This window comes from Cnephaeus nilssonii (genome assembly GCF_951640355.1).
Source record: "Cnephaeus nilssonii genome assembly, chromosome: 4".
NCBI lineage: Eukaryota > Metazoa > Chordata > Mammalia > Chiroptera > Vespertilionidae > Cnephaeus > Cnephaeus nilssonii.
In genome coordinates, this window is record NC_137075.1 from 32,540,825 (window position 1) to 32,612,913 (window position 72,089).

The 72,089-nt window shown below is 45.9% G+C and overlaps 1 pseudogene across 1 annotated transcript; it reads right to left on the reverse strand.

The window, feature by feature from the left end:
* Window positions 1–29,849: 29,849 nt before the first annotated feature.
* LOC307097646 (dehydrogenase/reductase SDR family member 2, mitochondrial-like) lies at window positions 29,850–46,784 on the reverse strand (annotated as a pseudogene). Its single transcript has 6 exons — window positions 46,779–46,784; window positions 46,582–46,735; window positions 33,304–33,416; window positions 31,265–31,325; window positions 30,650–30,775; window positions 29,850–29,960 (listed from the first exon to the last, which is right to left on the reverse strand). The product of its transcript is annotated as a dehydrogenase/reductase SDR family member 2, mitochondrial-like (transcript).
* Between the last annotated feature and the right edge of the window lie 25,305 nt (window positions 46,785–72,089).

Consider the following 72,089-nt stretch of genomic DNA (forward strand, 5'->3'; position numbering starts at 1 on the left):
ATTTATTAATATTATTATGGACTTATGGACATTTATTTTATTCTATGGGTTATATTTCAATACTGATTATATTTCAATATATGATTATGTAACTGGACAACCAAATGGTCCAGGCTGCTTGTCACTACTTGAGCCAAATAATCAGGGACAGGGTTGAATCATATATGAGCATTTATACCAATAATGCCAGCAATATGGGAGAGCAGTTGGTCACCCACAAAGATCTGCTCTCACCCCCCTTGCCAGTTGGCTGGTTATATACACATGAGGGGAAAGATAGCTACGTGCAGCTGCGAGCCAAAAATCTAACATGGACAGGGGAGGGTAGAGTCTGCAATCCAGCCTTCGGGAGCTTAAAGTCTGATAACAAGGTGGTTAATCTTCTATGATGTTACAAACAGCTCAGCCCATTGCTGGGACAGGAGAGTGGTCAGCGTTCCCGAGGAAAACTCCTGGAAGGGGTCAGGGTCAGGGTTCAGGTGCAGCAACCAAATCAAAAAGTGTCATGGGTCTGTTCTCAAAATGTTTTCCTTTTCTTTGAGTAATGGGACCTTCTGGGCTCCGAGGTGTCTCATCTTTTACCGGCCTGTTTCATCCTCCCGTGTCCGGGGTCTGTAAGAAAACTTGTCACCTCTCATTAGGAAGGTGAATGATCATCAGACAACTGTGGCTCTATTCTTATTACATGCCCTTCCCCCCTAACAGTTTTGCTCAAATTATTCCACCTATTACCCCTGGAGCTCCTTCTGGGAGCTTCTGTGTCCTTTCAACATACTAACATACTCCTCAACTCCTTTTTTTAAAGTTTTTTTGTTTTTGTTTTTACCACTTTCTTATTTATTGTCCTCACAAAACATTCAAAGTTCATTTTATATCTTCCCCGTCCCAGTCCTGAAATCAACCATTTCTCCTAGGAGCCCTGGCTTGTTTTATTGCTTTCTTTTACTACCTCTGGATTTTGAATCTTAGTTAGAAAGCTGGCTCTAGGGCCTAACTCATTTTCTCCCCATATCAGTGAGATACAGTAATAACCCCACAGCCCACTTTCCAAAGTCTGTGCTCTTCCGTCTAAATAATCACAGACTTCAGCAGGAAGGCTAGTAGAACTGCTGGGGTGAGCATTCACCTCCAAGTCCTGTCCTCCGGAAGGCTCCTGTCTTCTTATTAATCCCAATCATCTGGTGGGTAATTTTTGACCACACACTCATAAACACACATACCTCCCTAAGACAGGCATTGATGCTCAGAGACGTTAGAGCCTAAGTTAGTATTCATAAGCAGAAACATTTTCCTGATCGTAACATCAGCTTCTCAACCCCGTCCTAGGGCAGACCTGGCCCTTTGCTATGCAGAGCCCTGGACAGACTTCTTCGTTCCCGCTCCTTTCAGAACATGCCTCAGAGCTTGGCAAAGGATGGGTCTCAGGGCCATCTACTCCTTCAAATTAAAGCTTTTATTTAATTTATTTTTAATTACTGTTGACAGAAAATTACATTAGTTTTAGGTGCATAACATAGCAAGTAGACATTTATATAACTTTCAAAGTGATCACCTTGAGAAGTCTAGTGCCTTGTTTGAGGAGCAGGGTCAGGTTCTTTTGCAGTCTCTATTCTCTGGTAAGCTCTGTAAATGGAATGGGGTTATTCCTATAAGTTACATTATTTTCCTGTCAAAAAAAAATACTATGAATGATATTGTTTTTCCAGTTTCCTCAATACTAATCTATATTAGAAAATTAGCACCTAATGAGGATGCATAAGAAAGATCTATTTCCAGCCTTATTATTCACATTCACCATTACACCAAAGTAAACTAGAATTAATGGAAATACTTATCAAGTTCATCAATGAAGTTTTAATAGTTTATATCAAGATTAATCATCTCTGGTCACTGTTATCCAATTGTAGGCTTTATATATACCTACCTCCCGACCCTCACAATAGTATTAAGTTAGCATAGAAGTTTGCAGAAATATTAATAGCCAAATTGTGTTAGATAATCAGTTTCCATCGACAGAATCACAAAATGGTCTATGATAGATCCATGAGTAAAAAATAATCTTTTGTTGTGCTAGATAGACTCAATTTTCTGTAAGATGAAAGAGAATATAGCAATGGAAATTGTTTTTATATTTCTAATATCTATTCCTTTACAGCTTCATTTAAACAGGTATTAGTAGTTTTGTTACTGAAACTTTATATGCTTAATCAATTTTGTTTCCAACTCTGTTATCCGATATTAAATTTTATAAACTTTAGTTTTTCTGCTTTATTTTTCTTACCATTTTTAAATGACCTATCTTAGACCAACTTTTATAGCATCAACCTTTTGGAATATTAATTTTGCTTAATTTATATAACTTTCTAAGTGACTTATTGATTTAGGCAGAAAAAGACATTTAATAGTGGGTTTAGGTTATTTATATTAAATCTGGTGTATGGTACATTTGGTCTTACTCCTTTCGATGTATAGTAGGCATCTTTGTCTTTTTGGCTATATGGGCTACATTTTCCCCTTTATCTTTTAAAATGTTTTGGAAGACCCCCTCAAAAAAAAAAACAACTATTTTTAAAGCCACATGTGAATATCTTAAAACACTCTATAAGCATTCTTGCTCCCTTGTTCTGTAATCAAAGTATGCTCTATTCCCTTTTATGGAAGACAAAGGATACTACTCTTTTTGTCTATGCTAACTTTCATTCATAATTAAATTTAATGTTTCTCACTTTTTTCTCTTTCATGTTTCTTTTATGCTTTCTGTGTCTTGCTTTTCTTCAAATAAATATACTGGTATCAGAAATAACCCTTTTTCAGCTATCCTTACTTCTTTAACAATTATCATAGGTTCATTTTTCAGCCATTATCTATTAAGATTCCCTTCTCTAATTTTAGCCTTGCATACTATATATTGTAGCTTTGGGCAATCTTTTCAAAAGAGGCCCTTGGCTGCCACATTTTTTTTGAGATTGGGCATATCTGAGAATGTCTCTCTGTTGCCTCCTATACAAATGGCCTGATGTGGTCCATTATTCTTGAGTTGCAGCTTATCCCTCCCATAGAAACTGTCATCACATTGTCATCTGGCATTGCTCATTGCAGTGGAAAAAGCCAAAGCTAGTTTGCTCTTTGAAAATGACCTACTTTTCTGCTTGGAAACTTGCAGAATTCTTTTTTTCCCCTTATAGTTTTACATTTTTATGAAACTATGTCATGGTGTTCCTTTTGTTATTGATTTTTGCCTGGGACTTTGGATGTACTTTCTGCAATGTTTTTTCAAGTGTAATATATTTTATCTTGTTTTCTTTGAGTATTGATTTTGATCCTTTTGTTTGTTTGTTTTTTATCTTTGGAAACCCCTTTTATTTGGAAATTAAATCTCCAAATTTAACTTCTCTTTAATTATTTTCTTACTCTTTTTAAATATATATATATTTTATTGACTTTTTACAGATAGAAAGGGAGAGGGATAGAGAGTTAGAAACATCGATGGGAGAGAAACATTGATCAGCTGCCTCCTGCACACCCCCCACAGGGGATGTGCCCACAACCAAGGTACATGCCCTTGACTGGAATCGAACCCGGGACCTTTCAGTCCAAACCAGTTAGGGCTATTTTCTTACTCTTAAAATTCCTTTTTAGTTTTGATTATTGTAATTATAAATAAGAAGAGAGAACAGAATTTTTAATATATAGAAACCACACAGAATAATAATTGTCAAAAATGGAGGCCTTATTTTGATGAATACCAGGGAGACCTGTTTGACTAACTCAGGAATAATATGGGCAAGTGGACCATTTTTTAAACTGAACAGAGGATGTACAGGTTCCCCTTTGTTGCAGGTGGTGAACAAGTGTAACTAATTGTAGAGCAGGTGACATCTGCCACAGATCTCACTTCTCTAGAGTCTTTGAGGAATTCTTCATGCAATCTGCCAAATATGTTAGATACAATTTGAAGATAACAGTAGGTAAGTTCTTGACATGAGGAGGCCATCCAAAGAGGACTCTGGACGTTCAGCTCAGTGTGTATGAAATAGCATTTCTGGGGAGCAGGAGAGGATCATCAGTGAGGATTATCTTGATTGTAGTTTTCAAGACCAGAGATTCCATGGGACAGTTAATTGTGACCTAGGGTGTCTATCCATGGGTTTAGGGTAAGCTCTAGATCTAAATCCTAGACCAAGGTCACTACTGGTTGAGTTTAGAACCACTGATCTTTGTACTATCCCAACGGTCTCTAACATATCCCAGATACATGTTCACTTATTTTTAAAACTCATGTTAAAACTTGAACCATTGATTGTCTTCTGGCTGCCTGGCACCTTTGAAAGGCTCTTTAAATATTCGGAAATTTTCTGACTAATGAGTCCCCAAACCCCACCCCAGTCTCTCGAGCCACAAAACGAGCGTCCCTGCCTCCTCTGCGCAGAACACAGGCATTGGCTTCACCAACCAGAGGACCCCACACAAGACTGCCATTCAGAAGGAACCGAAATAGGCACTGCACATGTTCCGCATTTTGCTGCTACTTTAGTTGCAGAGACACCTGACTTTCAGAGGCTGTGGTGGTCTCAAGCTTGGGCACAGCACTGATGCTGGATGAAATCCTCCGGGACAATAAAAGCTCCAGTCCCCTTTAGCCACAAGGATAGTCTCATTTTAGTAATTAATTAGTCCAATCCAATATAATAATAAATATTCTGTACAAGTTTCTTCCCTTTCCAGCTTAAGTTTGACTTCGCCCAGAAATGAGCAGGAGGGAGAGGGGCAGGGGTGGGAAGACACTTGCATAGCCAGCACAGATGAATCTGGTATTGGCTTCCACTGGCCATGGCACATGTTTAAAGAGATCTTGTATTCAAAAGGTCCAGTACAGCATATGACAGATGCTCAATAGATATTTGTATTTATTTTCATTAGGTGTCTATTTGATGTTTCCCCTCTGTTAGACAGTAATAACAACAGAGACTATGCCTCATATTTATACTTCAGTCACATATCTTATTATGCTGTATCCTGTCAAGCTCAGTAATTACGGGGCTACTGATGAAATCATCATAATTTAAGCCTCTTAGAAGAACTATGCTCTGATTGTGCACATGTGGTCATCTTAGTGGAAGCACAAGCTTCCCAAAGAGGGAACAAATTGTGGCAGACAATGGCTTTCCACTGAAAACTCAGATTCCCCTTCCATAGTGTAGAATTATCACTAGACATCTGCTGCCTAACCAGGACCAACATTTCCTAGACTATCCTGTGTGTAGGTAAGACCATGTGACTGAGTTCTGGCCAATGGGATATAAGTAGAAGTGTTGATTGACACTTCCAGGCCTGACCCACAAAACCTTCACACCTGGTCCTCCGCACCCTTTTTCTCCACTTGGCTTCCCAGATGTTGGTGTCACGATTAGCTTGGAAGTCACTTTTTGAAGATGGCAGAACCTCCATCAGCTTGAGTCTCTCATATTCTGTGGAGTAGAGCTACTCTCTGTCTTCAACTGGACTTTACATAAAAAAAGAAATGAACTTCTATCATATTAAGTCAAGGGTCAGCAAACTTACTGTACAGAGCCGTATAGTAAAAATTTAGGTTTCGCAGGCTACATGGTCTGTCTCCTAACTACTCAGTTTTGCCATTGTGAAAGTAGCCATCCATGAATGAGTAAGCATGGCTATATTCCAATAAAACTTTATTTACAAAAATAGGCAGCAGGCCGGATTTGGCTTTGCTGACCCTGTATCAAGCCACTACAATTTTGGAGTTTATCCGCTTCAGCAGAATGCTACATCCATCAATTCACTTTTCTTATTCAACTTTGTATCAACATTACCCAGGGTGACACCAAGAATAGAGTAGATATTCAATAATGAACAAATGGAGAGCCTTGAAATGTAGAGGTGGAGTTTTAACAACTGTAAGATCATGCCTTAGGCCTGAACGTGGCCAGGAACTCAATTTGAGCTTGCATAAAGCTTGGAGCCACAAAGCGTTATCTCATTCATAAAACAAGTTTAAGAAAAACTCCCTCCAGACTGGGTCCAACATCCTTGGCTCGACATTGAGAGATTTCTTGCTCTGGCTTCTGCTCGTATCTCTATCCTCATTTCCTACTGCTCCTCCTCCTTTGTGTCTGAGCCCCAGGTATACCAAACCAGGTTGCCTAAATGCGTTGTTATTGCACATATGCGGTTTCCTCTGTCAGGAATGCCAATCTCTTCCTAGTTTATTTGGCTTAACTCCTGCACATTTTAGCCTCCAACTCTTCTTGTCCCACCTAGAGTAGGAGGCAGTACTCCCTATGAGCTTATCCTCCGTATGGCCACAGACCCAGCTCATTCCTGTTACGTCTCACACTCTGACCTGCCAATATGTCTATTTACCTACTAGATTGGGTGCAACCTGAGATCAGGGACTGGTCTGTATTCCATATCCCCAAACCCTTTGGCAGCATTTGGCATTTTTGTGGTTCTCAGTAGAAACTGGTGAATAAATCAATAAATTAACAAGATTCCAAACCTAATGAATTAACCAGATTCCAAACCTAATGAGTAGAGCAACAACTACGTACGTTGAAGAATTGTTTTACTCTTGGCATTTATAGATATTTGATTAAAAATGATATATAACCAACTAAAAATGATATATAACATAATAACTCAGATTTCCATTCCTAGTCGCTGGCAAAGAACAATTATTTTGCCTCTGAAGCCAACCCATCATCAGTTGCACCTTAGCCCAGAGCAGCAGAGGCACTCGGGGTTGCCCAGCACAGAGCAAAGTGGAAAAGCTCCGTTCTTGAACCATTTGGGTTCTGCTGATGGCACCCGGATCCTCTAAGAAATACACAATGTGTGACCCAGATTTTCCAGAAAAGTTCCACTTTCAGGTGTTTGTTCCATTTTCCCCACAAATAAGCATGTTTTTCAAGTCATGTGTTTCTATTTTGTTTAAGAAAATGTGATTTGTTGTTAAATATCTAATTCCAGCCCTGAAGTGGGTATTAAGTTCATGATAAGTAGCCAGTATTTAACCAAGGATCTGACTTAAAAACATTTTTAAATTTTATCCCTAATGAAAAAATTTAGAAATGTTAGAGCACCTAAAAAATTCTAAAGTTTTTATCTCCATTTGATTACGTATAAGATTCTGTTGCAATTGCTAAAGTTGTACTAGTAAAAATGACAAAAATGCCTTCCTTAAGGCTTTTGAAGTAGCTATGCGTGATGGCCCATTTGGCACAAATTGGGCTAGTCTTTTGCCTGTGACCCAAAGTCATAATGCAAACTTTGACCTCATTTCTAGCAAGAGGGTTAAGAAGAAGCCATAAAACTAAGGTATCCTCACCCCCAAATCACCATGTTTTTAGTGCTCATCTGGTGGGAAGCCCAGGTCAGGATAGGAAGACCAGGGCTATTCTGGGAGGGAGAGATGATGGCTGCTGTTGGGGATGTGACTGCTTGCTCCCAGGCATAGCCAACAACAGAAGAGAAGGAAGCCTCTGATAAGTTGGAACCCAGAGGGTAAGCCATGGAGGAAGAGAATTGAAGTTTGGAGACAATTCCATCTACCCCTTTTCCTCTCACACATGCGCTCACTTCTTCCTAGAGCCGTCCAGCCTGTGAATCCTTCCTCCCCTGCAGTTCTGGGCACTTCTGGGGGAGCAGTCATCACTGGCAGTGCCAAATTCATGCTGGCAGAGTGAGGTGTAAACCGGACAGGTGGAACAGCCCTGGAGCTCAAACTCAGATGGGCCTTCACTATCCACCTTCCACAGCCCCCTTTAGGAGGAGAGGAGAGACTGTTTGGAGCAGATGGGTGTAAGAGGAACAGGTCCTTACCTGAACAGACAGGAGGGCGGGTGAAGGAATAGATATTTTTGGACCATATGAAGTTACTAGTTATCTAGGGGGACACATAAATAGAAACACAGATATGACTGGTGGATAGAAACACGTAAAGCTCAGTAACTATGAAAACAACGATAGAGGTGGTGAGTTAGGTATGTACTGATCAATGGCACTGTTTATTTTAACAATGCATCAGCTTTGTGAGGCATTGTGCGCCTCTTTCTAATAGGAAAGGACGGTTTGGGGAAGATCAAGGACAAAGGAACAAGATGGGCAGAAGTCCATGGGCGCAATATCAGCACCGGTGACAGCCACCCATGCCACACCTATTGCTACCCAGCTCTTGCCTCAACATTTATAGTAAAACCCCTCACAGAGCAGAACTGTTAGAAATTGAACCATACAAAATGTATCTACTGCTTAGGTACAAATGAGATGTTTTGTTTTAAAATAATCCATGAATACATCTTAGGGTTTTATAAAATAGCTCATAAATGTGATGGCCTATAAACTTGCTTGAGCTAATCTGTCCCTCATGGACTCACAGTTATTATTTATTGCTTTTTCACAAACTAAAATATAAGAAATATCGTGGGCCATTAGTTAAAATGTATAAACAATTGTTCACAGTGCTCTCCTATGGAGTTTCCCTAAACACTGTATAAACATGATATGATCAGAATAAAGACACAAAGGAATTTCTTTTTGGTCAGTGGTTCCTAATCATGAATGCTAAGTATTATACCCAATTAATTCATTCTCTTTCCATATCTGGTTTTTATAATTCATAATGCAGTACAAACATGAAAGACAGCTCCTACTTCTAAGAATCCTGGACCACGCAACCTTCAAGAATTGTTTACCGGCCGTAGCTGGTTTGGCTCAGTGGATAGAGCATCAGCCTGCAGACTGAAGGGTCCTAGGTTCGATTCTGTTCAAAGAGCACATGCCCAGTTTGCAGGCTCCATCTCCAGTAAGGGGCACGCAGGAGGCAGCTGATCAGTAATTCTCTCTCATCAATGTTTCGATCTCCCTCTCCCTTCCTCTCTGAAACCAATTATATATATATATATATGAGAGAGAGAGGGAGAGGGAGAGAGAATGGTTGACCACCTGGTCAGTGTTGCTCAGTGGTTGAGCATCCACCCATGAACCAGGAGGTTACGAATGATCCCTAGTAGGGGGTGTGCAGGAGGCAACTGATTAGTATTGATGTTTCTATCTCTCTCTCCCTCTCCCTTCCTCCCTGAAATCAATAAAAACATATTTTTAAAAAATTAAGAATGGTCTACTGTCTTCATCTTTAGCAGTTTTGATTCCAAAGTCTATTGTCTCAAAGCACTAAATCTGAGATTCAATCTGTACCAACTGAATCAACATTTGTGGCCATGCTATATATAGCACAACAAAAATCCTTGTCCACACACCACTGTTCTTGGGCCCTGGGATGAAGGTTTCTTTACAGACTCTTTGGAGCAGCATTTACAGATTATAATGCCACATCTAGAGAACTTGAATCCTTGGTGTATAGTTCGAACTTGACCAGACTTGATGATTTTCCTTAGATGGATAACCAGGTCCTGAATTCTCTTTCAGACACAGGTTTCCTAGCATCAGCTGCCAAATGGGTGCTAAAACGCCCCACAGAAACGGGGAGAGAAACGTGGCTCCAACTGCAATACCAGGGAACGGGGAACAAAGTGCCATCCCTTTGTCCCAACACACACACACACACACACACACACACACACACACCACACCACACACACACACACACACACACACCACACACACACACACCACACACACACACACCACACACACACACACACCACACACACACACACACATCACACACACACCACACACACACACACACACACACCACACACACACACCACACACACACACACACCACACACACACACACCACACACACACACACACACCACACACACACACCACACACACACACAACACACACACACAACACACACACACAACACACACACCACACACACCACACACACACAACACACACACACACACAACTACCAGAGTTTTGCAAGTAGGCCCCCTCCAAACATCTGTATCTTCTTTGCTATGAAGGTGAAGTAAAACTTTAATTTTTTAAATTTACTGATGAGAGAGAAAGAGAGAGAGATAGAGACAGAGAGAGAGAAATCGATTTGTTATTCCACCTATTTATGCATTCATTGGTTGCTTCTTGTATGTGCCCTGACCAGAGATCTAATCCACAACCTCAGCATATTGGGATGATACTCTAACCCAGTGGTCGGCAAACTGCTACTTGCGAGCCACATGCAGCTCTTTGGCTCCTTGAATGTGGCTCTTCCACAAAATACCACGTGCGGGCGCGCACGTACAGTGCAATTGAAACTTCTGGCCCATGCGCAGAAGTCGGTTTTCGGCTCTCAAAAGAAATTTCAATCGTTGTACTGTTGAAATTTGGCTCTGTTGACTAATGAGTTTGCTGACCAATGATCTAACCAACTAAGCTACCAAGCCAGGGTTAAAGTAAATTTTTTTACTTTTAAATTGTGAAGTAGAGCACACATACAAGGAAGAGCCCCAAACAAAAATATACAGTAAGTGCAATGATTACCTCAAGATAAATACCCACACAACCACCATCCAAGCCAGTAAACAAACATTGCCAGCACCCCAAAAGCTCTTTCATCTCCCCAAACACCATGCACCCCTTCTCTCCACTACCCCTCCCTCAGTATTCTGACCATTAGAGCAATCACTGCCTTGCTTCTCTTTATATTTCTACCACCTAACCACTCAGTTTAAACACTATGGTTTAGTCCTGTGACTTTTCAGATAAATGGAATCATGAACTATGTACTGTTTTGTGACTGGCTACTTTCACCAATATTATGTTTGAGTCCAGGTTACTGTGTGTTCACTCCTTGCTCATAACAGTCCATGTTCATTTTTTCCCTTTCCACATATGTAGAGTATGCCATCAAATGAAGAAAACACCATTTATTTATACATTCTACTGTTGATGGACATTGGGTTGTTTCAGTTTCAGTCTATTACAAGCGATGTGACATTAGTGGACACATCTCTGTTGTTTATGTATCTAGAAGTGGAGTTGCTGTCCCATGGGGAATGCTCAGCTTTAGTAGACAGTGCCACGCTGTCTTCCATAGTGGTGGCATTCCTTTAAACTTCCTTAGAAGTGTATTTGCTCTCTTGTTGCTCCAACACTTGATATTGCCAGGCTTTTTCTAATTTTCTGGTGTATCTCATTGTGTGATTTTTAAAAAAATTTCCCTGATTACTAATGTGGCTGGGTGCCTTTTTATATATTTATGGGTCATTCAGAAATCCTGTTTTATTTTATTTTTTGTTTTGCTAATCCTCACACAAGGATTTTTTGTTGTTGTTGAATTTTAGAAAGAGTGGAAGGGAGGTAGAAATGGGGGGAGAGAGAGAGAGAGAGAGACATTGATGTGAGTGGGAAACATGCATTGGTTGCCTCCCACACTCTCCCCAACATGTGCCAGGGATTAAACCTGCAACCCAGGTACATGCCTCTGACCAGGAATTGAACCCACGACCCTTGGGTGCACGGGTGACTCAGCAATGCTGGCCAGGGTGGAAAGTCCTGTATTACTAAGAGTCATTTGGAGTCTCTTGCCCATTTTCATTTGTTCATTGGTTGTATTTTCTCCCACACTGTGGCTTACTTTACAATCCTCTTAATAGTGTCTTTAGTTTTTAAAAAAAAGAAGCTCATAATTTTAATGTAGTCAAATGTATTAATCTTTCCTGTACGGCTGGTATTCTTGTATCCTGTTAAAGAAATCTTTTCCTACCAGAAAGTCATGGACATATTCTCCTATATTATATGCTAAAGCTTTACTGGGACTTGGTCAAGTTGCCCCCCCCCCCCCCAACCTGATTTTTTAAGGCCATCAAGAGGGATATGGGTCTTATTCCTTCTCTCAGAATGCTCCGGGCTCCTTATGCAAATTTGCTCACTCTCTGGGCCCCAAACAACCTTCAAGTTCCACATAACTGTATTTTCTTACATATTCACAACCTATGTTAACTCTCTCTCGCCTCTCCATTTCCTCCCCTTCCCCCTCCATTTCCTCCCCTTTCCCACAAGCTTTTCCAAACTCCTAGGTATTTGATTTTATTTCTCCAGTAGATCTATGTCTTCCTCACGTATTGCAATCTGTTTCCGTCTCTTGCTTCAGCGGTTTTGCATCTCTCTCCTAACCCTCACAGAATACCACTTCATGAGCCTTGAGATACCAACGAGGGGAGAGGAAAACACTTTTTTGCCTGGTTGGAGCCCTGGGATGGACCACCGAGGCCCCAAAATGTCAGGCAGTGAGACATTGGCATGACATTTAATCATTACTTACCAATTCCTTTGTGAGCTGTCCGAAGGGACGGCGCATTAAACTCTCTTGAGAAGGGTCATGACAGTGTCCTGGAAGCTCATTTGTGGACACTAACTTGTTTCCAGAACCTGAGAGAAAATCCATGACTGATACCCGCTCCCCCATTCTCCAGAGACCTAGAAAAAATTTCCTTGGAGCAGGACTGAAATGATAGAATAGGCAATTGGGCAGACAATGAAGCCCACGGTGGCAGCCACATAGTAGAAGAAGTGGTCAATTTCTGAGACAGAAAAGAAAACACCAATAACAATAAGATAGCCATAGGCTCAGAGGCTTACCTCTGTGACTAGGAAAGAATCCTCGAAGACCCTACTGAGTTTCTGAGTATGGGGAGAACAGCAGGGATCTGCATGTTAAGTTCCTAAACACCCAAAAGGCAGGAAAATAAAACCTCAGCAAGTGCATTGGTAATGGAAAAACCTGCAGAAGACACAGGAGAGAGGGACTATTACAGGAAGGAGCAAAATAACATGGTGGCTCTAGGGCAATTAGAGATATGAGAGTTCGAGTTTTATTTGTTGGGTGATTTGTTTTATGTTTAAAGGGCTCTGAAAAGGTTGAAGCTACAGATAAAAGATGGATCATGGAACTGAGGTGCCCAGAGGGTGGGAGAAGATAAGATCCTAAGTGGACATGAAAGGATTCCCCTGGAGAGGGAAGATACACGGCTCTCACTGAGAGCTTTCCGGTAAGAATAGCAGCAAACATGCGTCAGTTTTGGATCAGAGTGGGGAAAGTTGATGAGTACCATCTTATTGCCATTGTTCACTCTGTGAAGTATGCAGCCAGGTCACTGCTTAGAGTGAACAGAACTGGAGCTGTGGGGAAAGAGTGGTTGGTGGCAGTTTTACAAAGCCATCGGAGAAAACCAGTGAGGGACCTGGGGACTGGGCCAGCCAAGGCAGGGGAGTGAAGGAGGGGTCACGGCGTGGTATTGGTGAAGCTGTGGAGCTGGTGTGAGCACAGAGGAGCAGGTGGACAAGGACTGGGATGCAACTGTGATGGGACTGGAAGGGCTCACCCCATGTCGGGTGAAGCTGGGGGTGTGAGTCGCCACTCCTTGAGGGCCCGAGATTTCCCTAGCTTTCTTTGCTCCCTAATAGGAACCTGGTTAGGAGAGAGGCCATCACTTGGCGATGTCTCAGAGTGGCACATGCTGACAGGAACTGGAACCAACAAGAACATTGTGTCCTGGGGGTCAGATGGTCAGAAAACACTGGGTGAATCTCACAGAAAGCCAGAGGAGGAGGGCGAGGTGATTATGAATCCATCCCTTTATTTAACAGCTGAGGAAACTGAGGCCCAGAAAGGTAAGAAGAGAAGCAGAGGAGAGATTCCAAAGATCAATCATTCCTAGTTCAGGATTGTTTCCATGGATCCCAGGTGGGGAGGGAGACAACTGAATGAATCTCCTCTTAGAGCCCCTGGGCTTCTGAGGAACTGGCTCCTGGCCGTGCTCCTGGGCTATTGGGCATGACATTTAGTCACCACCTCCCTAGTTCCCCAGGCAAAGACTTTCTCTTTTCTTGCATCTCAGGATGCTCAAGTGACAAATGTGGAGGAAGGCTGTCCTGAGGATGGGGGCAGTGGTAAGAAAATGGACCACTGATGTGGGGATGGCCTTTGTAGGCAAAGTACCTGTTCATACTGGCCTTCTTCACAAAGAAGGCAAGGTTAGGAGTTTCTAAATAAGTTTATCAGCTCAGCAGCAACTCTCTCCTGTTGCCTGCCATGCCCTACACTAGATCTGTCTTAGAATTCTCTCAGCTAGCACCTGGTGCCTATGACACCTCTTAGGAGCCTGACCTTCGTTCTCCTATCTCATCACCGTCCGTTTCCCTGGGTAAAATGTGGTGTTTACACCCAGAGCAGCAGCCCTCAGGCCTGGCGGTGGACATCAGAGCCTTGTGGAGAAGCGGCACCATGACATTCTCTTGGTGAGGTAGTTGGGCTTGGAGAGCACAGGATGGACTGGAGTCCTACACAGTCCTCTGGCCTCCCTGCCCTGCATGAAAGGAGGACAGAACTGAGGTCTCAGCCCACGCACTAATGAACTCTGGCCTTTCTGACCTGGCTGGAAGGCCCAGCACATCTCCACACCCAGATCCTACCTTCCAGGCCCCTCCAGGGATATGGTAGGGCCCCTCTGCCCTCCAGATGCCAGCTCCTGAGCTGTGCAACCTAGATGGGGTGAGAGGAAGGACCGATAAATGAGTACACAGTCAGAGTCCTGTCTCCTCTGGGAGACCACCTACCACTGCCATTCACAGAGAATTATAAAAGAATTTATAAGCCCTAACCGGTTTGGCTCAGTGGATAGAGCGTCGGCCTGTGGACTGCAGGGCCCCAGGTTCAATTCCGGTCAAGGGCATGTACCTTGGTTGCGGGCACATCCCCAGTGGGGGGTGTGCAGGAGGCAGCTGATCGATGTTTCTCTCATCGATGTTTCTAACTCTCTCTCCCTCTCCCTTCCTCTCTGTAAAAAATCAATAAAATATATTTTTTAAATGAATTTATAAAAGCCAGATTATCTTCAACCAGAAAAAATTCAGAAGGTCAGTGCTAGATAAGATTGTGAAGGGGCAAAAGAGGTTGCTCTTGGCTGACCTGTGCCTTTGTGGGAAGACAGCCCTGCTCAGTGCCGGGGCTGGGGACCCACTGGACAGGCCCCACAGAGGATGGGGCCCTAATTCTGTGACAGAGAAGTGAGAGGCTGTTGGTCTCAGAGGCTGCAGGCCAGGGCTGCAGTGCGAGGGGCCTGAGGTGGCTGGACTGGGCTGGGCTGGGGAAGCTCAGGGTGGTTGGCATGGGAGCTGCCAGGGGCTGAATCCTCACCACGCCAGGCGCAGGCAGTTCACCTGATGCCCTTTGATGCCCGCCACACAGTCAGGGACCCCGAAAGTCCCAGCAGGCAGTTTTGCTGGTAATGTAGGCTCCCAGCATCGAAGAAGGAAAATGAAACAGAACAAGTTCACTGCAGATGAGAGGAGGGGCTCTTGCTAGGCCTGGGGGCTGCGGAGGATGAACATGCTCACTTTAAAGCATTTCAGACATTTCTTTCACTGCACCCCTGGGAACCACCAAGGAACAAAACCTGAGCAGGAGCAGGATGGAACTGGGCTTAAAGAAGCGTCCGGAAGCCAGAGGCTATGTTTGCCCATGCAGACTCAGAGAGAGGAGCATAGGTGCAAGTTCAAGGAACTGGACTGAAGAGACCCAAGGCCAGATTCCTGTCATATCCTGAACTGGTTAACCTTGGCCAAGTTAATTAAGATCTCTAGGTTTCAATTGCTTCATCTGCCACGTGGAGTCTACAAGCTCTGCCTGGTGGTAGTCACAGGAATGTCATGCCGGGATGCTGATAGCCTGTACTGCCCTCTGGTGGGAACAATAAAAAAACCAAAGACTCCCTCTGAGCGGATACAGCCCCACCGGTGCCTGGCTTGGTAAATGCAAATGTTAATGCCACCCCTTCCTTCAGGAGAATATAGTCCCACCCCAGGCTGCATGGCGTGGCAAGCAGAGCATAGACTGATTTCAGCTCCCATAGTCCCTGGATGGGGTGCCCTTGTTCAGTGACCAACCTGTACAACCATCCATACACAGCAGCTCTGGGGTTGTGGGGACTGAATGAGATAACGGCAATGAGTGCGGCTTTAAATGTGGATAGGACAGGTGTACAATGTAGTGTGCTTGGATTTATTGTCATAGGGGATCAATATTCGCTTCTCCCACACCCCGGTATCCGCTCCACTGCCCCATTCTGAAGCTCACCACTCACTGTTTGAGGCGCACAGACACAGCCATGGCATCAGAGCCGTCCCTGGGAGGAGAAAGACAGACGTGACAAGGTGGAAGGTGAACACAACTGAGAAGCCAGGTGCTTCCAGAAAATGGGCGTCTCCAAGGGATGAGGAGACAGAACTGGACCATGAGGAGAAGGGAAAGTGGGGGTGGTGTTGGGAAACCAGTCACATGGGCAGGGCCAATCGCGGCTGGGTCCCTGGTTGCAGCAGTGGTTTCCAACCCAGGTGGGGGGAGGGGGGAGGGAGGAGTGGGGGGAAAGCATGTGTGTGGCTACTCCCTTGGGAGAAAAATGCATTTAGAGTCAGCTGAGTTATAAATCTAACTCTAGAGCAGGAGCGGGAACTGGTTGCTGACTCAGATGAGAAGAAGAGCAAAAGTTGGGAGAAACTCGGTCGTGAGAGACTGCAGAGGGGGGAACAGAGGGCCTTCCTCTGGCCTCTTAGGAGGGGTTCGGCGCTCTGGGTTACACCACCAGGCCCCATCCCTTGCAGCTACCCTGCCGTTCTCAAGGACAGAGCACATCGGAGGTGATCGAGGCTTCTCTGTGGGTTTGCAATCTGTTGGCCACATTGCCTCCAAATGTTCCCTTTCACTGTGTTGGTCACATCCCCTGGGGATCAAGTAGCCTAAAGATGTGGTTCAGGAAGCAACAGGAGAGAGATCCTGGCATCCAGAGCACACCCCTACCTGCTCTGCTTGGGATATTCCACTGAGTGTCCCCTTGGCATAGAGAACAAGACAGAGTCATCCCAACTCCATGGCCTCAGGGCCCTCTTCTCCATGGAGCAACAGCTGGCTCAGCATTAGGGCTCAAATCTGAAATCGGAGGGGGCGGGGGCAGGGGAACTGTAAGGTCCTTGGAGGGCCTGAAGTCCTGTGGGGAGGAGCTGGGGGTCTGTGCCGCTCTTCTCCCAGAGTGTGGCCCCGGAGTCGTGGCAGAGAAGGGATCTCAGGGATGTGCCCTGCCTTCCAGGAATACTTGGCTTAAGAACTCCCTCACTGTCCTTCGCTGCACAGACTCTCCACAGCACACACTACCCTCCAGAAAAGCAGGTCAGTGAAAATCAAATCGGGAAAGGACATTAGAAAAGCTAGTGTCTTGGTATCTATATTAATGAGTAGAGGTGAGAATCTGCATGGCACTGTAAACACCAGTGTTGCGTGGGGCAAAGCTCAAGAGCAGATGCTGAAATTTGAGTGTCCTATAAAAGCCATTAGCCGGGCAGGGGAGGAATGGGGCAGAGCTGGGCTGGGAAGGCCAAGGAATGTGAAAACAAACATGAGTAAGTGGGACAGGGTCTGCAAGGGGAGAAGGGAGGGTGGTCAGTAGAGGAAGCCTATATAAGGAAGGAATGGCTCACCCTGACCACAGGACCCAGATCTGCTGACACGGTGGTGGGGAGGGTCAGGAGACCCTCAGGACACCAGTGGCAGCTGAAGCCCCGAAGTGCCTGGTGGGGTCTGGCTTGGATGGTGGGCCTGAATGGAGGTCCCTTCTCTCAGCTGTCTGTGGAAGGTAAGGCATCCATGGGACACCCCAAACTACAGGATAAGAGTGGGTGCCAGTGAGTCCAGACTGCAATAGCTTCAGAAGCCTGAGCCAGGGGAGAGGATCTGGCTCAGAGCTGGGTGAGTCCCCTCACATCTGGGGTTTGGAAGAGGGCTGAAGGAGAGACGTTCTGCAGTATCATTAGCCACCTGAGCAGACTAATCCAGGTGTGCTCTACCCAACAGAACCAGGGCTGTGGCTCAAAGGTAAGGGGGTGGGAGCAGCTGGGAATACCGGCAGGTGTGTGAGTAGAGATGGGCAACTGAGAACCTCACAGCTCTGTGCTCCCAGGGTCTTACCTTGTCTCACACCCACTCACTGGCCCCTGGGTGCTCCTGCCAGGGGATGACCACAGTGTTGCACACCAGGAAGTCGATGCCCCCACAGTGCTCCGGGGCTGGGGGTTGGAGGAGATGGAGGCAGAACGGAGAGCGAGGAAGAGATCAAACTGTAAACCAGGAGCCTCCTGCTCCCTCCACAGTCATCTGCCAGGGCTGACCCCATCAGAGATCCCTGCCATGTGCGTCCTAGAACACTGAGCGACATTTCCTGCCAGTGTCATCAGGGCCGCATGCTTAATTCTCTCACCCTAAGACTCACCTGGGAGAAAACTGGACAGTGCATAAGACATGTGCTCACACCTCACCTGAACTCAGAGCTTCCAGTCCTGCTGGGCTCTCTCCTTCTCTCTCCCCTTCTTCTGCCAGGTACAACCCTCCTCCTGGTGCTGCCTCCTTACTGGGAGTCTTCACTCTTTAAGTCCTGCAAACCTGGAGTCTCTTCTCTGGAAAACATATCTGGCAGATTCCCACTCTCCTTCAAGACTCTCTTCAAAAATGGCCTTTTCCTGGAAAGCCCCTGAGCAGCACCCACTCTCACCGTGACCATGATGGGCCTTCCAACCTGGCATCTCCCCTGCTCCCATCCACAGGGCTGCCCCTGCTACGGGCATTGTCCCAGCTTCTCTTGTTCGAGCTCTGGGTGTCTATTCCCTGCCGGGAACTGCCAGGTGTAGGATTAAGGTTAAGAACATGGATTTTGGAGTCAGGCAAACCTCAGTTCAAAATCATCCTTGCCACTTAGCCTCTCTAGGTCTGTTTCACACCGTAAAGCTGTTATGACAACATTGAGCTCCTCACATAGTAATGTGCTAGAGTGTTACTATATGTCTGACACACAGTAGATATCCAAGAATATTTTTTAAATGTTTTGATTTAGAGCCCTTCTACCCTGGGCTGGGTCTGTGCGCTCTCACCTCTGCTCCCTCACCGGGGCCACCAGCCATCCAGTCTTTGCATATGTTTCAAGGTGCCCATCACACTCAGCCCCTCCCCCTGCAGCACTGCCATTGTCATGCATTGCATGACTCCAGGGGTGTCAATCCCTAGACCTCAAGGTGAATGGAGTCAGGATACAAATGGCCCTGATATAGGCCCCTATAAATGCTGTATGTTATCCCCGTTCTGTTTTCAGCCAGATCAGCTCAGAACAAAGTTGGTCTCTGCTTTGTAAGACCTTCCTAAAAGCCTCAGGAAATAGCCAGTATCTTCTAACAACCTGGTATTTTTCTACCACATCTCCTAAAACTCCAGCTTCAACAGACATTTGGTCTGAGACAGCTAAGCTGCAGTAGGAAGAGTTTAACCAGCTACGTCACTATCACATAATAAGAAAGAGGGCTTCTCACTCAGCTAATTTCACATTTTGGAGACTTTACCCTTTTAAATCTCGATTTGATTCACAGGTCCTTCTTTTTGTCTTATTTTTAGAAACATGCAATAACTTGCAGTGCAATGAAATGTAGAATTTAATTAGGCTTTAAAATTTAAAACCTTTTTCAAGGCAACTAGACAATGATGAACTTCGTGGATGGATTGACTTGTAATCGAGGTCCTGCATAGAATGTTAGATGGTCATAAGGGCTAAAAAGAAAAATGAAGCCAGGAAGAGGAATATGGCAGAGGGTTGTAGTTTTATAAAAGGTGCCCCTAAGAAAGTGACATTGTAGTAAAGACCTGGATGTTGTAAGGTTGCAAACCATGTAGGCATCTAGGGTGAAAGTATATCCCAAGGAGAGAGAACAGTAGTACAGTTGTCCTGATGCAGAAGCAAGCATGGCTCACTCAGGTAACAGCACAGAGGACAACATGGTTGAAGTGAGGTGGGCAAGGGGAGACTGGCAGGTTACACATAATTAACAATTTCCTTACTTGGGGCATTCAGGCTATTTCCAATGTTTGATTTTATGAATAATTTTGCACTCAATATTTTATAAATTATTTCTTTACTATTGACTCTTTCCACTGGAATTCCTGGATTAAATGAAGTTCTTGATTCATAATGCCAAGTTGATTTCCTGAAAAGTTGTAGAGTTTCCACTTCCACCAAAAATGTGTGAATGTATTCATCGAATCCTTTATCACCATTGTAAGTATTGTCCCTTTAAAATCTTTGTCATCTTCAGAGAAACATTGATCAGAACATCAAACCTCAGGGAAGGTAGGAGAGGGTGGGGGTAAGGGGAAGAGATCAACCAAAGGACTTATATGCATGCATATAAGCCTAATCAATGGACACAGACAACAGGGGGGTAAGGGCATGAATGGGGGGGGGGGGTTGGGGTGTAATGGGGAAATAAGGACACATATGTAATACCATAATCAATAAAGAAATTTTTTTAAAAAATAAAAAAATAAAAAAAATAAAATATTTGTCATCTTGCCCTGGCTGTTGTGGCTCAGTTGGTTGGAGCATTGTCCCATACACCAAAAGGTGGCAGGTTCAATTCCCAGTCAGAGCACATACCCACGTTGTGGGGCGTGTGTGGGAGACAACTGATCAATTGATTAATGTCTCTCTCCCTCTTTCTTTTCTCTCTCTAAAATCAATATAAAATAGAAAAAATAAAATATTTGTCATCTTGATGGGTAAAAATGGTAAGGCATTGTTGATTTTATTTATAGTTTATTGATTATTAAGTTGAACTTTTTCATGTTTATTGGCCTCTTAGATTTCTTTGTTATGTATTGTTTTTCATAAATTTTGCCCATCTATCTACTTAGATATTAATATTTTTCTTACCAATTTGCACCATCTCTTTGTTGGGACTGCCATAACAAAGTACCATAGATTAGATAGTTTATAGACAACTGAAATTTTATTTCTCACATTTCTGGAGGCTGCAAGTCTGAGACTAGAGTGCCAGCATGGTCAAAGGTCTGGTGAAAACTCTCTTTGGGGTTGAAGACTGATGATTTCTCATTGTATCTTCACAGAGTGGGAAGAGAGCCAACCCCTGTCTTGTCTCTCTTAGAGGGCACTAATCCCATCATGGGACTCCACCCTCATGACCTAATTTCCTCCCAAAGGCCCATCTCTAAATATCCATCACACTGGGGATTAGATTTTAACATATAAATTTGGAGGGAACACAAACTTTCAGTCCATAACACTTACTAAATGTCATTTTTGCTGGATATCCCCAAATAATATGCAGAAGCAACTTGGAGACATTACAATTCTGCTTGTTATCGCTGCTGCATCACCATAGTAGGAGCCTCTAGCCAGGTACTGTGGCATGAAGAAATCAGGCTCCTAGGATAAGAATTAGACTCTACACTTTGTCTCTCCATCTGAGGCCAGCAAAACACCCTCTCTCTTTCCTCCAACTGCCCTGGCTGTCACTCAGTCTACTACAAGTTTCCACTCTGTTCGCTGTTCCATATTTTACAGTAGTCTTCCTCATTATAATGTGATTTTTTTTCCACATTGAGGATCTTGTTTCCATGGTGATGTAAGAGAAAGTCTGTGTGGAGGCGTTGCAGCTGGAAACTTCCACCTACTTTGAGAGGTAAAAAAGCTGATTGAGGTAAAGGGTCAGTGAAGCTTCTGAAAGTGCCAGGCAGAGGTCAAACCTCTGTGGGGAAGTTAACTCAATAGGAAAACATAATGAACTCCTTTCTTGTCATTGTAATTGCCTCCCATAGGCATGAAACTTTCACACCCCTCTACCACTAACATTGCATATTTTAATATTTTTTCATGTATTGCCTTAGACATTTGGTCTGAAACAACTCTTTAGGCAACTTAGACAACTTTTAAAACAACTTTGTCAAAGAAAAAGAGCATTATGTGGCAGCTACAGAATGATAAAAAGATTACTGGAGTGCTTTCTCTTTCTAAATGAGAATTTAAACAATTTTTCATGTGAAAGGTAAACAAATAATAAAAAGAAAGAAATGCAGCAGCATAATTAATAAAAGTGGTTCTACTGCAAAGTCTAATACAATAAATCAGTGTTTAAATATAATTTTAAAATATTGTGACTCTCATGCAAATAAAAACCAAACAGGTGTTAAAATCTTATCCAATTCATTAATTATTGAGAGAACCAATAAGATGTTATGATCAATTCAGAGAACATATGAGAAGCTAGGTATTTATAGGAAATGTTAGAATAAGATTTTGGGGTTAGACAAAAAATGATTTAACATCCAAGAAGACAATGAACTATAACCTTTGGAAGCCATCAGGTGAGCCTCCTTCCTCTCCAAGACACCATCTCTTCTAGTAGAATTATTTGAATTTCTAACAGACAAAAATCTATACATTAATCTTTTCTCAGAGATGATAGAAAGTCAAACCCTACACTACACTGAAAATATTCTTCCAGTTCTTCTGCCTACTTCTAAGTTTTAAATATTTTTTCTGACATAGAGTGAATGCAGTTTTGCAGGGGAGCAAGGAGTACAAGTGAATCTAAAAATGAGGGAGCGGAGAAACCAAGATGGCGACATAGGTAAACACTTGAACTTGCTGCCTCGCACAACCACGTCAAAACTAAAACTAAAAGACAAAACGGACATTATCCAGAACAACGGGAAGGCTGGCTGAGTGGAAATTCTACAATTAGAAGGAAAGAGAAAAGCACACTGAGACTCAGAGGAGGTGCGGAAGTAAAGTGCAGAGGTACGGAGGCGCGAGCACATGCGGAAAGGGCTGGCAACTGAGTATGTGGCTGTCTTTTTCAATCAGGAGGGAGACACAAGCTCCCGACTACTCTGAACTCCAGTTCCGGGTGAGGATCTGTGGACCCAGACTCATACGGGGAGAAACTGGACTGTCTGGCATCGGGCAGAACTCGAGGGTGGCTTTCTCTCAGAGGTGCTTGCAGCGATTACCTCGGGACACTGAGACCCAGGGCCTCTTAGGGCAGGGCTGAGGGTCAGCCATAGCTGTTTGCTCCGCCATTTTGATCCCCTGAGACCCCGCCCCACCCAAGCTGTGCACAGAGGCTTTTGCATATGAATTGCCTGGCCCTTTGCAATCTAAAATTACCTAACAAACAGCAGCTGAGTCAGAGAGATCCAGAACATCCAAAAGAAGGCCCAAGGCCCCACAGCAGCTTGCATTGCTTCACAGCTGGGCCTCATCTGGGCACCTCCAAAACCAAAACAAAGAAGAGGAATCTGCAGATCTCTCTGTAGCTCCTGCTGGGTGGCCTCAGGCAGAGGCTAAGTTAGCACCTCCTTGGAGATCCAAGAGCCAGTGTACCCAGTGGTCAGAGTGGGACCATCCAGATTACAACTCCTCAAATTCATAAGGGACACACTCAGGGGGTAGACTCAGTGAGCACCAAAGCCCCATTGAAGCAAGTCTTGCCTCATAAGGGTGTCTCCAGCACGGAATTTCTCACATTGTAGACACAGCTGATTCTCATAGCCAATTGGCCTGGAGGTCAATTCCTCCCAGTGATACCAACAACAATCAAGGCTTAACTACAACAAGACTGTGCACACAGCCCACAAAGGGGTGCACCAAGAGTGTCCACTTCAGGTAACTGGGGAGGCTGAGCCACTGGGCCCTATAGGACACCTAGCACACAAAGCCACTCTATCAACACAGGGAAACAACCAAAATGCAGAGACAAAGAAACGGGTCACAAATAACAGAAATGGAGGAAAGCAAACTACTGGATATAGAGTTCAAAACCACGGTTATAAGGTTTTTCAAGAATTTTCTAGAAAAGGCCGATAAATTTAGTGAGACCCTCGAGTATATGAAAAAGGACCAACCAGAAATTAAGTATACACTGACTGAAATAAAGAATAATATACAGAGATCCAACAGCAGGCTAGAGGATCACAAGAATCAAGTCAAAGATTTGAAATATGAAGAAGCAAAAAACACCCAACTGGAAAAGAAAAAAGAAAAAAGAATCCAAAAATATGAAGATAGTGTAAGGAGCCTCTGGGACAACTTCAAGCGTACCAACATCCGAATTATGGGGGTGCCAGAAGAAGAGAGAGAGCAAGATATTGAAAACCTATTTGAAGAAATAATGACAGAAAACTTCCCCTACCTGGTGAAAGAAATAGACTTACAAGTCCAGGAAGCACACAGAACCCCAAACAAAAGGAATCCAAAGAGGACCACACCAAGACACATCATAATTAAAATGCCAAGAGCAAAATACAAAGAGAGAATATTAAAAGCAGCAAGAGAAAAACAGTTTGTTACCTACAAGGGAGCACCCATATGATTGTCAGCTGATTTCTCAACAGAAACTATGCAGGCCAGACGGGAGTGGCAAGAAATATTCAAAGTGATGAATAGCAAGAACCTACAACCAAGATTACTTTACCCAGAAAAGCTATCATTCAGAATTGAAGGTCAGATAAAGAGCTTCACAGATAAGAAAAAGCTAAAGGAGTTCATCACCACCAAACCAAGTATTATATGAAATGCTGAAAGGTATTCTTTAAGAAGAAGAAGAAGAAAAAGGTAAAGATAAAAATTAAGAACAACAAATACATATCCATCAACAAGTGAATCTAAAAATCAAGTGAATCGAAAATCTGATGAACAGAATAAACTGATGAATATAATAGAATCAGGGGTATAGAAAGGGAGTGGACTGACAATTCTCGGGGGGAAAGGGGTGTGGGGGTGCGGGAAGAGACTGGACAAAAATCGTACACCTATGGATGAGGACAGTGGCGGGGGGCGGGGGGGACGGTGCGGTTTAGGGCAAAGGGTGGGGTGGAAACCAGGTGGAGGGGAGCTATGGGGGGAAAATAGAGGAACAACTGTAATAATCTGAACAATAAAGGTTTATTTAAAAAAAATAAAAAATAAAAATAAAAATGAGGGAACCAGAAAGTCAGAAAACAGTTCTGGGAGCCTGCAACTCTTCCTCTTGACTTAGGAACACAGGTGACTCTGCCAGCAGCCTCCCAAACTAGGAGTGAGCCAATACTTACAGAACTGTCCCACTTGGCCGCCAAGCCTGCCTCTATCTCCAAAAGAAACAGAGGGATACAGGAACTTAGAGGGAGAAGCCATCAGGTGAGCCTCCTTCCTCTCCAAGACACTTAGGAAACACCTGCCCCAGGCAAGGAGCTCACAGCCAACAGCAGAATCCCAAATACAAAACAGCATGAAAAGGACCTGGTTGCACAGGCTCTTTGAGATTGATGGGGCCAGATGTGGTAGATCAATTGCTCTGGCTTACCTTTGCCACTGGAGGTATTGAAGAAACAAAAAAGAAATAACTGGCAGCTCAATGACCTCAAAAAGGTCGGAAGAGAAACCCAGCTAGAGCAGAGGTGAGAGGCACCTCAGACTATAGTGAAATCGGCAAGGGCACCCTTTACTGATGGGAGAGAGTGAGGAAAAGAAAGAATCCCTCACAGACAGATTCATAAGGTAGTGGGAGGGACAAGAAGTTGGAGTTCCCAGATCATTTTCCTGCCTCCTGTATGAAGATGGAGGGGGAGATGGCGAGGAACTGGGCTGAGAAGATTGGTGTTACAGGCTGAACTGTGTCCACTCCCTCAATTTCATATGGTGAAGTCCTAACCCTAGCACCTCAGAAGGCGAGGGTCTTTAAAGAGGTGATTAAGGTTAAATTATGTCATTGGAGTGAGCCCTAATTCAATGACTGGTGTCCTTGTAAGAAGAGGAGCTAGGACAAAGACATGCACAGAAGAAAGACCATGTGAAGACAGAGGGAGGAGGCAGCGTCTTCAAGCCAAGGAAAGAGGCCGTGGAAGAAATCAACTCTGCTGACACCTTGCTCTCAGGCTTCTAAACTCCTGAACTGTAAGAAAATAAATATCTGTTAAGTCACTTAGTCTCTGGTACCTCTAGCTCTAGTGCACCTATACAATTGGTGAAGGTTTAAGTACATGCTGAGGGGAAAGGGAGAGAGTCCTGAACAGGACCAGGTGATATTAAAAGTCAAAGTTATATTGGAAGCCTTAATTTTTCCAGTTTTCCACAACAACTCAGCTATACTTAAAAACAAACAAAAAATACACATTTGGACAGATTTAGCACAAGGGTTCTCCCAAAGGAGTACAATGGAAAAGCAGTGAGAAAAACTGAGGGTGCTTAAAAGAAAGAGATTTAAGTGATATATTATGCAATCTAGACTATACAAATGAGAAAATAAAGGTGGAGCGATTGATATATTAGGACAATACGAAGGGGTCAGGGAATAGGGGTTCCAATCTATAATACTGAAAAACTGATGTAAGAGGAATCAGAGCAGAAAGAGGTAGAATAACAGGAATTTGTGTCCAGAGGGTAGGATGTATACATTTAATATTTCAAGATGGAAGAGACTTGGATGATGACAAATCTAAGCTATCACTGTGCTTGAGAGTGGCTGAAATAAAGTTGAGCTGAAGGTCACTAGAACTAGAGATGTCAAAGAATTTTAAGGTTAAATGTTGAATTAAGGGAATGATGAAATCACCCAGATTGAGGGTGGGACTTGGAGAAAATAGGAATCTTGTGAGCCAGTCTTCCAGGAATGATGGGAATGGCAGCAGGCCTGCCATTCAGCAAACATTTATGGAGCACTTACTGTGATCCAGATTCCAGGGACAAAGCAAAAATTAAGACAAATGATCCCTGTGATCCTGATGGTCCTCCAGTGGATGTGTTCACACTCTGGTGAGGAAATGGAGGATGCTAACAAGGAGAGGTTGGAGGCTAAAAGGCATGAATCTGAGAGTAGACATTTATGCATAATAGCAAAGGAGGACTGGGTTGGAAGTGACATGGTGTAACTAGGAGAATGTGGTGCTCCTGAATCCACAAGAGCATAAGCTCCATTATGGCACCTAGAGAACATTTATTTGTCATTTACCACTCTATTCTCAGTTCTACATAGAAAATGCCAGACATGTAATGGAACTGCAGAATATTTGTTAAATGATGAATGCATGCATGCATGCATGAATGAAGTCAAGGGGACAGTGGAGCATCAGAGAAAAAAATCTCCAATCCAGAACTGAGAGTGTTTCATCTATTTGTGATATTCCCTAAAATGACCTCTATTCAATTGATAAGATCTCCTCAGTAGGAAACATAAACAGAAGAATCATTGAGCCAGAATGGAAAATGGCAGTTAATTCATTCAATGAATATTTGTTGAACTCCTCTTATATTTGCAGTGTTCATGGGGGTAAAAAAAACACACACACACACACACACAAAAAAAAGATAATGTCATAGAAAGTGATTGGGGTGGGAGCAATATTAAGTAGAGTAGTCAAAGATCAGAGAAGGTTCTGTTTGATCTGAGACCTGAAAAACAAACAACAAAACAAAACGGAAAACAGGTGTGCTAAGGAGACTGTTGTGAGTAAAAGGAAAAACATGTGAAAATATGCTGTTTGAGAACAATAAGAAAGCCATTGTGACTAGAGCTTGGTGAATGAAGGAGAATGTGGTAGGAGAGGGAAACAGAGACCAGACTATGGAAGACTTGAGAGATGAGCGAATTCAGGCTGGACCATTGTGGCAGAGATTCATAGCTTTACCAAGATCTATTTTCCTTTTCTTCCTGGGCACACAGTATATATTTCCCAGCCCTCCTTAAAGTTAGATATGGCTTACAACTTCTAGAGATTAAAAAATACAAAATCTTAAATGTAAATATTGATAGCAAGTTAGGCACTGAAAAAGGAAAGACCAGTAAACTTGAAGACATAGCAACAGCAAGAAAATGAAGCACAGCAAGAAAAGAGCCTGGAAAAAGTTAACAGAGCTTCAGTAACCTGTGGGATAACATGAAATGTTATAACATACATGTAACTAGAGTCCCATAAGGAGAAGAGAGAATACACATATGTTTATAGCAGCTTTATTCATAATTGCCAAAACTTAGAAGTAACCAAGATGCTCTTCAGTAGGTGAGCGGATAAACTGTGATACCATCCATCAATGGAATATTATTCTGTTGTGCTTTATTCATACAATGAAATACTACTTAACAATATAATGGAATCAACTGTGGATATGCAACACCAAAGACAAATCTCAAAAGCTTTAGGCTGAGCAAAAGAAGCCAGACATGAAGATTACATATACTATATAATTCTATTTATTTTTTCTTTTCTTTGTATAATTCTATTTAAATAAAACTTTAGAAAACAAACAAATCCAAAGTGACAGAACACACCTTAATAGTTGCCTTGGCTGGAGCCCTGGGAGACTTTTGGAGGCAATGGAAATGTTCTGTATTTTAATAGTGGTAGTGGTTAAGTATGTAAAAATTTATTAACACGCAAAGAAAAGTTTGCTTAAAAATGGGTGTTTTGCCGAAACCGGTTTGGCTCAGTGGATGGAGCGTTGGCCTGTGGACTGGGGGGTCCCGGGTTCGATTCCAGTCAAGGGCATGTGCCTTGGTTGCGGGCACATCCCCAGTGGGGGGTGTGCAGGGGGCAGCTGATCGATGTTTCTCTCTCATCGATGTTTCTGACTCTCTATCCCTCTCTCTTCCTCTCTGTGGAGGATCAATGAAATATATTTTTTTAAAAAAATGGGTGTTTTATCATATGTAAGCTAAATAATAATAACTAATAAGCTAAATAGCCTGTAAAAGAAAAGGTATGATAATGTGCATATTCTCAAAGGGATAACCAGGGAGGTCTTAATTAAAATTTAATTTACAAAAGAGAGGACATAGTTTAGAACAGTGATGGGCAACCTTTTGAGCTTGGTGTGTCAAACTTCGCCAAAAAACTGAGCATAACTCGGGTAGTGTGTCACTTTGAGGGAAAAAAAAACATTATTTCGCGATATTTATAGTTTAAATAACATAAATGTATAATTGTTATATATAATTGTATTTAATAAACCTCAGCGGCCGCGTGTCATCAGAAATGGCTACGCGTGTCAGTGCTGACACGCGTGTCATAGGTTCGCCATCACTGGTTTAGAACATGCAACAAGATATGGTGTAGTGCTCCTTACTGGGCCAGCAACAGTAAGGAGCCATTACCACTCCTAGGCCTGAAGGCACAAGAAGAAAGAAGACTTATAGAAACTGAGCTGTCTGGAAGATGTTGCCTGAATAGAGCTATGTAGGTTTTGGTGGAGAGAACAACCCAATGTGGCAAACAGACAGGAAGGAAACTTAAGAAATACATTCCCTGCCAAAACCGGTTTGGCTCAGTGGATAGAGCGTCAGCCTGCTGACTGAAAGGTCCCAGGTTCGATTCCGGTCAAGGGCACGTATCTTGGTTGCGGGCACATCCCCAGTAGGAGGTGTGCAGGAGGCAGCTGATCGATGTTTCTCTCTCATCGATGTTTCTAACTCTCTATGCCTCTCCCTACCTCTCTGTAAAAAATCAATAAAATATATTTTTTAAAAAATACATTCCCTGACCTCACTCTTCTCCCATTCAATCTCCCTAGTCCCTCCTACTGATCAAACCGAACCAGAAGCCAGAAGTCAAGGAAACCTGTTGAAGCAGTCCCTACAGCTCAGCCTCCCAGAACACAGAATAGAGAAGGGTAGAGAGGGTGCATCTGGAGGAACAGATGGAAAGCAGCCTAATTTCCAATTTCACGGCAAAGGACTGAAGGAAGGGAAGGAAAGGTAAAAGTCTTGAGGATGGGAGGGAGACAGTGATAAAGGAAGGGACTAATCCAGGGATAAGGCTCCTAGGTCAAGGGAACGGCCCATATTCACTAGCCAAATAGGGATGAATCCAGATGAAAAGTTTCCAGATATGTGTATTTCCATGTGAAAAGTTTCAAACATCTTGCTTTCCTTCTCATTTCCCAAGCAAGTTTTCCTATATGGCCCTGAACCCTCAGGCTCCCCACCTCCATGTTTCCCCACCAAGCTCCCAGTTTCCCACCACGGGCCATGGCCCCACTTTCTTACCCCGCCTGCTTCACAGCTTAGGGGAGAAGTGAGCCACCACGATGTTCTCCCTGGTGAAGTAGCTGGCATCTGAGGAACACAGGAAGGTCACGATCCCTCACATTCCTCGGGCTCCCTAAACCTGAAGGGAAAGTAGCAGAGCTGAGGTCGCAACCCATGCAATGCTGAGCTCTGACTCCTGATTATGCTGGCACAGAGGGGGCCCAACATTGACCCTACAGGCCAATATCTCACAGGATTCTAGTCCAATCAGGCTCCAGGGAAGGCCACGGTGGGCTCAGCAGGACCGCTCCTATCTCCAGCCCCCAGCTTCAGGATTGTGCTGTCCTCAGACTTTAGCAAGGGGAACAGCCAGTGGATGAAGAGAAGATATGGGCTTTGTCTCTTCTTGAAATTGAAATTCCCTTCAAAATAGACATAGACCATTAAAGCCCCCAACCTCACCTACAGCTATAATCTATAGACTTCATTAAAGCCAGGTAGCAAGTTCAGCAATAATTTCTCCTGGGAAGATTTCAGAGTCAATGTTAGCATTGCAGAAGGACCGTGGGTGGGGAGGAAAGCAGAGGGGTGGGGCAAAACTCTAGTCTGCTCCCCACCAGGAATAGAGACCCTATTCTTCTGCAGGTAAATTAGGCTGCTGGTGCCAGAGGCTGCAGTGCAGAGCCTCTGAGCGATGAACCTGGGCTGAGACTCTAACCCGAATATGCAGGTCTCTGTGGGCCTTGGGAGCTTGGCCAGGGAAGGGACCAGTGGGGAAAATGGGACAGAGCTGGGGAGTAGGAGCTGTTTGTGATCCTCACCACTTACATAAAGTCAGTCAATTATTACTGGCACCAGGCAATTCACTCGAATGCGTTTTGGGGCCAGCTCCATAGCCAGAGATGTAGAGAAGCCCAACAGGGATGTTTTGCTTGTGTTGTAGGCTCCTCTATTCTGGAAAGCAAAGTGGGTTAGGATTGGAAGGAAGGAATGTTCCTGGGTGGCCTGAGCTGTGACTCTGGATCTCAGACGAAGACATGCCTGACGTTAGGCCTAAACTAAAATTCCTTCTCCCACCCCGCAACATCACACAACAATTTTCAAGGCGTGAAGTTCTGAGATGGAGAAGCTTCTGTGTGTCCAAGCTTGACACAGAGAAGGCTGCACTGAGCTTTCAAACAGTCAGGAAACTGGAATTAGGAAAACTCAGGACTCAGAACGTGCTTTACCACAGACCGGCTGTGCTTACCCTCGGCAAATGGCTTTACATCCCTGGGTTTCAGAGATGTTGTGGCAAAATGAGATTATACCAGATCTGTAGCCTTTGGGTTGTTCTGCTGGTGTTCCACATTTTAGGTCCATATCTGTGACCCACAGCCAGTGCTCCCACACCCCACAGTAGGGCCTCATGAGAAACCAGACTCAGCTGCCCTTCACCCACACCTGTCCAGAGGGTTGATGCTCATAGGCCACCATAGATGAGACCAGAACCTCGGTGCTTCCGCTGTCAGGAGAAAGGCAGATGGACAAGATGAAAGATGATCTCAATGAAGAGACCAGATGAGCCAGGACATGGTACTTCCATGCTGAGAGGAACCAGCTCAAGATTCATGGGAAGGTTAGAAGGTTTCTGGAACATGGGGTAGAAGCTAGACCTCTAAATCAATGAACACTAGGGTCACTGAGGGGTCACTGCTACCCCATAAGCACAGTCGGGCAGTGTTCCCTGGGCAAGGACCCGGGGCTGAGAAGCAGTGCTCTGGAGAGCAGAGCCAGGCAATGCTCATGTGTCGTAGAGATCCCTGTAAGATCAGAGCAGTGCCCGTGGGTGGCCCAGGACACAGAAGAGCCAGGCTCTGCAAGGGAGGTGAGGAGGAGCAAGTGCCACAGTGCCTCTGGCCAGAAGGGAAACAGGTCAGATGGCCCACAGATAAGCACAAAAGTTAGGGAGCCAGAGCTGGGACTCTGGGTTATGACATTCTGAACCCTTATTCCCTGCAGCTGCCTCGAAAGGGGCAAGGTCCTTGCATTCTATGAGATCAAAGAAATGAGGGCCAGTGAAAGGTCCTTCTCACTCCTGCCCAGCAAATGTTTCCCTTCATCACAATGTCACACCCCATGGGAAAGATGGTATGTCTGGAAATGGAGAATATTTCCCAAAGGACATGCCTCCCATCTTTCCCAGCATCCTTCACTTCCTGGGCCTGTGCCCAAGATCTGAGGGGTAGAAAAGACCAACACATGGAGAAAGACCCCAATGCCCACTAGCCCCTCTCATGCCCTCATCCCCTGTTCTCCACGTGGGGCAGCAGCTGACTCCACAGCAGGGCTGGGGCCTTCACACTGACGTCCAGGACCTGCAATCAAAGCAAAGACAGAGCCAGAGGAGAGGGAGAGATGCGGTCCGGCTAGTGCCCATTCTCACTGCTCACCTGGAGACCTGTGGCCAGAGCAGGAGCCAAGCCTCATGACTGTGTCGAGTGACTAGGACTCGGTCCTCCTTTGCTATGAGCGGGGGACAGAGTCCTCTGGGAGAAGGAATCTGAGGGCATGTGTAGGATTCTGAGGATTCTGTCCTCCCCAGGAGACCCTTCCACACAACTTCTGCCCTGTCAACATTGCCCTTCTGGGGGGTGGGGTGGAGGGAGGCTGGGGAAACAGTAGGGCAGGAAATCAGGATGTCCTATTTCTTAGTGACTGCCTTATGGGAGGTGCAGGTGAGAAAAGGGGAATCCACAGGGAGCCTTTGGTATGTCAGGAAATCACAACCAGGATTTTTTTCTACTGGAAAAACCTGAGTGTGACTGAGGGTGAGGAGGGGGAATTGGGAATTGGGTCAGGAAAGCTAGGGAATGTGAGAACTAGGAAAAGGAAGTGGGGCAGGATCTGTAAGGAGAGAGGAGGGGATGTTCAGGGTCAGGAGAGGGCAAGGGCCAGGACTGAGCTGATCCCTCTCAAGGGGGGCCCTCAGGACAGCAGGGGCAGCAGGAGCCCCTCTACTGCAGGCGGAGTCTGGCTGGGACAGTGGGCCTGCATGGGGGTCCCTTCTCTCAACTGTCTGTGGAAGGTGAGGTGTCCCTGGGACAGCCCAGAGGGAGCTCCATGGGACAGCCAGACTGCAGGAATCAGAGTGGGTGCCTGTAAGTCCACACTGCGACAGCCTTAGAACCCTTCTTTATGGACAGACTGGGAAGTGTTTTCTGGCATCTCAGGACTTTGTAGCAGTGACTGGTGCAAGGAAAGACAATGTAGCAGAGGCTGCTGATGCCTGGCATAGGCTGGGCCTGTGGTCAGTGCCTGTTGAGCTTGATGGGCAGTTTGACCCAGGTAAGCTCCATCCCCCACCCACCAGAATCAATATTGACCAGGGTATGTGGAAGTTTAGGTTGTGTGTGTGTGTGTGTGTGTGTATGCGCGTGCGTGCGCGCACACCCGCACAAAACTGGTGGACAGAGAGCCACGCGGGATGTGTAAGATCCTACCCCAGGATCATCTTGTTGCACACCTGCTCACTGGCCCCCCAGGGTGCTCCCCACCAGGGGGTTGACTTCTGCCACGCACACCAGGAAGTCCACGCCCCTACAGTGCTCCAGAGCTCGAGGAGGAAATGACAGAGGATGTGTGGTGAAGGATGGAGTAAAGGGTGCCCAAAAACCTCTCTCCCACCCCAGCTCCCCATATGGGGAGCTGATGACCCAGAAGAAGGTAACACCTCTGGTCTGAGGCCGTCCTGGAGCAGTAGTGAGTGGAATATTTATTTCTCACCTCCATGGAAGCATCAAATTTCTGCCCCTACAAGATGCCTGGTTGGTAGGTGGGCTCCCACCAGTCCAGATATTCACTCACTAGGTGTTGCTGCTTCAAATTTGAGCCTTCTTTCAAACGTCTAACATTTCTAATTAATTCCTTCTCCCTTCTCTGTGGAGAGCGGCTACAGCATTTGGACAGGATCAAGCCTCAGACTGACAAAAGGGCATGGTCCTCTTGTGGCAAAGCCACATACAAGTTCCAGCTTAGAGGGCAAAGCCCTCCCAGCACAATTATAGCCAAAGGCTATGGTTGTATGTAAACTTGACCTTATAGTCCAACCTTGTAGTCCTAGGTAGCTAAGGGATGTGGGCTGCGGGAGGTACAGCAAGTACTGCCAAAACAAAGCTTGATAGAGTTCAGAGAATTGCAATAACAGGAAAGAAACAGATTTGAAACTCACAAGAACATTGTAATATCTTGATCACTCCCTTATTTTTCTTTGTGTGATCTGACTATAAAATAAAGATTCGGCTTACAGGCGGGGTCACTGTGTCCTCATCCAGGTGCAGTGATCCACCTGGCCCCAACTATATTCTCTCGTCTGTTTTCTTTCATGCTTCACTGCCTCTCCTCAGGTTCACCACTGGCCGTGCTGGACACGGTTCACTTCTCCCTCCATTCTGGAAACCTTTCTCCTTGGGTCTCACATGGCATGAGTCCAGTCGCTCCAACATGTATCTGCCCATTTCACACTCCAGATTTGCCTCACAGCTCACCTCTTGCAGGTTTGTCACCCCAGCTCTTAATCCAGACCACAACTCTAATGAGCTCCCTACCTGACACCTGGGGTGCACTGGAATGGCACTGATCAAACACTAACAGGTACACAAATCACTTGGGATCTTGTTAAATGCAGATTTGCATTCAGCAGCTCTGGTGAGCTCTCGGATTCTGCATCTCCAGCAAGCTCCCAGGTCATGCCCAATTGCTGGTCATCAGACCACCCTTTGATTGGCAAGGCTCAGGACTAGACTATGTGAGTTCCCACCTGCCAAGAACATCTCGGACACATCTGCTATCCTTTTGTTTTATGCCCTGAGCAGGACTACATGTGTTGTTGGCCTAGATACCAATGTTAGAAATGCCTAACCCCTCCTGCAGGGCTGAATCTGCATGTCCCCAACTGTACCTCTTTCCACCCCCTGTGTTTCACCATGGCCACCAGCCTCATGCTCACCCACCCCCCCCACACACACACACACACACACTGCTCACAGAGAGGCAGTGAAGAATCAAGCCAACCCCCTTTCATCAACTGCACTCATGACAACATCCCTAGGCCCCTGTCCTTCCTCTGGTCTCTGAGGTGCTTTGGAGCTGTCCTTCCAACCCCCACAGGTTGTCATGGTGCTTGCTGCTCAGACTCTTCATTGGACAGAGCAGCAGACTGTTTCCATGGCAATAAAAAGAATCTGTGGAGAAAGGACATTGGCCTTGTAAATTAACTCACAGGAACACTCCTGGGAAATGAGTTCCTCTTGGGGGATCAAGAAAGATTCCCCTCATAGAGATGCAGTTCCTGAGCCATTGCACCTGCCTGGGATGCCCAGCTTTCTATCGGTGGTACCATCATCCCTGTCTACCCTCCAGCCAAGAGTGTGCCAACTCTAGACTCCTGGCTGCACTCGAACACACTATAGTCAGGGGAGTATGGTTGAGATACGGAACACTGGCCATTAGTGCTTCACAGCCAGCACCCCTGCCCAACCTGTTCCTCCTGGTCCCTCCCTGCTCTCCCCCAGTCTCTCTCCCATCTAACAGAACCTTGGGTTCACTCCTCCCTGCCAAGGTGTGAGCTGACACAACTGAAAACAATGCCTCCCCCCAAATACTAGTGTGTTATCACAGGACCTTTGAGAAAAAAAAACACGAACATCGCTACTGACCCACTGCAGTCTTTGGGAGACATTTCTCTGCCCTGAGTATGTCTTTCTCTTCTGCCTTTCATACTATGAGTCTTGGCTTTTGTACCGTTCAAGCTCACAGTACTTACTGCAGGGAGGCCATTTAGCGTTCTTTGAAACTCCCAGTCCCTTTCAAAGCCAATACTTGCACACCTGGAACCAGGCTGAGCTAGGTTAAGAGAGATGGCCCTTTCTGCTTCTGCCTTCCAGGAAGCAACCATTGCCCCACCTACCTCAGTTGTTCCACAGCCCCCTTCCCTCCCATCAATACTTGTTTTCACACAAGGATCAGAAACCCGTTCACCTGAATGTGACTAATCGCAGACTAAAGTGCATTTTCTAAGGGAGATCAGAAATTAAATGTAAGGAAGGAGTTCCTATGTGGAATTCCAGGCACCAGTTCAAGGGAGAGTGGTACAAGAATAGTTTGGATTTAACTCTTAAAAAGAAAAAGAGAGAAGCTATGTGGATCTTCTCTCCAAAGCATTTGTATGCATGTGCTGACTCCCTTAAACGATAAAGAGAGTTTGCTTTGTTTTAGCTTCTGTTTCTAAAGCCAAGGAATGTGGTTTCTCATAAAATCCAGCTAAACTAATGCTACGTGTGGCATCACCATAGGGGTCTTTACCTTCACTGCCAATGTCACTGCCTCCTTCGTAGCAGCCCTAGAATCCAGCCTGTGCCCACCACCACATCTAATAGAGCCACCTGCAGTGGGCAACAGCACCCAAACCTGCCTCCTCCTTCTCACCTCTTAGAGACCCTGGGTTGCTCCTGGGACTTCTCATTCCTAAAAACAAATAATTATCAAGGTCTTTATCAGATACACCTCAGGTCAAGTCCCAGCCTTGCCACTTATTTCACTGTTTAACTGTCTTCACTTAAGTTCCTCCACAAGCAGAGCCTAAGACAGGTAAATCCTTTGGGGTATAATCTTGGACACAGGAGTGAGGGAACGGGGAGACAGACGCAGAGGTCCCTGATGTGGGCAACAGGGATCAACTCCACTTGGATCCACTGAGAAAGCACAGAATTCCAGCTTTCTCCTTCCACAGGGCTGGAACTGCTTAAAACACCACCAGCCACCAAACCCTTTCTTCCTGCCTTTACTTAATGAAAAATGGTCCACACACTGTCCAGAGGCTCCTTTATAATGTCACTGACGGAGAAAGTTCATAGCACTGTGGAATCCCAGGTACAACCAATATTGGGTGGACAGATGAATGAAAGGAAGGACAAACAATGATAATAATGATAAATGAGATCAGCACCTTAATCAGTGAATATGCATATCTGCTTGTATGTGCATAAACTGTCTTTGTGAACAGCGATTGCCTCTGGGGAAGGGAACCAGATTCTAGGGCTCAAGTGTGGAAGGGAGCTTTACCTTTTACTTTTCACCCTTTTGAAGTACAGTTGACCCTTGAACAATGGGTTTCAACTTACATGGGCTTTTTTTTTTTTTTCAATAAGCATAGTTAATATATATTCTCATCCTTACAATCAATCTTAACATTTTCTTTTCTTTAACTTACTTTAAGAATACAGTCTATAATACAAATAACATTAAAAATGTGTTAATCAACTGTTTATGTTACTGGTAAGGCTTCCAAGCAATGGTAGGCTAATAGTAGTTAAGTTTTGGGGGAGTCAAAAATTATAAACAGCCCAGCCAGGTGTAGCTCAGCGGTTGAGCGTTGATCTAGGAACCAAGAAGTCACCGGTTCGATTTCAGGTCAGGGCATATGTCCAGGTTGTGGGCTCAGTTCCCGGTGGGGGGCGGGCAGAAGGCAGCCAATCAGTGATTCTCTCTCATCATTGATGCTTCTATCTCTCTTTCCCTCTCCCTTCCTTTCTGAAATCAATAAAAATATTTTAAAAATTTATAAACAAAAATTTAACTGTGCAGATTATTGGCATCCTTAACCCTGTCATTGTTCAAGGGTCAACTATACTTCAATATGTTACTGTGTTAGTTTAAAATATTTTTAAATAAATGTAAGTGCTGTCAATACCTTGGACCAAAGATCACCAGGAACACAACTATAATCAAATAAAATTAAGTCTTTTGACTCCCAGCAATGAGGGAGAACACACACCATGGGGAAGGGTGGGTGCCTCAGTCAGAGAGTATTAGAAAGGACTTAGAGGCTTGGGCTTGTGTTAGGTGATTTTGAGGAGGATTCAGGAAGCAAGGCTTTGCTCTGGATTGGGTACTGGGGTAATCATATGATTAGCAACCCAATCATAAGTATCTTAATTTGTGTCTAGAAGAAGAGAAGAGAGGAGCAAAGCTAAGGGTGCCATTGACAAAGCAGCAGCTGTCACTCTTGTTACTCAGGATGGAGGGTGGATGTTCAGTCATTTTTGTAGTTTGGACAATAATTTTCTTTTGTTTGTTTTCAGACATGATTAGAGAGTGATATTTTTTCTTTTTAAATTGATTTATTGGGGTGACATTGGTTAATAAAATTATTTAGGTTTCAAATTTACAATTCTATAAAACATCATCTGCATATTATATTGTGTGTTCACCACCGCTAGTCAAGTCTCCTTCCAGCACCATTTATCCCCCCTTTATCCTCTTCTACCTCCCTCCTTCCAAGCCACCCAGAGTGATCTTGTTTTTGTCTTTAGCCATCAAGTTAACAGAGTGAGCTTGTCTAATGTTGGTATTTCCCAAAATTGTCTATGGTAAACTAAATAGCTTCTCCTAGCTGTGCGGCCAGGTCAGCTCCTATCAGCAGCAAGGCCTGGCTAATAGTGCCTGATTGGCTTCTGGTTGCCAGGGGCAGCTTTTCTCTTTTCCAGCATCTTTCCAACTAAGGAGCACAGATATTAATTCAATTACTTACTTTTACCATACTGCTTGAGAAATACAGAGATTGAGCTAGTTTTTAAAAAAAATATGGATTCAACGCTAAGTAAGGATCACTTCAGCAACTTTTTGTGAGATACCAGAGTCCTTTAATAGAATATATTCTAAAACTCCAGGGCCCTAGGAATGGGCCAATGGATGTCTGGGATAGGTGGCCAGGCTCTCTGACCCATCAACACCACAGAGAAATCATTAGGGCAGAGGTTAATGACAGCTCCATAGTCTTAGTCAAGTTGGGCTGTTATAACAAAAGTACCATAGACTGGGTGGCTTAACTACAGAAATTTACTTCTCACAGTCTGGAGCCTTGAAGTCCTACACAGAGTGCCAACATGGTCAGGTTCTGGTAAGGGCACTCCTCCTGGTTTGCAGGTGGCCACCTTCTTGCTGTGTCCCATGTGGCAGAGAGCAAGAGAGATCTCATCTCTTTTATAAGAGAACTAATTCAGTCACGTAGGACCCATCTTATGAGCTCATCTAACCCAAATACCTCCCAAATTCCCCATCTCCAAATACCATCACATTGGGGATTAGGATTTGAATTTAGCGGCACGGGGGTGGGGGTGTCACCCTTTCAGTTCACAGAACTCCCTATTTAAAGCCAGAAGCTCTTGCCCAGTCAACGTGGCTGAGTGTCGACCTATGAACCAGGGGGTCACAGTTGGATTCCAGGTCATGGCACATGCCTGGGTTGTGGGCTCAATCCGCAGTGTGGGGCATGCAGGAGGCAGTCGATCAGTGATTCTCTCTCGTTATTGATGTTTCTTTCTCCCTCTCCCTCTCCCTTCCTCTCTGTAATCAATAAAAAATATATTTTTAAAAAGAAGAAGAAGCTCCTGCCCTAGAAAAGAGAACTTCTGAGGAGGTCATCAGTGCAGGAGGTAATGGGCCCAGGGAACCTGGCACAGGGCTTTTTTGTGACAAGCTGAGACTGAGGATCAGAGAACCTGATTTCTGGACCACTTTTCCTACCAGCTCACCACTGCGTCAAGTCTCTTCCCCTCCACAGGCCTTAGTTTCCTCATCTGTAAAATGGCGGAGGAGAGAAAAGGTAGGATAAACCAGGCCTTTTGTAAAATCTTTTCTAGCCCTTTGCACTCGCTTGCTTTTTTCGATTCCTTTATTCTACTGCTAACTGTGTCGAGTCACACTCGACATCCGAGTGCAAAGGGCTAGATTATAGGAACAGCTGCCCCCAAGGCAGGGAATGAGCAGGTTTCAACCACTTTTGGAAAAGACTAGAGAACAGGTGCACTGGAGAGAAACTAGCAAAATTGGCAGGAAAAAACATAGAATCCATGACAAGCAAGTGGGCTTGGATCCTACAAATCCTAAGAGGGGCCACACCTCCTCACACTTATGTCAATTCTTAACCCCCAACAAGTGAAACAAGGCAGGAGAGGCACTGGGCATTCTTGAGAGGTTTTGCATGGAGTTAGCTGATAAACTTTAGGAGGATGGGGAAGAGAAGAAAGGAGTGAGAGATTTTGGGAATGGCTCTATCTCATGTGTGCTGTTGGGGTCTGTTTTGAAGTTCAGTGGTGGGGGTGATATTTCCTTCTGCTTGGCATCCCTTACTCCCTCCTTTTGCTTGTTAAAAGAAACTCTCCAAATGCAGGCCAACTGTGCTCTCAGTAGGCTGTTTAATTGGCCATGAGGATCATTTGCTTTAGATAGAAGAATAGTCATATTCTTGGTAAAATCTGACCCAGGACTTTCAAGACACAAAATGCCTTGTGTGCCCTGGCCATTGTGGCTGTTGGTTGGGTGTTGTCTTGTGCACTGGAAGGTTGCTAGTTGATTCAGGACTCATGCCTGGGTTGTAGCTCGATTCCCAGTAGGGGGCATGCAGAAGGCAGCCAATAGATGTTTCACTCTCACATTGATTTTTTTTCTCTCTCTCCATCCCTTCCCCCCTCTCCCTAAAAATAGTTTTTTAAAAGAAAAGAAAAAAATAGTATATTTGAGCCCTTACTTTAAGGGGAAAAAAAAGCCCTAGCCAGCTTGGCTCAGTGGGTACACTATTGGCCTGAGGACTGAAGGGTTACCAATTCAATTATAGTCAAGGGCACATACCTTGTTTGCAGGCTTGATCCCCGGCCACAGTCAGGGCTTGTGCAGGAGGCAACCAATAGATGTGTCTCTCTCACATCGATGTTTCTCTCTCTGTGTCTCTCCCCCTCCCTTCCACTCTAAAAATCAATGGAAAAATATCCTCGGTTGAGGATTAACAACAACTACAAAAAAGCCTTGTGCTCTGGAGGAGGTTACTGCTGAATATCTAGTCACTAAACCCTCAAGGTCTCACATCTCAGGCCCACACCTGAGGTGCTTCAGGTCACCAAGGACTCATCCTTACTACCAGTATCTTTTGTCAAATTGTGTCACTGAGGTCACCAGAAATGGGACCAAAGGAGGCCCTGCATTCATCCCCTCTCAGGTCCTCACATTCTAAAATTGCCCTGAATTTTACTGAAAGAAAAGTGAAGGGAGTTTTAAAATTAATATGTACATTTTATGGTACTAAGTATTGCCTTTAAAATATTCAATTTTTTGACAAGTAGAACACTCAGTTCTTGAAAGACCCCAGTTTTTTTGTGTGTGTGATTAGTTTGTTCCTTTCCTGCTTTCCCATCCTTTCAATTCTCTGGTTTCTTCTGGGAACCCCGTGGGACAGCCATGTGGACCATTCAGACCATTAACCAGAGGTTTGAGATCTGGCGACTTCAAAGCAGCCAATGAAAATTTCTGAAGGCTATCCCTTAAGGGAAGTGGACTAATTGTCATTTGGGGAAGAGGAGAGATTGTGTTTCTCCCAGGGGCCTCACAGGAGCAATGAATTGACTGTTTTGTCTCGTAAACATATTTGAGATCATGGACTGTCACTTCCTCAAGACCTTGTAGTAGACACCTTTGGTGCCCTGACTCACACCCTCTTCCTTGTGAGCTTTGACTCATTGCATTGTGGACAGCATCTTCTCATTGATTGGAAGTGTTGGGGAGTTAATCACCTCCAGGGACACTCTGGATGGATAAGAGATGAGAGCACAGGGATAAATGCTCCATCTGCCACTCCTAGGGGGGACACTTTACGTCTGAGAGGCATTCCATACTCAACTTAGGAAATCCTAAATGGAGCCAGTTGCAGGCACTGGCACCCTCCCTACGCACCCCTATATTGGCCTTCCCTGCTCGCTCCCTCGTTTCTGCTCCCTCACATCTCATGTCCAGAAGCTCTTGTCTTAGGCTCTGCTCTGAAGAGAAACCAAACTAAGACAGACCTGCCAGAGAGAACAGGGCTGATAGAGCCCAGTTATTACTTTGTCATGGAGGGTGGTTGAGAGACAGATGTGGATTAAAAAATCAGCCTTGCTTCTTACAAGTTGCATACATGTAGACACATTATTTCTCTGGAGCAGGTAGAAATGAGAAAACACCAAAGGTTGTTGATAAAATGATCAGGAAAGGGAACATTTTACTAACTGGGACTCGTAAGAACCTTTCTTGCATAGGGAACAGCATCTTTTGGTCTTTAACAGCTAAAGAGACAGAAACTAAACTTGAGTCCAATGACCCAGGTCACACAGTTCAGTGCTGCCCTGCACAGCTCTTTCCGTGCCCCCACACAGGCTCCCAGCCTACAGGTAAGGAAACCCGAGGGCACACTAAGGGCCTGTAGGCTTAGTTCTGTTTACTCCTTTCCTCCATTTCCATTCTATTCCCACTCTTTCTGTCAATCAACTAATATTTACCGCAGTGTTTAATTGGCCAACAGGACTATTCTCTTTAAATAGAAAGGCTGGTCATCTTCTTGGTAAAATCAGACCCAGGATCTTCACTGGTGAAATCAGTGGTGAATAAACACAGCCTTGAGCATTCACCCATTTTTGTCCTCATAGAACCCCGCCTCCATGAAACCCCACGGTTGACTCTTCAGCCCAGCTACACTGCTTCAGGCCATCCTGGGACCACCCCTCCTGCTCCAACGCAGCACCAGGACCCCCTGCCCTGACACTGCCCCTCAATCTACCCTCCTGCCCGTGAGCCTGGACCTTCAAGTGAGAGCTGGGCAGAGGCAGCTGGAGGTGTTAATGTAGAAGTGAGTGCTGCACTGTGTTGGGACAAGGGACCCAACACCATAGTGGGCTGGAACGAACAAACAAACAAAAACTGGGCCAGGGGCTAGATAGAACTTGTGCCACTTGTTATTCCTGAGATCACAACATCCAAACACTGTTGAGAACCCTAGGGTGGTCATAGACAGAGAAGCCTCAAACTGGAATGGCATCACTGTTTATGATTATCCTCACCTGTAGCCATCCCTGGATACCCTAGAATTTTCCATTACCCTGATACTTTTTTTTCCAGATCTTTTTCAAGGGCTGATTTCCATTGAAGTTTTCCAGAAAGCCTCGTTCTTAGGCAACTGGGCAAAGGGAAGAGATTCAAGAGTCAGTGCAGAGAAAACAAGGAGATGGCAGGGCCCCAAGGTAGTCACATGGCAGGTTTGCCGTTCTAAGTGCTGATGGACTGGGTCATGGCTGAGGTCAGAGGAGGTGAGGACCTCAGCTGTCAGGATGCTGATCCCCTTTATCCTTTAGTCATTGGGAGGGGTTTCCAATGAGCCCGCTAGGGAACAGGGGATATGCCTCAGTGCTCACCACTTGGCTGAACTAGGCAAGTCTCAGAACCAGGCAGTTCACCTGGATGTCCTTGGGGGCCAGTGTCCTGGTGAGACCCAGCAGGGCTGTCTTACTGACATTGTAGGCACCCAACCCCTGAGCTGGGATTAAGTGATTAGGAGGATATGAGGATGTAGAGGAAAGTATTACAATAGTTGGATTTCTCACCTAGCAGGGATTACACCTGGCCCGAGCCCAGGGCTCAGACATACTCCCAAGCCTGATTTGAGAACAGAAGCTGAGTCTGAGGAACCCAGCAGCCACATGGGCACCAGGTCAGCCCAGGGCAGCAGGAGTAGTGGGGGTCTGTTCAAGGCAATGACCCCGTGGGACTCTAGGGAACCACTCACCCCCTCCCAACCAGCACTCACCACCTGTGGCATATAAGCTGAAATGGGGAAGACCAGGAGAACAGCACCCCTCCTGAGAGGAGACAGACAGTCATAGAAGAGAGAGGAAGCTAATAAGTCAATATTGATTGAGGTGCTACAATTCAGCCATTGACTAATGCCCTCCTCACACAGGTCCTACTATTATGCCCATTTAACAGCCAAAGAAACTGAGGCTCAGAGAGGTTTAGTAACACAGACAGTACGTGGCAGAGCTGGGGTGCCAACCCTATCTCTCTGACCCAATGTCCATGCTCAGAACCATTATACTCTTCTGCCTCTCCCAGGGGAAGAGATGAGCAGAAATCCAGGTGCATGGGGAAGAGGGCAGAGCGGGCTTGGTGAAGAGGCACCAGGGCTGATGGAAAATGCCTATCAATGAGCCACCTCTGAGAAGCTGATGCACCAGGAGGAGACAAGGAATGACAGGAACCTTTCCTTCTCTCCAAGACAGTCCCCAGCCAGTTCCCAAAGGATGTGTCTGCAAGGAGGAGCCAGAGAAGCAGATCTATCCCAAGGGAGGTGGTGGCCCAAGTCCCTGTCCTGTCATGAGACACACACTGGGGACATGTGTAAAGTGCAGTCAAGATATGCAGGATCTAGATCAGGAGCCAAATGTGAGCCAGAGAAAAGGTGAGAGTCCCACCCTTGCTGAAGGAAACTGCCCTGTTAGCAAAGAAGGAAGAGGAGCTCTGTGTGCCATCAAGTCTTGAGTAGGGACCATGAGCTGAAGTGATTGCAAGCTGGAGAGTTCTTGAGAAGGGATGGAGGAGATAGAAGGGGGACAGGAGGATCGATGAGAGATTTTCCAACCTGCTGGACAGAATGGGGGTCTGTCTGGGGTGGTGCTCAGACTGGCCCAAGGATAAGATGATAGAGAAGAAATTCCTCTCACAGCACTCCTACTGAAAATGCATTCAGATAAAAGCACAGTATTGGGTAAATTCTAAACTTGCTTTGTGACTATCTCACCTTCAAGGTGGTGGCAGGTATAACTGGGGGATGATTTCTGCCCAGGGGTGGGGAGCTGAGTGTGCAATAGCAAGTCCTTGATTGATAGGGGAGGGGCAGAGAAAGTAAGGCCAGGTGTCAGCAAGAGCACCCAGCTTTAGGAGGGAAGATTTCAAACAGCTCTGAGAAAAAGTCATGAGCCCATGAACTGAGAACTAACAGGGCAAATGAGTCAGGAAGGTTAGGAGACTATCAGCAGTGAAATCCCAGCTATCCCATCGCAAATGAGCCTGCAGAGGCATTAAGGAAGCTAGACAGCCTGGAGGCTGCTGGCAGCAGCTGCAGGGAGCTCGGATTTCAGGTCATCCCTGAGATGGAAGGAAGGACATGGGCAGATAGCAGGAGGGGCTGGCCTGAGAGCATGCTCACAGAGAGCTGGGGAGAGCAGAAGAAAATGCTAACAATAGTAGGAAGTGCATCTTGTCTGTCAGTGGGACAAGGGAACAAAACACAGGCGGAACGAAACAGAAGTCATGGGAGAGTAATGAAGCCCGCGATGGACCTCAAGGCATTTTACAAGGTCTCTCCTGCATCCTTGTGCACCAAGTGGCAGGATTGTTAAGTGAACTCATATCGAGTTGGGACATCTGATACCACCGGCAGGTGTTGGGTGGGTCCAGGCCTAACAGGTATAGCAGGTTCATCTGAGGGTTAGTGAGGAGCCTGGTCTAGAAAAGGCAGAGAATCTCAGTGGCGTGTATGAGTCACCAAAGAGAAGCACCATCACCAGTAGAAGTCCCACAGAAGGATTAAGAACTTGAATTGCTGGCAGAGAGCAGAGACCTTAGTCATGAGTCCTGCCAAGAGCAGAGACTTACTCCCACAGCTCTGTTCCCAGAGCCTGGAACATGCCTGGCCCATACCAAGTCCTTACTAAATATTTGCTGAATGAATAAATGCAAAAGGGGTGAGAAGAGAAAAGAAAGCAGAAAAAGTATAGGAACTAGCTTTAAAAACACACAAACCTGTCCTAGCTGGTTTGGCTCAGTGATTAGAGTGTCATCAGCTGGTGGACTGAAGGGCCCTATTCCAGTCAAGGGCATGTACCTTGGTTGCTGGCTAGATCTCTGGCCCTGGTTGGGAGAGTGCGGAAGACAACCAATTGATGTGTCTCTCACATCAATGTTTCTTTCTCTCTCTCTCTCTCTCTCTCTCTCTCTCTCTCTCTCTCTCTCCCCCCTCTCTCTCTCTTTCTCCCTCCCTCCCTCCCACATCCCTTCTACTCTCTCTTAAAAAAAAAAAATCAATGGAAAAAATATCCTCAGGTGAGGACTAACAAAAAATTAAAACAACACAATACAGAGAACATGGTGGGGGGGAGTGGTCCAGCCTGCCCCCAGTGCCTGTATTTACAATAAAGTTGAGAGGGTAAGCCCTTCTGTGGGGACTGGCCCTTCTGGAGCCCCACGTCAGCCCTCAGCCAGCTTCCAGCAGCCTCTCACCTTGTCACAAACCTCCTCACTGGTCCCCAAAGTGTTCCCCACCGATGGGGGAGGGGTTGGCTGCAGCAGTTAGACACCAAGAAGTCAACACTCCACTGAGCTCCAGGGCCTGAGGGGAGGAATGACATGAAGGGGGGTGGGGTGAGTGTGGAGATGGCCTGAGGGGAGCAGCCCAGGGGCTTGGTGCACTGAGGCAGCTTGCAGAGTAGATACTGTCTTGACCATGAATGGTGACAAGGCTCCTGTGAGAACCACACTCTTGGTGAAGGCAGGGGCCCTGGAGAGGCCAGGGGTTGGCTCTCTGTGCAGAGGGCCTGGGGAGCAGGGTCTTCTCTAGGATTCCCTCTGGAGGCTAGGGATGGGGAAACTCCTTTAGACCCCTCCTCAACCATAGTTCTCGCAGGGTGTGGGGGAAGGGGGAAGGCGTGGGGACCCTCTCATGAACAGGCCACTTTCCAGGGAGCCAGTGTCTGCCCAGCTAGACTGTGAGCAATCACGATTTTAGGGCGTGTTCTAAGGCCTCCAGGCCCCTACCCGGTCCCTGCTCCTCCCAGGGCTGAGCATGAGGAAAAGGTTCTGTGTGTTCTTCTCCCTGTGTCCTTCCATCCCACTGACCCCTCACCCTGGCCACCAGCTCCTCCCACTCCTCTCCTTCCCCATGCGGCACCCGGTGCCCGTCAAGCTCCGCCCCTCCCCCTGCAGCACTGCCACTGTCCGGTCCACCTGCTGCTGCTTCAGGCTGCTGACCACCACGTGGGTCCCAACCTGGGCCAGACGCCCAGCCACGGCGAGCCGATCCTGTGGGCAGAGATGAAGGAACAGGACAGCCTCCGCCTCTCACCACCATCCTCCCTCTACCCGACCCTGAAAATCTACAAGTCTGTGTCCTATTCTACAGCCCTGAAGCCCTTCTGTGGAAGCGATGGTTCCTGGGAGGGGTCAAGACCCACAGCTTGCTGATTGGCCAGGACGCCCTTTTGTTCTGTTCCATTGCTGATTGGCCCGGATGCCTTTTTGTTCTGTCCCAGAGAGAGCCTAGCGCAGGTTGGAAACCGGCCCCAGGCCCCCTAGGCTGCTGCTGAGAGCATGGTGGTCGGTGCCCAGTCGGCTTCCTATGGAACTCAGCCCCGGGAGAAAGAATCGACCTCACTAATCACTGCTGCCCTCGGTGAGCTTGATGTAACCTACCCCCAGCCCCTCCACACAGACAAGGCCAGCAGCTGATGGTGTCAGAGCGTCTGGCACTCAGGGTGAATTTCAAACACGGGAGCCTCACTGTGAAAATTCTCTATTTATAAAACAGACAGTCAGCATGTGAGACCCAACATTCAATAGATAGCATGATTTCCCATTCACTCCATAAACAAGCACTGAGCACTTGCAACATGTCAGGACTGGGCAGCGGATGCCGGGGTACCCTGCTGAACTAAGGCCTTTGACCCCCACCAGTGGAGCTTCCCAGTGGAGAAAGTATGTCAGACACCGAACAAACAATTACACCCATTCTTAATTTGAATAAATTGCTTCTATTGAGATGGTAGAAATCAATAGAAACTCTCACGGTTTGGCACTTTCCAGGGAAGCGGAGCACACGGCCTCCACTGTAGTTTCACAGCCCACAGGAAGGCAGCCGGTGCGCATCTAGAGCTGTACACGAGCGTCCACAGCAGTGTTCTTTGTAATAGCCTCAAACTGAAAACAGGCCCAGATGTTTATTAACGGCAGAATGGATAAACCAATTGTGCTGCATTGGTATGATGGAATACTAGGCAGCAATGAAAATGAATAAACTGAAGCTACACTGCCCAACATAAATAAATCTAAAAAAGGTATTGTTGAGGGAAAGAAGCCAGACACAAAAGAATACATTACTATGTGATTCCACATATACAAGTTTCAAAAACAGGCCAAGAGGTGATAACAGAATAGCAAGGCGGTAATTATCACAAAAGCCAGGAGAGTATTTCTGGGGGTTATGATTAGGGAGGGGCAAACCAAGGGGCTTCTGGGGCACTGGCTGTGTTCTACTCTATGACTGACTGATAGCTACATGGTATCCATTAAAATATGTATGTCTTATATGTATATGTATATACGTGTATCTGTATATATGTGTGTGTGTATATTTATATACTTTTTACGTGTGTGTTATACTGCACAACAAAAGTGTTTAAAGGTAAAGATTACCTGCTCATGGTGAATTTTAACATTTCAAACATTTTGAAGGTAGTTCAAAAACTCAATCTCCCAGTTCTGTTCTCAGAGACAAACTTCCCAGTGTCTCGAATGCTTTGTCAGAGATGTTCTGCGTAAAGGGCTTTCTTTTAAACAACGTTGTTTGTGTATAAACACTCAATTCGCAAAGGGTGCGTCCTGCCAGACAGTAGAGGAAGCAGTGGATCAGAGAGCAGCTCCACTCTCTCCCTCTCAGGGACCCGAGCCCGGAGACAAGATGTGCTCAGTGAGGCCAGTAGAGTAAGGGGCGCGCAGCTTGTTCTGATAGGGTTGGGGGAGTCACCGCTGGGGGAGTTGCAGATAGATAGGACCTGGAAAATGGAGGATCTGACAGAGGAAGCAGTGGAATAGGTGTTCTAGTCTAGGGGGACAGGCTGAGAGGAGCAGAGGGGTGTGACTGCCCAGGGTGTCTGGGAGAGGGCAGGGCCACCTCGGTGCCTGGAGTGCAGAGAATGACGCACTCGTGACTGAGGCTCTGAACACTTGCATTACGTCTCCACCAGGCTGTGCTGAAATGAAGCCATCTGAAGGGAGGCTGGGAGGAGCCTGGGTGGGCCATACTAACCCCAAGCCAGGGGCAGTGTGGAGACCCAGCCCCCTGGACACCCTTGAGAAGGGAGGGCGTGGGGTGCACCCTGTAGATACACACAGGTCCAAAGGCAGGAGGAGGACCTGCCTGGCATGGGAGACTCAGATATGAAGACATTTCCCATAAACTGAAAACACGTCAGAGATGCTTGTCTCAGATTTCCCAGCTCTACACCACTGTGAGGCCAGAGTCTCCTGCCTCCCCAGTATGAGACTCCCACTTGCTTGCTCAGGAGCCCTGACTGGTCCTGCGTCCAGGAATCTGATCAGATTCCGGCGAAGGGGGGTGGGGAAGGAACAGTTGGAGCAAGGGCTTGTAGAGGACACTTGGAGACTTGGGGTGTACTTCTCATGAGGGACAGTGCCAGGGCACTAAAGAGGCAGGCTCTGGCAGCTCTGGGCCAAGAGGCCAACAGACAGGCACTTTCAGGAGGCTCAGGTGTGGGCTGACTTTGTCCACAGACCCTCATCAGTTCCAGACCTGCTCTGGCCACTCCATCACCAAGGGACTCCTAGTTACTAAGCAACCTACTGCATCTCCCTCCGTTCCTTAGCAACCCTTGCACAACCCAGCTCCGAGTTAAGAGCTGGTGTCTATAAATGATAAGTGGATGGATGCTGCTCAGGAACTGTAGAGAAATTTCAGATTAAATATTAGTCTGTATCAGTGTCATAATGAAGGTGACCACATGCTCTGCTTTGGGAGGGACAGCTTTGGTCTCCCATTTGTGTCTCTTCTGATAACCATGTTTACAAAACATCCTTTGCAGGTCCTAGACCTCCTCACCTTTTCATCCTAGCTGCTTTCACTGTTCACGCTCTCCCTCGCCCACGCTCTCTCCTTTCTGCAAGGTCATATTTACAGCCTTTCATTTCAAGGGGATCAGATAGGTTTCCACTTCTGATTTGTTCTAGCTTTCCTAAAGAGGACACCAGATTCTAACCACTGTTATGACCCCTGGAGGCCTCCTCTCCCCTCAGCTAAAGCGCGGATTAACCCCGTCAAGTTGTCAGGGGAATTGGTCTCCTTGGCTGGGAAGGGCAGCAGGACAAAAGAGGTCTCGCCTTTTGTAAAGACAGGACACCCCCTGCTGGAAAGCCCGAGTTATAGCACTTCTGAGAAGCTGTTCCCAACTCAGTAAGTCTGTGGCCTCCAGCAGTTCTTACCAAGCCCTGTCTTGTCTAAATTTTGCACAAGGTGGCTTGCGAGAAAGCTGCCCTGCTTGTAAGGAAGAGCAGCTCTGGCCTGTTGCAGGTAAACTGGGGTGCGACTGGTCAGGCGTCATCAGAGATGAGGTTCCCCTTCCCATTCAAGGTCCCTCTTTCCCAGGGCCTGAGATTGAGCAGCTTCCAAGGGCCCAGACTCAGGCTCACTCTCCCCTCATTCTCACTTGAGTTTTACTCTGAAGCAGTCAGCTGAGCCAGCTGGGCCATAGGCGAGCACAGGGCCAGGGAGCTTAGACTGACCTCTGAGCCTGGCACTGCCCACTCTGATCCCCCTTTCCATGCTGATCCATCCAGATGCCCAACTGTGGAGGTGGGGAAGCCAAATGAACACACTGTCAATCTAGTCCCATCGTGGAGGTAGACGGCCTTCACCACTGGGTCCAAAGAGAGAAGTGAATGAAAAATAAAAAGGAAAGGGAGAGACCGAGAGACATGGAATAGTTAGAAATACTGAAAAACTCCCCAGCTGGTTTGCTCAGTGGATAGAGCGTCGGCCTGCTGACTGAAGGGTCCCGGGTTTTATTCCGGTCAGGGCACATTCCTGGGTTTTGAGCTTGACCCCCAGTAGGGGGCATGCAGAAGGCAACCAAAAGATGGTTCTCTCTCATCTTTGGTGTTTCTGTCTCTCTCTCCCTTCTTCTCTGAAATCAATAAAATATATATATTTTTTTTTAAAAAAAAAAAGAAATACTGAAAATCAGGAAAGAGGGATTTGGGAGAGGTCAACAGAAGCTGAGTGATCTTGGACAAGTCTGTTCCCCTCTCTGGCTCCATCTGCACCTGTGTAAGATGAGGGACTGAGTTGGATGGTCTATGGGCTCTGATAGCCCTAAGAGCCTTGTTATGAGGATCAGGGGAGAAATAAAAACTGAGCTGCAGACAGAGACAAGGAGAAAGGAGCATCAGCACGAAAGGTAAAAAGGAGCGAAAGTGAGCGGTCCCAGGGTCAGGGACCCCAACCTGGGCAGCCTGGCCTTGGCCACACTGTCCTTGCCCTGGGCTGAGGTGGTGCGGGCTCGACCTCACCTGGCTGTGCTGCTGTCTTTCCTGAGTGTGGTTCAGGAGCCCCTTTGCCGCGGGGGCTGCAGCTGAGCGTGAGGATGTGAGTAGGCAGCGGCTGGGTCTCAGGCACTGCTGATTCTATCTGAAAAACTCAGATTCCTGGCCCAGCCAGTGTAGCTCAGTGGTGGAGCGTCCACCATGAACCAGGAGGTCTTGGCTCAATTCCTGGTCTCAGCACAAGCCTGGGTTTCGGGCTGGATCACCAGTAGGGGGCATTCCAATCAATGATTCTCTCTCATCATTCTCTCTCCCTCTCCTTCCTCTCTCTGAAATAAATAAAAACATATTTTTTTAAAAAAATCAAAGATTCCTGAAATGTACAGTTCTAGAATTAAGAAAGGTGGTTAGAAAAGGCCCCCACAGCTGGAGAGGTGTGAGGGGAGGCCCGGGGGACAGTGCTTGACTTGTCTGAATAATATTCTGCAGAATGCTGCACAAACCTCTTACCAAGAGCCCATGCCTGTCAGTCCAGCTGTCCCCAGATCCCCGTGTACAACAGAAACAGACAGACCCATGGTTCAAGCATGCTTCAGACCCCACACTATGGAAGAAGGGGCGGAGAGGGCAGGCAGCCTGCAGGTCATCTGGCTGGGGAAGCAGAGCTGGGTACAAAGCCACAAAGACATTTCTACCCACAACAAAAGGAGACCATAGGCCTCAGCCCCAAAGCCAGTGAAACATCCCCGCCCCGCTGGATCAGGCCCCTGGCACGACACAAGACTATGGCTGTAGAGTTCCAGGTGCCCTTCTGCGTCCAGGTGTCCACCTACCACCCAGCCTGTCACCTGGGCCCAAATATTTGATGAGCACCTACTTCGTGCTGGGCTCTGGGTTAAGTACTGTGAACAGCAAAATAATGAAAGTGCAGTTCGCACCCTCAATGAGTTTACAGTGTAATGGAGGAGTCGAATACATGCGGTGCAGGGTGCTACATGTCAAAAGGAAAGTGGTTTTGAGGCTGGGGGGCGGGGACATCCAAGGAGAGCATGGGGCAAGCCACGTGGAGATGCGTTTGGGACATTTCAGAGGAGTTGCCCAGGCAGTTAGATAAATCGTTCTGGCACTCAGAAGAGCAAGTTAGCAATCTGTAGAATGATCTGGAAATTATTGGGCATAGGTGGAGGCAGCCTCGTCAAATGGACAAGATATCCCAAGAAAGTGAATACGGTGGAAAGAGAGGAGAGTCAAAACAGCAAGCGGGGTAGCCAGCCTCTAAGGTGGTCCCCGTGATCCCAGTGAGCTGGCATTCACACCCTGGGCAGTTCCCCTCCCTCATCACACCAGGGTTGGCAGAAGTAATGGTGTGTCACTTCTGAGGTTAGAATATAGAAAACTGACTGTTCCATCTTGGGCCCTTGCTGTCTCTTTCCTTCTCTCTTGGATCGCTCCTGGCTGCCAGGTTGTGAGCACCCCTATGGCAAGGCCCATGTGCCTGGCAACAACCACGTGAATGAGCCTGGAGGCAAACCTGTCAGCCCCAGCCCAAGCCTGAGATGACTACAACCCCAACCTACAGCTGAGCCACAGCCTCATGAGACAGCCTGAGCCAGAACCACCCAGCTACACTGCTCTCATTCCTTACCTCCAAAACGGTGAGATAATAAATTTTCAAACTGCTAAGTGTTAGGGTAACTTGTTATACAGCAATAGATAACTAGTACTATAAGAAACTCAGAAAATTAGCTCATTGAAGAGATAGAGCAGAAAATCCTAAAATACAAGATTTTTAAAAATAATGTAGTCATAATTAAAACAGTTGTACTGATACGTGAACAAACAAATCAAAGGAGCAGAAGGGAAGATTCAGAAATAGATACAAACACAATTGAGAATTTAATATATGCTAAAGGTGGCACTTCTTTTTTTGTTATTAATCCTCACCCAAGTATATTTTTCCACTAATTTTTTTTTTTTTTTTAGAAAGACAGTTGAAGGGAGGGGGAGAGAGAAACATTGATGTGAGTGAGACACATCAATTGGTTGCCTCCCGCACATGCCCCAACCAGGGCTGGGGATTGAGCCTGCAACCGAGGTAGGTGCTCTTGACCGGAATCAAACCCACAACCCTTCAGTCTGCAGACCGACTAACCACTGAGCCAAATCGGCTGGGGCAGCATTTCTAATCAGTGACAAAAAAAAAAAAAAAGATTTATCAATAAATGATGTTGAGACAACTGGGTAGCTCTCTGGGGAAAAGGAAATTAAATTATATCTGTGCCTTTCACACCACACACCAAAATAAATTTCAAATGGGTCAAAGACTTAAATGTAAAAAATGCAACCATAAAAACTACAATAATTCTTTTTATTTCTGCATGGAGAAAGACTACCTAAGCAGAGTTTAAAGAAAAGTACAATATATATAAAGTTATAGAATAGATAAAACTAATATCTATATATATAAACAGTCAGCGACTAAAACACCTTAACGATAGGAACGCCCACTGCGGCCAGCAAACCGGCTGGATCCGGGGGTGGGGCCAGCCGGCCAACCTCCCATGGCCCCTCCCCTCAGCCAGCTTCTCCCCTGATTGCTCCCCTACCACAATAAGGGGTGGGGCTGGCCAGGGGGGAGGTTGGCCAGCCGGCCCTGCCCCCAATGGGCCCCCACTACCCCATCAGCCTTCGGCCCCTTCCCCCAGCCAGCTCTGCCCCTGATCGGCTCCCCACTCCAATCAGGGGCAGGGCCAGCTGGCCCACTGCCACAGTCCCTCCCCACGGCCGGCCCCACCCCCAATCAGCCCCCACCACTCCCATCAGCCCGCAGCCCCTCCCCCCAGCCAGCTCCGTCCCCATCACTCCCCCACACCCACCAATTGGGGGTAAGGTTGGCCTGCCCACCGCCCATAGCTCCTCCCCACTGCCCACAGCTCCTCCCCACCGCCAGCCCCACCCCCAATTCCCCCCAATCGGGGGCAGGGCCCGCCAGCCAATCGCCTTCGGCCCCTCCCCCAGCCGCCAGGCCCTGATCAGGCCCTCCAGCCAACCTCCCCCTGTCTCCTCCTCCTGACAGGCCCAGCCCTGATTGGGGCCCTGCCGGCTGGACCCCACCCATGCACGATTGGTGCACTGGGCCTCTAGTATAGTGATAAAGATCAGCTCAATGGTTGTATATACATACATTTGTCAAAATTCCAGGAACTGTACACTTAAATTGTATGCATTTGATTGTATCTACAGTATAATAGAGTTTATTTTAAAAAGAAAAGAAAAAAGGACAAACTGAGGGCAAATACCAGTAGGTCTGATGTCTTAAGAAAATACATAGGATTTCTCCACGAGAATTGATAGCCCTGGATCCTGACCTAGACCCAACCCCTTTTTCCCCGGTTGTGAGCCTTCCCCAGCCTCTCCCGGGTATAGATGTTTCAAAGCTGGTTTTTTGCAGAATGAAAGACCGTCCTCTCAGAGTTGCGGTTCCCATGAAGCACAGCATCTCTTTGCTTTGGCCTCTATAGCAGGCCGAAGCCTCCTCGAATCTTTATTTCTGGGATGGTGCTATAAACTGAGTGTTTGTATTCCCCTAAAATCCATGTAATCGAAACCTAATCCCCAAAGCGATGGTATTTGGAGGTGGGGCCTTGGGAGGGGATTAGGTCCTGAGGGTGGAACCCTCCTAGACGGGATTGGTGCTTTTATAAAAGAGACTCCAGAGAGGTGTCTCGGCCCCCTGCCACTGTGAGGACAGGCAAGAAAACGGCAGCCTGAGAACCAGGAAGCTGGCCCTCACCAGACACCAAGTCTGCCAGCGCCTGGTATGGACTTCACGGCCTCCAGAACTGTGAGAAACACATGTTTGTTGTTTAAGCCACCAAGTCTATGGCAGCGCGGTACCTCTGCCTGAGCAGACTGAGACAGGTGGTTTAGTCAGTAGTACTTGGTTGATTGGTTGTTTGGAAGGTTGGCTGGCTCCCAGATTGGGGAAATGAGAAGAGCAAGAGAGATTTCTAGGGCAAAATCTGAAAGACAGAGGAAAAGAAGGGGAAAACCTAAAGATCTGTACATTTGAAGAAGATATTGGCCATAGTGAAACTTAAGACAAAAAGTGGGGAAAAGAAGAAATGAGGACGTGGTATATGTACATTCCCCTGAGGGTGAAGAAAAGAGATGATGGAAAAGAAAGTTCTGGCAATGGCCTTTCACCTCCTCAAAGAAGGCCCTTAGTATCCAAGGCCTTTGTAGCCACGGGGTAATGTAATAGAAAGGCAGGGACCCGGGTAGAGTCCAGAAGTACAGGAAATGTTCCCAGCCGCATGGTGGCTTACAGGAGGGTTCTGCAAGCCTAACTCCAAAGACTGCGTTTTGTGGAAGCCTTATCTATGTGTTTTAAAACAAACACAAAAATCCCCATTGCAACATTTTATAACCTCCCTCCAGTTCGCTTCCTGCTTAGCCTTTTCAGCACAACATCTCACAACCTTGACAAGCTGCAGAGGCATTTATCAGGAGAAAGGCCAGCATGCCAATATGACTTTGCCCCCAATATCTGGGTATCCCAGATTGTTTGTTTTGTATTTGCTAAATTTGAATTTCAGATAAATGACAAACAATTTTTTAGTATAAGTTTGTCCCAAATATTGCATGGAACATACTTATACTAAAAAAAGTATTCCTGGTTTATTTGAAATTCAAACTTATCTGGGCATCATGTATTTTATCTAGCAGCCATATCCTTTTACCCTAGTGGTGATGATTCTCCATAGAACAGTGACAACTGCAGCTTATTAATCAATCTGAAAAAAATCAGAATTGTATAAATTTTGCACATCGCCCAGGAGAAAGATGAAGACAAGCTATTTATTTTAATGACACCAGCAATACATGTATACAACCTCCTTGTGATCATTGTTTCAAATACAGATAAAGCAAACATTCTCCATTATTAAACAACCAACTCCCCTTCCTGAAATTAACCACAATTCTTCTAGAATTCTCTATGTGTTTGCATGCATATAGGTAAGTATAAAATATGTAAATTTGTTTTGTGTGTTCGTATTGTATTGTAAACACTATCCCATTGTTCTGCATCTTGTTATATAACAGTACATATAGATCCACCTCATTGTTTTTAAAAGCTGCAGAATATTCCACAGAATACACATTACCCTAGTTTAGCAGTTCTCAAAGTGTAGTCTGGGAACCTTAGCAGACAATTTCAATGGGTCTCTGAGGTCAAAATTACTTTCATAATAATATCTTTGCACCCTCACTCTCTCACAAATGTACAGTGGAGTTTTTCAGAGGCTCCATCTGTGATGATGTCATTGCTCTGACAGCTAATGAAATGTGTACCTATATTTCTTGTTTTCCAAAATGTTCCAGAGGAGCATATTTAGCGTATAAATATGTGCATTTTCAAGAGATTAACTCTGTTCTTGGACTCCTACTCTGTTCTTTCTGTCTTACATTATACTTACTGTAATCTCAGTATTATCTATAGATATAAAAGCCCAGCAATCAGAATGGCAGACTGACCAGAATGACCGGTGGCTATGACGTGTACTGTGGCAGCCAACTAGCCTGATCTGGGCCCTGATGGCGCCCCCCTCCACCGGGTCCCCAATCGGCCCCCAATACCCCAATCAGGAGCAGGGCTGGCCAGCCAACTGCCCACAGCCTCTTACCCCTGCTGGCCTAGCCCAATGGGCCCCCATCAGGGTGGGCCGGCCAGACCCCACCCATGCACAAATTTGTGCACCGGGCCTCTAGTTGTTCAATAAACTATTATTTTGAAATTCTGAAGTTTTCCTTGCATCTATGTGGAAACATGAGATATAAGCATGCTTTATCTTGTTTTGCAATGATATTTTACATTTTTTCAAAAATCTTTCTAAATGTTGAATTTTATCTAAAATTGGTATTTTAAAATTTAACAATATTTTATTCTAACACGTAAAATAATTTAATAATATTTTTCTTTTTATAGTCAAGGATTCACCACTAGCTTAAGAAAGATAAAAGAAGACTTGCTTCCTCCACCCTCAACTGCAACATCTGTGTCTAAAAATACCAAAAAAGAGGAAACTGGCATATGCGAGTTCTCTGACTATCAGAAAGGAAGGGTATACTCCAAAGAAACTGTGAAAAACTAGATGAGAAACAAAAATGTGATGAAATCTATATTTCACTCAACTGGGTAGATATTAATAGTTTATCTTATTATGTCTGATGCAACAGAACATTTTGAATAGCATTGTAGCACTAGGTAAGTTGCAGCATCATTTTGAGACCAATCATTCAGAATTCAGAGAAAAAGTAACTGCCTATTTTAAATGTACATGGGGTGAGCTCTTTAAGAGCTAAAACCTGTTTCTTGCAGCTTTTCAAAGTAGAGATGGCAAGGTTACGGAAGCATCTTGCAGGGTAAGTTATTGCACGGCATCAGCTGGAGAAGTGCACACAGCAGCTGAGAGACACTGAAGCCTCGCACACTGCCGAGGGCCTGCTGGCTGGAAAGTCGGGGAAAGCCATCCTGGGCACTGCCACTTTGCAGCAGTACAGCACTCGTCCAATTAAAGGGTTAGCTGCAGACATGAAGACGGGGTTAACCTCTTGTCTGAAAAACTGTCCTTCTGCCTCATAAATGAACGAAGCAAATGGGGGAAATATGCTGTCTTGTTGTATTTATCCTGTGTCAGCACCAACTGATTGTTAAAGATCTTCTCAGGTGAGCACGTAGTGGCAAATACAGGTGGTGGTGAAATTTTCAGTGTTGACTAACTGTTTTGAATCTCATGGTTTCTTCTGAAACAATAATTTTGATGTTTCCACTGAAGACAAAAAAAGTAATAGTGGGTAAAGCAGCTGGCACTTAGCACGAGGAAGACAGCAGCACCAAAACGTCCAAGCAGTCATATTCTTCACTGTCACGAACCTGCAGCTTTAAAAAAAAAAAAAAGCCAGTTTCATTTAAGATTATTTTATGAAACCTTGATCCCTGAGAACACATATTCTTAGCGTTCTTGGTGAAGAAATGGGAAGTAGACAGAACATGTTTCTGCCACACCCTGAAGAGTGAAGGGATCTCAAGAAAAAGCGCTGGTGCGATCATTGGAGATGCGAGCTGAACTACCTGCTTTTTCATGTGACACTATTTTTACTGGAAAGAATGACTGACAAACTATGGTTTTACAAATTGGACATATATTTTCTCAAGAAGAACAAAGGAGACTGTCACTTAAAGGAAAATAACTGACAATATTTGCTGCCATTGATAAAATTTGAACTTTACAGCACAAATTAGAATTGTGGAAAGTCTGTATCTGCCATCTTGAGTTTGACAATTGCCTGACATTGTAAGATTGTCCCAATGAGATCAATGTTGATATTAATAAATGTTTTTTTTTTATTGTGCAATGAAATTTGTCAACATTTGAAGGATCTGTGTATCTCATGAACCAAAATTTTCCAGATGACCGATGCATGATGTTACAAAATTATGCACGGATGAAATATTCACTCAAAGTGGATAGAACAAGATAGACCAAAAGAATCTATATATATAAAAGGCTAAGTGACCAACCATCTGCCTGTCTGTCCGACTGGCCAGACATATGAGGGGCACTGGCAATTTAAAAATAAATGTTGACTCGCACATGCATGATACATATAAAGCTCTCGGTTGTTCTGATTCCAAAAATTGATTTGTCCCCGTCTGACACTGGCTTCCCAGTTAAATTAATTCGAAGACAGTTTCCCGTGAAGCCAGTATTTGTGATGACTAATAATAAGTCACAAGGACAAACTCTAGACTGAGTAGGAATATTCCTACCTAAACCCGTTTTCAGACATGGTCAGTTTATATGTTGCTTTCTCTCGAGTTCCAAGAGGGTGTGACTTTAAAGTTAAAGTTGTAAATACTTCATCACAGGGGAAATTAGTCAAGCAATCTGAAAGTGGTTTTGCTCTTAATGCGGTATACAGGGAGATAAGTTTAATCAATTTATCAGGCATTGTTTTTATCAATGTTGTTTTTATATCATGTTTTTGTTGTTTTTATATCATGTCTTTGTTGTTGTTATATCTTGTTGTTATTGTTTATTTATTAATCAATTTATATATTATTTTCATATACATTTTACTAATTTTCTTTCGTCTCTGACACTTCTAGTATAGAGAAATGGCAAATAGTGATATTAAAATATTTATTCTAATTAATTCCCTTTCAATGTGCACAAATCCATGCATCAGGCCACTAGTTCTAATATAACAGAGTACAAGAATTCATTGATATGGTTTCAGATTCCACATTGCAACTTACCTTGAAGAAAGTACCATTTTGCAGGGATGTAAAGTAGGGAATATAGTCAATAATTTTGTAATAACTATGTATGGTGCCAGGTGGGTACTAAACTTTTGGGGGTGGGGAGGAATCACTGCTATGCTGTACACCTGAAACTAATCTAATATTGTATGTCAAATATAAGTGAATTTAAAATTTTTTTAAGAAATTACACAATTTTGTTGTCAAAAGAATATTCACAATTATCTGAAAAAGCTAATACACCTCTCCTTTCAACCACATATCTGTACTAGGCCAGATAGTCAGATAGTCTTCCTATACGTCCATTCAAAGAGCATATTGTGACAGATAAATGCAGAAGCAGGTATGAGATTTCAGCTGTCTTCCATTAAAGCTGACATTAAAGAGAGTTTAAAAAATTATACAACAATGCCCCTCTTCTCACTAATTGTTTTATTTTAGAAAATACAGGGTTTTTTAATATGTTGGTTTTAGAGAAAAAGGAAAGGAGAGGGAAAGAGAAAGAGAAACATCAATGTGAGAGGCAGGCTTCCTGGTGCTTCCTGACTAAACCCCTGCAATAATGCTGGGAGGTCTCATCACCTCCTTGTTAGAAGAGGAAACACGTGCTGCTGGGAGCCTGAATGTTCTCATTCTGTCAACAGTGTGTCTGTTTGCCTGTGCCAACACCACCGTGTCTGGTTGTGCAGGCTTTGTCAGGGTGGGTGCGGCATAGCCTTTCTCACCAGGCTTTCTACTGAAAATGACAAACTCAGGGACTTCCTAATTTACCTGCACCCAATGTCAGGTGCTGTGACCCTGCCCTTTGCCCTTTACCCATGAATCAGAGCCGCCTATGATAACCACTAACTCCCGTTGATTTAGAATATTTCCCTTGATGAAAAAGATGTTCTTATATTGTACACAAAGAGATATATACAGAGATGCTTATTATAGGATTGCTTATCAGGGGAAAGGAATAATCGAAATGCCCATCAATAGGGGAGCAGTTAAATAAAAACAGGCCGGCAGAGTTCTCAAACTTTTCTGTCTTGGGGCCCCTATATGTTCCTAAAAGTTATTGAGGACTCCAAAGAGCCTTTTCTTTAAATGTGAGTTATATCTGTCAACATTTACAATAGGAATTAAAACTATTTACTTTTTTGGGTGCATTCAAAGTTAGAAATCTGTAGAATGATCTGGAAATTATTGGGCATAGGTGGAGGCAGCCTCATCAAATGGACAAGATGTCCCAAGAAAGTGAATACGGTGGAAAGAGAGGAGAGTCAAAATAGCAAGTGGGGTAGCCAGCCTCTAAGGTGGTCCCCGTGATCCCAGTGAGCGGGCATTCACACCCTGGGCAGTTCCCCTCCCTCATCACACCAGGGTTGGCAGAAGTAATGGTGTGTCACTCTGAGGTTAGAATATAGAAAACTGACTGTTCCATCTTGGGCCCTTGCTGTCTCTTTCCTTCTCTCTTGGATCGCTCCTGGCTGCCAGGCTGGCTGCCAGGTTATGAGCACCCCTATGGCAAGGCCCATGTGCCTGGCAACAACCATGTGAATGAGCCTGGAGGCAAACCTGTCAGCCCCAGCCCAAATCTGAGATGACTACCACCCCAACCTACAGCTGAGCCACAGCCTCATGAGACAGCCTGAGCCAGAACCACCCAGCTACACTGCTCTCATTCCTTACCTCCAAAACGGTGAGATAATAAATTTTCAAACTGCTAAGTGTTAGGGTAACTTGTTATACAGCAATAGATAACTAGTACTATAAGAAACTCAGAAAATTAGCTCATTGAAGAGATAGAGCAGAAAATCCTAAAATACAAGATTATTTAAAAATAATGTAGTCGTAATTAAAACAGTTGTACTGACACATAAACAAACAAATCAAAGGAGCAGAAGGGAAGATTCAGAAATAGATACAAACACACTGGAGAATTTAATATATGATAAAGGTGACATTTCTAATCAGTGACAAAAAAAAGATAGATTTATCAATAAATGATGTTGAGACAACTGCGTAGCTTTCTGAGGGAAAAGAAATTAAATTAGATGTTTCACACACCAAAATAAATTTCAAATGGATCAAAGATTTAAACGTAAAAAAATGAAACCATAAAAGTTACAATAATTCTTTTTATTTCTGCATGGGGAAAGAAAACTATTTAAGCAAAGTCTAAAGAAAAGTATAATTTATATAAAGTTATAGAATAGATCAAGCTAATATATAGTGACAGAAATCAGATCAATGGTTGTCTGAAGGTCTAACAATCCCTATCTATACCCAAGGCCTCCCAGTTGAGTACAGGTCAGACTCTTGGAAATTACAAGTTGTTAATGGAAAGATTGAGGCATGTCCCCCAAATACTGATGAGCCTTTTTCTCCACCCCCCTTTTTTCTGAGGATATATTCTGTTGATCCTAGATATTGACTCAACAAACTGTTGCCGAGTCATAAATTACTTTTCTAGGAACTAGGAAGGTGTCCATTTCACACTATATATATATACAGACATTCCAAGATCTCTGCTCATCCTCTATGCTTCCCCCCCCCCCCCCCGCCCCACCTCCCTCTCACTACCTGCTGCTCCTTCCTGAGTTTTCAGGTCTAGGTGCAAGGATTAAGTCAGCTTGCCCCTGAAGTTTTTATATTTCTACTAGTGTCCCAGAGCATGGATTCGTGCACATTGAAAGGAAATTAATTAGAAGAAATATTTTAATATCACTATTTGTGTCTTGCTAGTGAAAAGAAAATAGGATTCTACCGAGTCTCCTATCTACCTACTCCAGGACTTCTGTGAGGATCAAATGAGATGAGGCACGGGAAAACACTTCACAAACATTTGGTTAAACTGTAAAATGTTTGCACCTGGCTATAAAGTAAGTTGGGTTTCTGGGCTAAAGAAACTCCAAGGAGGCTAGTTGCTAGGGAGAGGAAGCCAGGCATTGCTATGTGACATCATTACCCAGCACCCACAGCAACCGTTTCTGGGCTGAGCTGTGGGCTACATTTTACACCATGGGGTCTTGGCAGCGTTGGCTGCGATTTGGTGGGGTTTTGCTCGCTCCGGGGTGGTGGCTGGGCCTGTGTCCCACTTGGGGGAAGCCAAGTGTTGGTTTGTTGGCGCCAGGTCCGTAGTGCCATTTATTTTTAAATGGCCAGTGGGCATCATGGCAGCTCCTGCATTGAGCATCTGCCCCCTGGTTGTCAGTGAGCATCATAGCTACTTGTCAGATGGACAATTAGCCTATTATATACACTGAGTGGCCAGATTATTATGATCTCTGAACGCATAATAATCTGGCCACTGTGTGTGTGTGTGTGTGTGTGTGTGTGTGTGTATGTATATATATATATATAATATATATATATATATATATATATATATATATATATATATATATATATATTAGAGGCCCGGTGCATGAATTCGTGCATGGGTGGAGGGTCCGGCCAACCTGGCCAGGGAGAGGGGACATGGGCAGTTGGCCGCCCTGCCTGCTGGTCAAACTCCTGGTTGAGGGGACAATTTGCATATTAGCCTTTTATTATATAGGATATACACTGAGTGGCCAGATTATTATGTGTTCAGAGATCATAATAATCTGGCCACTCAGTGTGTGTGTGTGTGTGTGTGTGTGTGTGTGTGTGTGTGTGTTTAGAAAGAGAGGAAGGGAGAGGGAGAAAGAAAGGAAAATCCATTGGTTGCCTCTCATACACACCCCAACCAGGGATCGAATCCGCAACCTGGGTATGTGACCTGACCAGGAATTGAACTGGCAACCTGTCAATGCATGGGAGGACACTCAACCAATAGAGCCACATCGGCCAGGGTAGCACTTTTTAAATATTAATTCTTTTAATCATCATACAACCATTTAAGGTAAATACTATGTCTAGGCAAAAGGTAATGATGGCCCAACCCTGGGTGGTGGTTCTGGGAAGGGAGAGGAGGGAACAGACGCAAAGCCTTGCAAAGCAAGATTCAGTCTTTCTAATTGTTTTGATGTGAGAAGCCAGAAACAGAGAGGGATCCATGAAGTCAGGGCTGGGTTCTAGCCTATTCTGTGGGAGAATGGAGGTATCAGCAACAAAAATGGAGAACAGAGGCAAAGGAAGGAGTTTGAAATGAAATATGCATTCCACTCATTGGATATAGTGGTTTTGAGATGAAGGAAAGGAAGGCTTCTAACTGGACTTGCCAGCAGGCTGTTAGAAATGCCAGACTGAGAAGTCCTGCATGGGGCTATGGATTTGGGTGTTGTCTACAGAGATGTGATTATTGAAGCCACAGATGTGGATAGCATTGCTAAGGGAGCAGGTACACAGACAGAAGAGAAGGCCAAGGTAAGATGCTTGGAAGTTGTGCTGTTATTTACCTGCTGTCTCTCAGAACCACGGCTACCCTATTCTGTGATGTTGGGGTTGAAAGTCTGCAAACAACCTTTCCCAGAGTCTTGCCAGCTGGCTTCCTATTAAATTCTACTAATGAAAGGCACTGGTGTGATTGGAGGGACGTCAGGTGAAAGAAGAAACTGCCATCCTGTGTCTAGCTCCTGTCAGTGGCCCTCCGGGGTGGCTCTAGCCCAGAAGCCAGCAAACCCTTCCTGTAAAGACCGGATATTAAATAGTTTAGGCTGTGGACTACGTGGTCTCTGTTACAACTACTCAGCTCTGCATTGCAGCGTGAAAGCAGCCGCAGACAATACACAGTGAACAAGTGTGACTGTGTTCCAATAAAGCTTTATTTATGGACACTGAAGTCTGGATTTTTAAAGATAATTTTTATGTCATGAAATTTTTTATCAACCATTTAAAATGTAAAAATAACATTGTGCCTGCCTGCGTGGCTCAGTGGTTGAGCGTTGACTATGAACCAGGAGGTCACGGTTCATGCCCGGGTGGTGGGCTTGATCCCCAGGGAGGGGTGTGCAGGAGGCAGCCGATCAATGATTCTCTCTCATCATTGATGTTTCTAGCTCTCTCTCCCTCTCCCTTCCTCTCTGAAATCAATATATATATATATATATATATATATATATATATATATATATATGTATGTATATGTATGTATATATATATATATATATATTGATTTCTCAATATATAATATAGAGAAACAGGTGGCAGCTGGACTTGGCCTACAGACTGTAGCTGACCCTGCTCCGCCTCCTGATTCTTTGGGCTGAACTTCACCTCTTCGGAGATCCCAGCACCAGTCATGCGGTGCCCACCCCAGAGGCCCTCACACCAGCCACTCAGTGCGTGCCCACTCAGAGGTCTGAGCAGGAGCCATGGGGGGCTCCTCTGAGCCCGGAGGCTCTGGTGACTCCGTCCTTCTCTGTTCCTCCAGCCCTGGGGGAGCAGGGCTTCCTGTAGTTGCCATACCTGGCACCCCATTCCCTGCACACACCCACTGGGTTTGGAATGCTTTGCATGGACTCGCTCTCCTAGCTGGACCCGACTGACACAGAAATCCTTCCACTTTAGAGGTGAGAAAAGGAAGCCGTAAAGGAGTCACAGAGACGTTGGAGGCAAACCAGGAGTGTCTTGAAACTGAAGGGAAAAGAGGGTCAAGAAGGAGGGCGTGGTGAGCAGCAGTCACTGCTGAGGCAGGAGGCAGCCTGTGAAGAAGCTGAGGATTAGAGCAGGAAGAACCCTGTGACCTTCCAGAGGCAGCCCCCTCCGCCCCCCCCCCCCCCCCGGGATGGCGGGGCTAGGAGTGAGCCGGAGTGGATGCAGCCTCCTCTTGCGAGAATGTAAAGGGCAGGCAGCCTGAGGGCAGGGTCTGGTGAAGTGCCTGGGCCCCTTACCCACGTAGGAGAGAGACTGTAGACAATTGTGCCCACGTCAGGACGGTTGGTCACATCCTCTCTGGCAAATGCATGGAATAGCCACCTTCCCTCCTCCAATAACCCACCCTAGCCCTGCCTCTGACCACAGAACCCATCTGGGCATCAGGCTGAGGGTCCCTGCTCCTGCCGATAGCCCCCTGATGGACTCGGCCCTCACAGGTAGGCGAGCATGGGTGGGTCACCACCAGGCACCTCCTCAGCCCCTGCAGAGGACTGAACAGAGCGCAACAGCCAAGGACACCGCTGCAAGAGCTGCCATTGCAGGTGCCGCGGGCTGTAGGTGTTTCCAAAGCCTTCACGACTTTTCACTCAACAAATGTTTATTCAGCACCTTTCCTGTGCCAGGCACGGCTCTGGAGAGACAGCAGTGAGTAAAGAAGTCTGTGCCTTCAAGGACCTTACATTTCTGTGGGGGGAGACAGGTTATCAGCAAGGACACATAAAAGGGCAGGTGCTGACAGGTGCTCCAAAGAAAAACGCAGCCAGGTGAGAGGTCCAGGGAGTGTGCGATGGGGTGCTCGTTTCACACAGGGCCAGGTTAGAAAGGCAGAGGCTAGAAGGAAGTGAGGGAATAAAGAATGTTCCCAGAGGCGGGAAAAAGCAAGGTCGGAGGCCGTTTAGTGTAGCTCAGGGAACAGCCAGGAGGCCGGTGTAGCCGAGTGGACAGACTTAGGGAAAGACCAGAATTGAGTCAGAGAAGGTCAGGCTTCCAGACCACGATGAGGGCTTAGCTGTTGCTCTGAAGTCTGAGCAGAGAAGTGACACATTTGATTTTCACTATAAAAGGTTTACTGTGACTACTGTATAGAGAAGAAACTGTAGGGGGGCCCAAGTGACCCCTCCATTCTTAGAACAATGTTGCTATAAATAGGGATAGAAAATAAAACCCTACAAATACAGGCTGGTGTTCAACTGGCTGGGTACAAGAATTAAAGAAGAAAAGCTGTAGGTCAGAGTGGACCCACACCCTAAACATGAATTAGTGTAATGCCATATGACAAACCGGAAAGCCAGATAATCCTGGAATATGTTGGTAGCCATCTGACACGCAGAGACTGGAACCCTACTCTGTGCCGTGTTTGGCATATACGGGGCCTTCGGCCATGCAGCTGCCTTAGGTTTAAAATGCTTCCCCCCACCCTGCAGCCCAGGCTGCACATGGGCCTGTTCCCTCCACAAGTGCTTTCTCCCAGGGTTTTCCCTTCTCCTTTGGCAGTGCCTCTTACGCTGTCATTAATTCAGCAACTGCCATGTGTAAAACAATGAAGAGTGCCATGGGAGTGTCTCTGATAAGAACGTGAAACTTGAATCTTTTGTTAATCGCGCCTGGAGAGCTACTTCTGCTATTGGCACAAATCTCTCTTGTGAGCCCCTTCTGTTTATCCTCCAGCTGAGGGCTTTCTTCCACCCCTCACAGCCGCACTCTTGGTGGATTTCCTACTTACGAAGCTGTATAGGACACATACCCTGCCGGACAAAGGTCTTCTCTGGAACCAAGAATCACTGGATTCGCTTTGGGTCGGGACTGGCAACCTAGTCTCCAAACAGAGCCCTTTCTTTCCTGGCAAGCTCAGGCCCTACCTGATCAGAGCAAGGACAAAGCTGGAGGGCCTCACAGCCAGTTCCCGTGCCGGTCCCTGGTAGGTAATGGAGGAGAGAGTTCCTGTATGGCCTTGGGTCCAGAAAGAATGAAACCCTGAAGTAGCTGAGTCAGGACAGGGTCCTGAGCCACCACCAACCCTTCAGAGGCAGAAGCAGGTCCCTTCTTCCTCTTCCCAAGCTTGGAGATGCCAGCCCTGAGGCCTATGGCCCAGTGTCCAGCCTCCTGCTCCAGAGCCCCAGGCAGAGACCTGGGGACTAGACACAAACAGCCAAAGGCTCAGTGTGGGAAGCCTCCCGTTGTCTTCACTATCAGAGAAGTATAAACCAGGATCCCAGAATGCTGGTGACCCTTGAGCCCACGGCAAGGGCCAGAGCTATGCACCGATTGATCAGTCCAGACAATGGGGGTTCAAACTATTTCCTGACCAAATAGTCTCAGAGTAAATCTTTCTCATATTTACTGACCTTTAGGATAGTCTGTCTGTTACCGCAATTACCTGCCTAAGGGCTAGATGTGTATCCAAAATTGAATGAAAGGTTGGCGAGGCCTGAGCATCAGTGGAAGTCCTTCCCCTTGAGTTGGGCTAGCCTGCCTGGCCCCCAATATTTCCAAATTATTATTTCTTGTCTCGTCTCTTTCATTTGCGTGCGGCCCCTTCTCCAGAGCCTGAACACTGAACCACGCGGGACGTGGGTATTCACAGCTCAGGGAGGCCACAGTGGCTGGGGACGAGGCCCCTGGCCCAGAAACTGTGACAGAGAGCCCCGTGGAGCTCCCTGACCTAGAGAAAGAGGAGGAGAAGGAGGCCAGGCCCAAGTCCTGGTGGCACACACTCTGCCAGGCTCTCTCCCATGGTGCCATTTAATCCTAATAACCCGTGAGGCATGACTGCGCCCGATTCAAAAGAGAAGAAAACTGAGTCGGAGAGGTTATGCAACTTTCCCAAAGACACACGCCCATGCTACCAGGGAAGGGCTCCCCTGCAGCCTCTTCAAGGCCCCAGCCACCTGTGTGGACCTGTGGACAAACCCGGGCCTAAGTCGCATCTATGGGGAGAAGATGGTTACTGGAAAGCTGAATGTCGAGTGATTTCACCCCCCTTTTCGGGGGCCCCTGGCCTTCTGCCCTTCCCATCCAAAGGCCTATCAGATCCCAAACCCATCTGATAATAGTATTAATGAACATGAATTTATTTCAAAGAATGACTGGGGAGAGTGGGCTCAGCCCAGCTTGGGCTACCAGAGGCCGCTTTCCCACAACTGCTGGAGGCCTGTCCCAGCCTCCAGGGCTTCGGGCGTCTTTTTGCCCCTCCCACCAACATTTCCTCTCCTTCCCACGCCTCTGAAGCCTAGCATAAGGGACAGTCCTCAGCTCCCACCACAGTTCTGTAGTGCCCCCACACACCATCTTCCTTCTCCCTGCCTGTCTCCTCCTGTCCAGGCTAGTGATTTGGCTGGAGTAGCTTAAGATTTGAATTTTAGAACAAACGCAGAAACCCAGTGCTCTGGTAGTCCAGTGGGGCCTGAAAAGGGGCTAGCAGCCCGGGGTCATGTGGCAGTCTTCAGGTTCTTATTGCTCCTTGTCAGGCTTTGCCAGAACTGTCCTAGGCCCTGAGTCTACGTGCTGCTTAAAAAGTGATCCAGAGCCCTGACCAGTGATGCTAAATGGTTAGAGCGTTGGCTCACGCATGGGAGGGTCTCAGGTTCAATTCCAGGTCAAGGGCATGTACCTGGGTTGCAGGTTCGAGCCCTGGCCCGGGTCGGGGTACATGCGGGAGGCAACCAATCGACGTGCCTCTCTCATATCGATGTTTCTCTCTTTCTCTCTCCCTCCCTTCCACCCTTCCACTTGCTCTAAAAGTCAGTAGGAAAAAATATCCTTGGGTGAGGGTTAACAACAACAAAAAAAGTGATCCAGAAACCAGAGAGAATGTAAGAGGGTGAGGGGAAGTATGTTCAAGGGTAACCTAATGAAGACACAAGCCCAGAAACCAAATCTGAACTGAGGGCAAGGACCAGAAGGCCTGGTGTGTCGATAATAAAGGTGAAACTGTCCGTCTTTCCCAAGTTTTTCAGAGATCTCCTGAACAGAGGCACATCCCATTGCCACCAAACCTTAAAACCACCCTTCCTGTCCACAGCCTGAGGTCACCACTGTCACGGGTGTCTGAAGTCCAACAAGAGAAATGAGTTACTTGGCCTTAGAATGTACTTTATCTAATGCTTGATTCATTACAGATGAAACAGTAGCTGCTGGATGTGGTATGTGTGTCCCAACATCCATGTAGTCCCTACATGGTGCTCTCTGCTTACAACAGGATCACGATATCCCTTCATTCCTACCCAAGATGTTATTCTGGTGGGGAGGAGGCACTAGGATCACCACAAAATATTTGTGCAATACAAGTCAACTTTCCCCCTTTTCCTTGTAGCTTATCAGCACAAGCGTCTCAGTGGTAGCTGAGGTGAAAGGAAGCCCATCTCCAAGGATGGGATTCTGACCTTAGACATATACCCTGGGAGATGAATGTCAGTCACTCTGAACATATTCAAGGCAGCTCCTGCCTTAGCATAACAGGATGCTGCCCCAAACAGGCCGGGACCCACCGAGATCCCAGTGATCAGGAGGTCAGCACAAGAGAGGTCTCTCCATAGTTACCTCGGGGCAGGATCCTCAATCACTGTTTGTTCTGGAGCATGAAGCCAGGGTCAGGCCTAGAACTGTGAAGGTGCACCCCTCCCCCCGCCCCAGCAACAAGGATCACAGCAAGGCCAGCAGCCACATTGCCTTGAAGTCAAGCTAGCAAATGACAGCCACTGCTCCACCCGTCCTCTGGGTAGGACCAGGACAGCCCCAGAATTAAGGGCAGAGGAGAAGGTGGAATGGTGTTGTTTGGCAGATAGTCCTGACAGGGTGACAGAGCCACAAGGAAAAAGAGCTGGGAGGCTGGGACAAGTCTTTCCTGGTGGGGAGAACGCTATGGGTGGGATTTGGGTGCATAGAAAGAGGCTGGCTGCCCACGCAGTTCACCCCCTCCAAGGACAGGGTTCAGGGAATCTCCATGGAAAAGTCTGTATTGAGGCAATATGTGCAGTGGTTAAAGAAAATACAGGCTTTAGGGACCAAATGAATTGCTCTAAAGACAACTCTTCCCTTCGTAGCTGTGTGGCCTTGGGCAGTGGTTCTCAAAGTGTGGTCCTTGGTCCAGTAGCAGCAGCCTTGCCTGGGAATTTACAGAAATGCGAATTCCTGGGCCCCACCCCAGACTTCAGAATCTCACTCTGGAAGTGAGGTCCTGCACAGTATGTTGGATCAGCTCTCCAGGTGACTCTCCAGCATGCTAAAGTGTGAGAACCACTCATCTGGGACATAGTTACCAACCATTCCAATGCGCAGTGTCCCCATCTATAAAATGCAGACAATAGTGCTTACCTCATAGGGCTATTGTGAGGATTAAAAGAGACACTGCAGCTAGCCAGTGTTGCTCAGTAGTTGAGTGTCGACGCATGAGCCGGGAGGTCACTGTTCTATTCAGGGTCAGGGCACCTGCCCGGGTTTTGGGCTCAATCCCCAGTAGGGGACATGCAGGAGGTAGCTGTTTGATGATTCTCTCTCATCATTGATGTTTCTATCTCTCTCTCCCTTTCCCTTTCTCTTTGAAATCAATAAAAACATATTTTCTTTTTTAAAAAGAGAGACACTGCAAATACAGAACTTAGCACAGGGCTTGGTACATAGTAAGCCTTCATGAAGGTCAGTTATTATTACTGTTATATCCCATTTAATCTGTAAAACAAAAGAATCCAGGACCTAGTGTTGCCCTCTTTGGGGCCACCTAGTCAGTGTCATTTGTGAAGCAACCCAGTGTTGACAGGTAGATACCAGGTGCACCTGCCCCTGCGGGGACAGGGGGTGCTCACTGTGTAGCCAGGGAGGGGGAGGTGCCAGGAGGTATCTCGGTTCAGGCCTCAGCTGGGAACTACCAGCTGTGTGAAAGTGTCAGGTTAAAGCTTCCCTGTGTATGTCCCACACCACGAGCAGGGACATGTTGGCTGCTCAGTCTTCACTGCAAAGAGAAATTGACCTCGACTCTCTGAGTCTCACCACCACTACCTGTTCCGGGCTTGTTGGAAAGCTACGATCCAGTAATAGATTGGACAGGCAAATGTGCTTGTGCAGACAGAGACTTGTGCAAACACAGAGCCCATGAGGGGCTAACGTCATGGTGTGAACGCCCTTCTTTCTCCACCTAACATTGTGCAGGGACATATTCTGGTCTCTATGGTTACCAAGAGCAGCCTGGCCCAGGAGGACCTGGAGTGTAAACAGCAGTGAGTCTGTGTTGCCATGTCTGGAAGGAGGCATAGCACAGAGCAAGGGGGAGAGGGTGAAGCACCTGCCGGCTCCCTGGGGCAGATGGAGAAGCCTCTTTACCTGAAAATGAATTTTGCGGACACAGAAATCTCCCTGCATTTTTTCTTGGCACACATAATTATTTTTATTTTTTTAATTTTCTTTATTGATTAAGGTATTATATATGTGTCCTTATCCCCCTCACTGCCCCCCCACCTCTCCCTGCTCATACCCTCACCCCCCTGTTGTCAGTGTCCATTGGTTAGGCTTATATGCATGCACACAAGTCCTTTGGTTGATCTCTCCCCCTTACCCCCACCCTCCCCTACCTGCCCTCTGAGATTTGATGGTCTGATCGATGCTTCTCTGTCTCTGAATCTGCTTCTGTTCATCAGTTTATGTTGTTCATTATATTCCATAAATGAGTGAGATCATGTGATATTTATCTTTCTCTGACTGGCTTATTTCGCTTAGCATAATGTCTCCAGGTCCATCCATGCTGTTGCAAATGGTAAGAGTTCCTTCCTTTTTACAGCAGCGTAGTATTCCATTGTGTAGATGTACCACGGTTTTTTTGGGTTTTTAAAAATATATATTTTATTGATTTTTACAGAGAGGAAAGGAGAGGGATAGAGAGTTAGAATCAGCTGCCTCCTACATACCCTTGACTGGAATCGAACCTGGGACCTTTCAGTCCGCAGGCCGACGCTCTATCCACTGAGCCAAACCGGTTAGGGCTGTACCACAGTTTTCTAATCCACTCATCTGCTGATGGCCACTTAGGCTGTTTCTAAATTTTAGCTATGGTAAATTGTGCTGCTATGAACATAGGGGTGCATACATCCTTTCTGATTGGTATTTCTAGTTTCTTGGAATATATCCCTAGAAGTGGGATCACTGGGTCAAATGGGAGTTTCATTTTTAGTTTTTTGAGGAAACTCCATACTGTTCACAGTGGCTGCACCAGTCTGCATTCCC